This window comes from Triturus cristatus, chromosome 1_1, assembly GCF_964204655.1.
Source record: "Triturus cristatus chromosome 1_1, aTriCri1.1, whole genome shotgun sequence".
NCBI lineage: Eukaryota > Metazoa > Chordata > Amphibia > Caudata > Salamandridae > Triturus > Triturus cristatus.
Genome location: NC_140579.1, coordinates 1,297,680,491 through 1,297,752,579, shown reverse-complemented (window position 1 = coordinate 1,297,752,579; position 72,089 = coordinate 1,297,680,491).

Here is a 72,089-nt window from a genome sequence, read left to right as displayed (position 1 = left end):
CTCTGGTGTCCAAACCCCTGCAGCACCTGCTTCAGGTACATCTGTGCCAACCACCACCCCCATTCCTGCCACATCCCAGGAGACACCCAAGAGCCCTGCCCACACTGAACAACTGAGCCAGTCTGACCTGGAGGGTCAAGATTCGCCGGGCACCCAGGAGGAGGCAGCCAACACCGACACTACCATCCCTCAGGGGTCCCGTAGACCCGATGTGCCTACAACGGCAGGCCATGCTCGTGTGGGCGGGGGTGGTGGGAGTGGAGGCAGGCGGAGGTGATGAACCTGACCAGACAGCTGAAGGGACCGGTATGTCACACGTCCGCAAAATCATGGAGGCATACTGGCGTGACACCAGGGCCATCAGTCAGGTAGTGACGACCCTCACAGACATTAAGAATCAGCAGGCCGAGCAACACGCCAGTCAACAACAACACCAAGGACGGATGGAGGCAAGACTGGCTGAGCTCCTGGCGGTGCAAAGGGACATAAGCCATTCACTCCGTCGGATCGCCGACAACATGGGCAACCCTCCCTGTGACACCAGGCGCAGACCAGCACCAGCCACAGGGAGGGAGGAGGAGGAGGAGGATTCGTCCGACGGAGCATCCCAAACATCGTCAAGGCCTGCATCTGAGGGTCCCCGGAGGAAGGGGGGTCGTCCACGGTCACCTGGCCTGGCATCTGGCCTTCATGCGCAACAGCAGCAAATCATTTACTGACATTCTCTGCCACATGGACTTGCTGGTCACAGTCTGACCAATGATGACCAACACTGTGGTCTGGACTCTGATGACTTCAAATGCCAAGGATAGCATCTCTCCCTGTGAACTTTGGATTCTATGCACCCGGTAGAGCACCTTATTTTATCTACCAAAACACGCACCCCACCGAGAATAAAACTATTTTTTTTCTTGAGATGTTGTAGTCATTTTGCATTAGTCCACAACATACGTGTGTGTTAATGTCAAACTATGCCTGAGTGTTGAACTAACTCCAGCCATCCATACCCTGGGATCTGAGTCCGGTACAGGACACACATGGGTCACAATGTATCATCCGATACAGCCTGGGAGCCCAATACTCACCCGTGATGGCCTCAAGCTGCTGAGGGGGGGCTTGAAATACTGTGCGGACACACCAATCAGGAAGAGGATGATGAAGGCCTAGAGGTCATGGCACATGTGGAGGTTCCCGGGGAGGGAGTCCCAGGTATGTTTGGCCAGGTGGGAGAACCATTGCCTTCATGCTGGAGTGTTGTGGATGTGAAGAATGGTGGCCAGGCCAAGTTCGAATGCATTGAGTTGGGCCAACGAGGTCTTGGATGACAGACGTACAAGGTTGATTTTGGGGTCTGGGGGATCGTACACACGTACGTGTACTACCAGTGCCTACACGTACATGTAGGCACTGGTAGTACACGTACGTGTAGGCACTGGTAGTACACGTACCCATACGTGTACTACCATTGCGTACATGTACGTGTAGGCACTGGTAGTACACGTACCCATACGTGTACTACCATTGTGTACACGTACGTGTAGGCACTGGTAGTACACGTACCCGTACGTGTACTACCAGTGCGTACACGTACGTGTAGGCACTTGTAGTGCACGTACCCGTACGTGTACTACCAGTGCGTACACGTATGTGTAGGCACTGGTAGTACATGTACCCGTACGTGTACTACCAGTGGCTACACGTACATGTAGGCACTGGTAGTGCATGTACATGTAGGCACTGGTAGTACATGTACGTGTAGGCACTGGTAGTACATGTACGTGTAGGCACTGGTAGTACACGTACCCATACGTGTACTACCATTGCGTACACGTACGTGTAGGCACTGGTAGTACATATACGTGTAGGCACTGGTAGTACACGTACCTGTACGTGTACTACCAGTACCTACACGTACGTGTAGGCACTGGTAGTACATGTATGTGTAGGCACTGGTAGTACATGTACCCGTACGTGTACTACCAGTGCCTACACGTACGTGTAGGCACTGGTAGTACATGTACGTGTAGGCACTGGTAGTACATGTACGTGTAGGCACTGGTAGTACACATACGGGTATGTGTACTACCATTGCGTACACGTACGTGTAGACATTGGTAGTACACGTACGGGTACGTGTACTACCAGTGCCTACACATACGTGTAGGCACTGGTAGTACATGTACGTGTAGGCACTGGTAGTACACGTACCCGTATGTGTACTACCATTGTGTACACGTACGTGTAGGCACTGGTAGTACATGTACGTGTAGGCACTGGTAGTACACGTACCCGAACGTGTACTACCATTGCGTACACGTACGTGTAGGCACTGGTAGTACATGTACGTGTAGGCACTGGTAGTACACGTACCCGTACGTGTACTACCATTGCGTACATGTATGTGTAGGCACTGGTAGTACACGTACGGGTACGTGTACTACCATTGCGTACATGTACGTGTAGGCACTGGTAGTACACGTACCCGTACATGTACTACCAGTGCCTACACAAATACGTGTCAAAGGCACTGTGCAACTGGTGCCGTAGGGGTACGTGTGAAACGCTCCGTACCTGTGTGTGGATTTGAAAATTACATAGGGGACACATAAGGGACAAGTATTAGGCACTAAATGCATGCTGGTTGTCATGGATACAGAGTTTTCAGTTCAAATTTTCAATCAGGTGGCCTGGAAAAGTCAGTTGGCCACAAAATACAATGTTGCAAAGTGGTTCTTGACTTGACATGATGCTCAAAATTTGAACGATGCAAATGCTGTCACTGGTGTATGTGGAAAGGGATTGGAGTAAACGTGAGATGCGAATGAATCTGACCAATCACTATGTACTCCTCCAAATGAATGCCCCTCAGCAAGACAGATATAAGTCAGCTAGAACCCATGAGAGGGCACTTGCCTGCATAACTTTCCTGTCGACAACACTGCTGCTATCTGTGCTTCCTCTGGCACCATGTCAAGGTCTGTGGAGAGGGCCCAGCCATTCACCCAGGAGGAGAATGAGGCATTGCTGGATGTCATCCTCCCACAGTACCCCAGCCTGTATGGGAGACCAGGGGAGCAGGTGAGTGCTGACTCCACTATCTTTGACTGTGCACCTTTTTTGTGACTGTCACTTCTGGCATTGTGTCCAGGTGTGACAGACATGCAATGTTGTTTAGAGTGGGTCCCGGGGGGGGGGGGGGGATGGCTTATGTCTCCCATGCAGAGCATGATGTAGTTCATGTGTACACTCCTCACTTGCATTGTGCTTACTGTGACATTCACTGCATATTGCATGACACATTCAGCCTGGCTAATCCTTTGTGGCATTTTTTGTCTATAGTCCTGAGGTGATTCAGTGGTCCCCCCGGTGTGACAGGTGACTGTACCCACAGATGTGTGTGAGTTGAGTGGAGCTGTGGTGAGAGTGTCCAAGTGATGTGTATGCCCCCTGGACATTGATGTGTGTGAATGTTCCTTGTCATGTGGGTGAGTGTCTATGTGAAGTGTTGCACCACAGCTGCATGGAGGAGGCAACAGCTCTACCCATCTGATGTGAGAAGTAAGCTGGGCTGTGTGTCTGACTTGCTGAGCTAGCCCCACACCTGTGACACCCCACAGGCAAGTGGCACATGTGCAGAGTGAGGTTTTTATCCGCTGTTGCCAATGGCATGTGATTGATCTGTGCCTGTGTGTGTCTGTGTACTCTGCTGAGGTTGCGTCAGTGGCCTGGGGCATGTAACTGCTTGGAGGTGCTGTCCATCAGCCTGGTGTTGCTTGTGATGCACAGTGTGTGCCATGTTCATGGAGTGTGTCGCACCCCTCATGCCACCTGTGTACTTTATATGCCATGAAGTGCATTGGGGCTTCCACAGAGGACAATGTCCATATGACTAAGATGCTATTCCTTGGCAGCATCCTATGCCCTGTTCAACATATCAAAGATGTTCAAATGTGGGTCTCTCTGACATGGAGCAGGTGTAGTGATGTTGTCTCACTTTGTCATCCTCACAGGTAACTGCCTACGCGAAGGGGGAGATCTGGAAGCAGGCGTCAGGGCCGTGAGATCAGTGGAGGGTCGCAGTCGGCACCTAGCCCAAGTAAGAAAACGGTGGCATGACATCAGGTGCTGGACCCAGAGGATCGCCTGGGTCCTGCTGAAGGACTCACCTCCACGCCCCCACGGCAGGCGCCGACGCCTGACCCACCAGATGAAGCGTGTCCTGGCGGTGGTCTTCCCTGACATGGATAGGCGGTTACAGGAGATACAGCAGCAGGAAGGGGGTAGGTACTAGGGGTGGGCGGAATTTGCGAAATTAACTTTCGCAAATTATCGCGAAAATGTTTAAAATTATCGCAAACAAGCGGAAATATCGCGAAGATGCGGAAGTTTTTTTCCGGCATGTTCGCGAGATTTTCTGCATGGTTGCGGGTCGCCAACTTACCCATGTGGTTGCTTGCGGGCGCGGCCATCTTGTTTTGAGTTGTCTCGCGGTGCATGATTGCGAGAAGAAAGACGTGATCGCGTGACGCATGACGTCACTGCGGGCACGAACTGTCGCGAGACAGCGCAAATGGCTAAAAACAATACAACATCTCATGGAGAACGCGACCGGATCAAGAAAACTTGTCGGTGAACGCAGGGATTCAGGTAAGGTGATCGCGCGCGCGCGAGAATGTATTATTTTACAGCGCGAGCAAGAAACAAATTATCGGCAAGCTGCGGAAACTGGAATTTTTGACATTTTCGCGCTCTCCGCGGAACGCGAAAATGTCAAATTATCGCAATTTCCGCGAACGGAACAAAATTTTCACCCAGGCCTAGTAGGTACATGTGTGTTTGTTGTGTGTCACCAGCTTTTGGAAGTGCTCAGTTGCCTGGATACACTGCCAGGGTTTATATGTGCAGTGCATATCCTTTTCCCCCTAGTCAACCGGTGCTGTTCTTCCTCTCTTCCCCTCCTTGATATGTGTTCCCTGGTCTGTGTGTAATCACTATTGCACATGGTCATCTAGGCTGCCAGTTAATCCAAGTGCACATTGCTTTCTGCATCATGTGTGGGGGTGGTCTGTGAGATGTGTTGGTACCTTGCCTGTGCCCTGTCCTGTTCAGTCATTTGGGGGTCCATATTTGTTGGCACTGATGCTGGGTCTCAACATAGGAGTGTGCGGTTTCAAATTAACAGACTTGCAGCATGCATGACCGATGTTGTGGCCTCAGACATGGTGTGCATGAGTGGGAGATATGCATAGTGCCGGGACGATTGCTCATGTTACAGTCAGATCATTCCAGGACCATGGAGCAGTGTGCCCACTACAGTCCCCTGAGACACCCTTGCCTCGGAATCATGTGTGTCATCCAACACTGTGCCCATTCTCTGTGTGTTCAGCATAGGTTGGCCTCTGTGGCATTGTTCCCTGGCCTCATTTGTATTTATCTAAAGTGTACTACATGTGTCCACTGGACAGGGTGACCCCATTTGGCTTGTGCATCCTCACACTGGGCAGTGCCTGTGTGTCTATGTACAACTATCTGTTGATGGTTGTTTGTCACAAATATGTGTTGGCAGCCTCACAAGGTGATGTGGAGTACATTTAGGAATTCTTGATGCACATTTTAGTAAACCCAGATTAAGAGGTGTAACTACTTGATCTGTCTCAATCACATTGTCTCAGGTATGGGGGGTTTGTGCGGGCAAAGCCTACATGTCCAAACCTTATGTCTCCTTGCCAGGTCTGACCTGTGTGTGATAATTGTCTGGACAGACACTCAAGATGCAGTGACCCGGTCATGTTGTGCAGGGTTTAATGTTTGTGCTTTGCCGCATGTGTCAAAAGTATAAATACATGATTCCCGCTCATCCATTTTTGGCACCAGTATGTGGTCCAGATGCTACGTAGTTTGGTCTTTGTGTACTGACATCTGTGTGGACATTCTTGGTTGCCATGAGTGTGTCTTCTCAGTGCAGGTGCTCCTTATTCCGACACAATTGCAGGCCCATTAGCTTATGCATTGTCCTGTGTTTGGACATGTGTGCCCCTCCACATGACAGGCAGTGGGTCAGATGTGTTGCCAACTGTGTCATCATGGTACGGATGGCCATGTGACAGGTGGCATGATTCAAGTTGTTAGTCAAGAAGTTTTGTACCTTGGCACTCACTACACTTGTCAACATGTCTTACTTTTTTCAATGCTTCACTTTGATGTTTTGTTGTGAAGGACAATAATGTGCCTGCATGACAGATGTCTCCCAAGGAAGTGCACAAGAAACCACCTTTACACTTTCAGGGGACACGCTGGCACATTTTAAAGAAAGGCACAGTTCGAATAACACTTTTTTTCAGATTATACATATACATGTTCCCACAGTGTGGTGGCATTTGGGTAGGTCTTTGGTTGTTGCTGATACCAACTTACGAGTGTCAAGTCATCCAGACCGCCGTGGTGCCATGTATATGTACTTACTGAAACCCCATTTCTTTCTAACAGTGGCTTCTTTGAATAAGGCTGGCAGCTCATACAATGACTGTGTAAATGTAGTTTTGTGTGCACCTCCTTGTGTCGCGTCTTTGTCGGCTGCACCGCCACCATTCCGTGTACAGCATGACCGGCTTGCTTAATAACTACCCAAGTACCTCAACATCACATTTATGGCCTTGATGTTGACTCCTCTTGATACGCCTTGATTGCGCTTCCGTCACAACGCGATTCCTTGTTGTTTACTTAGGACACAGCAGTAATTGATTGCTTTCCCCATTCTAGATCCTACGTGCTCACATTTACCTTGTCCTGATGATGATCTTGACTGACTAAGATCGAAAAGTCGTCGACCACAGTGTTAAAATTCCCTTAAACACTGTCTAAACCAATTGGGTGTTTTTTGACCTGTTTCTAAATGCGATGAAATGTTTTTATTGTCACTTAGCACTTCACTTCACGCACTTTCACTTTTGTATATGTGAGCACTGTATATACAATACACAAAATTAAAAATGATAGGAATGGAAGCAACTCCATTTTATGATGTTAATAAAATGTGATGTCTTCCTCTACTTTTCTGTGTCCTTGTATATGTTCCGTAATTGGATCTAATTTATTTTCCGTTACCATCAAATACTAGTGAAAAATGTATTTTTTCCTCACAAATAAATTACTGTAGCTCTGCTACTCGAGGATTTTTTGACCTCACCAGACCATTGTTTTTTTGAACTTCTTTTATACAGGCACATGTGTGTTCTGTTCACAAAGTGGCACATTCACACATTCTAAACATGTAGATTGTGTAAAGTGTAGTGATTCCCAAGGGATCACAATGTATTTCGTTTGGGTTTCCAAAGTACTTACAGGTCTCTGATTGTGGGGACACCTTCAGCATTGCGGTCTGTTATTTAGCCTTGGGTGCACCAATACTGTTTCGTTCACAGTAAACAAGAGGTGGCATGCCTTCATAGTATTGCTGTGCTCAACTGTTCCCAGACACTAGCTTCTCAGTATAATTCGTCTGTGAACTTGGCTGGTGCTGCTGCCCTTGAAGGGATTCCTCGGACTCTTATTTTAGCTTTCTTGGAACCAATACCGCACCTCGCGGCCCCCGCTTCGCGGGATCCGCTCGAGGGACCGGGACTTTGCTGCTGCTACTTGGGGCATTGTTGGAGTGCTGACCCTGCAAGAACCGGCGTATTCAGGACTGCGAGGACCAGGGTGCTGTGCACGAAGCAGATCAGCCGCACCTGGTCCTCTTCCTGACTCCTCCCCCAACACTTTAAACAGGCGGTGTAGCCCCAGCATCGTGGGCTCCGTCTGTGAACTTGGCTGGTGCTGCTGCCCTTGAAGGGATTCCTCGGACTCTTATTTTAGCTTTCTTGGAACCAATACCGCGCCTCGCGGCCCCCGCTTCGCGGGAGCCGCTCGAGGGACCGGGACTTTGCTGCTGCTACTTGGGGCATTGTTGGAGTGCTGACCCTGCAAGAACCGGCGTATTCAGGACTGCGAGGACCAGGGTGCTGTGCACGAAGCAGATCAGCCGCACCTGGTCCTCTTCCTGACTCCTCCCCCAACACTTTAAACAGGCGGTGTAGCCCCAGCATCGTGGGCTCCGTCTGTGAACTTGGCTGGTGCTGCTGCCCTTGAAGGGATTCCTCGGACTCTTATTTTAGCTTTCTTGGAACCAATACCGCGCATCGCGGCCCCCGCTTCGCGGGAGCCGCTCGAGGGACCGGGACTTTGCTGCTGCTACTTGGGGCATTGTTGGAGTGCTGACCCTGCAAGAACCGGCGTATTCAGGACTGCGAGGACCAGGGTGCTGTGCACGAAGCAGATCAGCCGCACCTGGTCCTCTTCCTGACTCCTCCCCCAACACTTTAAACAGGCGGTGTAGCCCCAGCATCGTGGGCTCCGTCTGTGAACTTGGCTGGTGCTGCTGCCCTTGAAGGGATTCCTCGGACTCTTATTTTAGCTTTCTTGGAACCAATACCGCGCCTCGCGCCCCCCGCTTCGCGGGAGCCGCTCGAGGGACCGGGACTTTGCTGCTGCTACTTGGGGCATTGTTGGAGTGCTGACCCTGCAAGAACCGGCGTATTCAGGACTGCGAGGACCAGGGTGCTGTGCACGAAGCAGATCAGCCGCACCTGGTCCTCTTCCTGACTCCTCCCCCAACACTGCTGCCCCTTATTATATGTACGTTTCCCTGCCTACACGCGCTAGCGGGACGCGCGCGGGTCTTAGCACGGGGCTAAGACCGGGCAAAGAGCGGGCCGTTTGAGGCCGTTAGAGAACGGAAGAGACTGGACCGGGCCACCCCCCTAACACCCTCAACTTTGTGTGAATAGTGTACGTATTACTTCATGTAATTTTATCAGATTATATTATTAGTGTATATTTATGGTTTTAAAAGTGCAACGATACCTGAATACGTACACTTAATCCCTCACCCATTTTCCATTGGTATCTAGAAAACATGGTATTAACGAGAGGGAAAAAATCTAAAGTGAAGGGGGGTGGAGGGAAGTGCCTAGGCCCCATGGATGACTTTATAGCCAAGGCAAACACATTCATTGACCAGAGTATCAGCCTAATAGAAGACAGGGTCTCTCTGGATTTAGCTTTGGCCAAAAGATCATCCATTGGAAACTTAAGGAATGCAAAAAGCCCGGAAACTCTTAGTACAGATGGGCGCAGGCCACCTTGTGAGGGTAGGCGTAGCCTGCCAAATAACGTTGATTTATCGGCCTCCCAACTATCTGAGTTCCAGACAAGTTTAGATTTAGAGAAGACACCAGACATGATTCCTCAATTAACACCGGAAGAAGTGAGACAATCAAGAGGGAGGAGAGAGGGTGCCATAAGGAAACGAAAAAACACCTTTAAAAACTCTAGTCTTCGCCAAATTGCTGATCACTGTAGTGGGGAAGAGATAGAACCTCACAACGCAGAACATCTATCTGATCTAATAGCGATAAATCAGTCTACGCAAGACACTCTAGAAGTAACAAACGAAGAAATTCCTATGCACTCACCTCACAGTAAAACAAGAAATGAGACTGATAATTCACAATTGATTAACAATCTCACGGCCCTCCTAAAATCTTCCCTTGCTCCACTTGAATCAAGACTAATGTGGATAGAGCAACAGCTAGTGAACCTGATAGATGATATAAAACTTAAGCAAGGCCCAGGGGATTGTAGCAAGGAAAGAACTAAGTTGCCCCCTCAAAAGCCAGCAAACAGACAACATAAAGTTTTAGAAAATGTATCAGCAAAACTAACACCAAAATTACCTCCTTCTAAAGTGCGAAATGGCAATAGAGTAGTGGAACCCACCCTAAACCTCGTGACAACTCCGTCTCAGAATAACACCCCGAAAGAAAAAATATCAGCTCCGATAACCTTGGCCCCAAAAAAACTCATGCCTAACAAAAAAATAACGCCGACAAACAAAGCCCCCAAAAAAACCGTGGTACCCGATAGTAACAGTGGCGACGTAAGGAAGCCTCCTGAACCCAGACTGGCTGTGGATTTGCCCCCAGAAGCAACTCCTTTCGTGGTTGTAATGACAGGCGTCCCCGAAATAGATAACCCAAATACAGAACCTACGTGGTCTTTAAAAAATAAAGTCCAATACTGGCTTAATACTAATCGTCCTGTACCAGTAAATTGGACTTGTAGGATTCTGATGGTACGCAGGACCCCATGGGTGGGAAACAGTAGAAAAACTATACCAGGAGATTGCATTTTGATCACATTTGAGGACCCAAGAGTGGTAAACTATATCTGCTCTTGGGAGTTCTCGAATGCAAATGAGGAAATAGGAACTAGGAGACTTTCCTTTTTCTATCCCTCTGGTCTTGTTAAAGGGATCCCAAATTATGCCGTTCGCCCCTGGGAAGCAATAGTTCTACCTCAGGGAAACAACCTAACCATTGGCAAGTAGCGGGTTCCCGCCACTATGATAACGATGGCCCCTGGCACGCATCGAGACCACAACATTGGAGAGGAGGGCGGGAGGACTGGGGTTCTCGAATGGTATACAGAGAGTCACCCCAAAGTGATTTTTGGTCTAGTATTCCGATGACAAATAGGTATAGTGTTCTTGAATCAGTTGATTGACTACCAGACATGATAGAAACAACAACATGCAAACTAAAGTCCAAGGAAAAAACAATCTGTCCAACAACTGAGCTTGTGACCATCTCGGAAATTACAAACCCTAAGACATGTTACCCAGAACCTAAAGAAAAAATGACCTATATAATAAATAAAGCCCCGGTCAATATAGAACTGCAGCATTTACCCATCCTCTTTTGGAACGTAGCGGGCCTCCGCTCCAAGATTAATGATGGGACGGCCGTTGCTTTCCTGGAGTCAGGGAAAATCATATGTCTCCAGGAGACATGGTCTATGACCGAACTCCATCTTCAGGGCTATAAAACATTTTTCACTCCCGCACAGAGTACCAATGTAGGTAGACCCAAGGGAGGGTTGACCACATACATAGCAAACACAGTCAACTTTCTGAAAGTCTCTGTAGTTGTGTATGAACCAAACTTTCAACTACTCTCCCTTGTGAAAAATAATAAAGAGACGATCCTATTGCTTAATTTTTACAATAACTTGGAAGAGGATACATTTTTGTCTGTTCTATCTGACATCAAGGAAAGGATAACCCATAAACTAAGGATAGGAAAAGGGGTAGTTCATCTTCTATGGGGAGGAGACCTGAATCTACACCCATGCCCACATGTAGGGAAAAATCGTTGCGGGATCGTGGACGAAAATGATATTCCCCTGATGCATTTTTTTCATAGCAGGGGGGGAAACGCAATGAATAATGTTTTGACAGACCTGGAACTTGTAATCATCAATGAATCAAGTCCAGGTACAAATTCCCTGCAACCAACATACGTGGGTCGGGGCCATAAAACCACAGTAGATTATATCCTCGCTTCAACAGGATTGTTGCCCCGAGTTAGGCTGTTTGAGGTGTTGACAAACGATTTAAGTGATCATTCTGCCCTTAGGATGGAATGTCATGTAACCGATTGTCAATCTCCAACCGCTGTTATAGCGAAGACCCTCGCACAAAATAATCTTGAGATGGGAAGGCAAAATGGCTATACATTAAAATGGGGAAAAGTGGATCCGGAAGAATTTACAGGCAAATTGGTCAACGAGGCATATGAAAATATAATTAAGTGTTTGGATTTAGGAGTAACAGATGTAGAAGTCCTAAATAATTTTGCACAAATTATAGAGAAAATTAAGGAACTTCTCACAGTAACTTTACACAACTCAAATCCAACTACTAAAAGATGGTTTAACCATAGCTGTACTATGGCCTTAACCAAATTAAAGGAGGCGTTAAACAAAACCGATAGAGATCAGGTTCAGATCCAATTCTTGAGACATCAATATCGACGGGCTCGCAAGCAAAGAACCAAAGACTTAAAAGAGAAACTTTGGAATGATTTACATTCTAGCGCCGTTTCTAATAATAGCGCTGCCTTCTGGAGAACTGTTAAAACTCCTTATCTACAAGATAAAGATGGCCCAAAGATAGAAGTCGCAATTGAGGAAGATATCTGGGTGTCTCATTTTTCCAATATTTTTAATAATACAGCTACATCGACAGGGGCACAATTGCTACTTCCTACAGTTGTATACCCAATCTCCCTGTACATTGATATTTCCGAAGTTATAGAGGCCTTGGTAGCGAGCAAAAGTGGGAAAGCCCCAGGCCCAGATGGGGTCCCAGTGGATCTTTTTAAATTTAATTTAGATCTCTGGTCCCCCATCCTTACGAGAGTATGCACTGCATCAGTGAAGCTGGGCCTGTTAAAATCTTGGACGAAATCGATTATGGTCCCTATCTTTAAAAAGGGAGACCGTCAAGATGTGAAATGTTACCGTCCGATTTCCCTATTAGACTCCTTGGGAAAGGTTGTTGGCAGAGTCGTGCTTGAGCGACTCCAGAACTGGGCCGAAGAGAAAGATATTGTCTCAGATCTTCAATTCGGTTTTCGGGAGGGCTTTGGAACTGTGGAGCAGGCTCTTAATCTTAGCATGATAGTGGCCAAATATCTTCAAGCAAAAAATGACACAGTCTACATGGTTTATGTGGACTTGTCCGCTGCGTTCGACTGCGTTTCGCACGCAAAACTTTGGACGATCTTAGCCCACATGGGAGTGGATTCCCCCATTCTAGACTTTTTAAGAGAACTGTACTCAAATGCAACAGCAAGGGTTCGCTTTGGCACAAGAGGGGAGCTGACAGCACCTTTTGCAGTAGAGCGTGGAGTCAGGCAGGGATGTGTCCTGGCTCCCTTCCTCTTCTCTCTATACACAAATGGATTAGAGGAGGCGATGTTGAGGGGGGCGCAGGACCTACCACGAGTAAAACAACGCCTGATTCCCGCCCTGCTCTATGCAGACGATGCTGTCATTTTGGCACGCACACCACGAGAACTGCAAAACTCCCTGAACAGATATGTCAATTTTATGGGTGGGCTGGATCTACAAGTAAATGTAAAAAAAACGTTTGTTATGGTAACAGGTAGCGGGAAAAAACGTTTAAAGAACATTTTCCTTAATGACCAAAAATTGGAGATAACCACTCAATACTGCTACCTGGGCATCATGATTGATGAAAAACTCAATTGGAGACCAGCAGTAGCGGCCAGATGTCATCTTTTCAAAAGAGCAATAATTTCCTTGATGAGTTTTTCTCAGAGATTGGGGAAAAGGCCCCCAGTGGAACTATTAAGAATATATATAGCCAAATGCCAGGCCATTGCACTATATGGGGCGGGGCTCTGGGGACATGTAGACGTTAGTGCCCTACAGGTGATTGAAAATACCTTTCTTAGTTTCCTGTTAGCAACACCACGTAGCACTTCGATCTACGCCTCCCATCTAGAACTCGGAATCCCATATTTAGAGGACCTATTAAAGATCCAACCATTATTGCTTTGGCGGCGCATATGGACCTCTGAAAAAAATAGTATAACTCAGGAAGTTGTTGCAGATTCAATGATCCTTGATCAATCATTAAAAATCAAATGGCTTCGATACATTAGAAATTTCTTCAAAGATCTTGGATTGGAGAAATATTATCTCGAACCCAAAAACGTTATCGAGCTATCAAAACGATCATTGAAACAACTGGCCCTGACACATTTAGAATCACTAAGGCTGGCATCTGAGTGGTCAAAACCCTCGGTTTTACATGCCAATACGATCCAGCTGACGTTCCTAATCCAGCCCTATCTTACATTACAGATTAGCACCTATGACAGAATGCTATTAACAAGATTCAGACTAGAGCTTTTTCACAGATTAGTAGCATTCCCTGATAGAAAAAAGTGGGATTTAACTCTCTCTACCTGTCCCTGTGATGAAAAATCAATACAGTCAAATTTACACACAATATTGTTCTGTAAATTCCATCACCCACACAGGAGGGTTTGGCTACTTCCTTTATTAAAGCAGTGGGGATTTAGACAATGTCGTCCAGCCATGTTACGCCTTCAACTGCTAGAATCTGAACTGGTCTGTTATTGCGTTCTCAATTTTCTAAAATGTATTGTAAAACACAGGAAAAATCTGAAGGACAAAATGCCATCGAAAACATAAGAATTGCTTTCTGTAAAACACCTGACTTTGGATTTGTGTAACTATTTCCCATGATTATCATTTTTATTGTATATTTGTATATTTTTGTGTGTGAAATGTACCTTTTATGGTTTTACAATTTGTAAAAATCGAATAAAGAAGTTTATTATTATTATAATTCGATATCAAGTTATTTGCTTTTGTGTCCTATTTTTCCTTGTTTCCAAGTGGCATGGTGGGTCAACCAACTGGGGAGTGCAGGGCTTAAATATGTGCGGAGTAATCTAGATGTTACTCATGATGCATTTCCTGATATGCACTGTGACCTCTTTTGTTTTGACTCATGTGTCAGATGTATACAGGTGACTGATTATTTTCTGTATCTTCACCTTGCCCACAGCATCATCGGAGGACACCGAGGGAGACACCTGCACAGACCTGGAGGAGGGATCCAGCACCGGTGCCACCACTGCTGGCGAGTCTGCGGGAGCAAGTGGCACGGAGGGCGAGGGGAGTCAGGCGGAAGACCTGTCTGGTGGCGACACCGACTACGACGCTGACGGGTCAGAGGCTGAACTCCTCGAGGGGGCGGAGGCTGCTACAACACCTGGCAGCAGCACAACATCTATCACCGCCTCCTCCATTCCCATCACCGCCCTCCCAGTTGCTCCAGTCCCTTCTGTCCGTGCAGGGCACCACCATGGCTCCTTTGTGCCAGGCACCGCACCCCCTGCCCCTGTCACCCCTGCTGCCCTCACTGCAGAGTCTGTGGACATTCAGCGGCAGCTGCAGGTTGGCCATACATCGATGCTGAATGTCCTCCATGGCCACACCAGACTGCTGACACATATGGTGTCGTTCATGGAGGGCATGTCAGCAGCGATGTCTGACCAACGGATGTTGCTGAGGTCCATGGACTCTTCACTGACGGCAGCAGTGAGTCTCCTGCAGCGCTTCATCCCCCCCTACCCCTGCCCCATCCACACTTCCCACTCCCATGCCTGTCCCATGCACACCCAGACATTCCCAAGCACGCACCCCACCAGACACAGGCAGCACACAAACACGTAAAGGAAAGCACACACCTCCTGGCACGCACACTCAGGGGGATAAAGGCACACCCACTGGGTCTGGGGCACACAGGCATACACGCAGCCACAGTCTGAGTCTGCATGCCTCACTACCCAGTCCCTCCAAAGGCACTCCCCTTGGCTCCCCTGCCACACAGTCAGACAAGGAGAGCTACTTGGCTGTGCTGGGCCTCAGCTACACTGGGTCACCAGCCCGCAAACGGGCAAGGTACTCCCCGGGTAGGGGAGTTGAGTACCCCCCGTCCACCCTCTCCCCCAGTAGCGCTGCACCCCATCCGTCTGACCCCCCCCCCCTCCTTTGTGCCTGTGGTTTCTTCCGGTGCAGGGGATACTCTGGACGCCCTGGCAGAAGTGTGAAGGGACGAGCTCACCTCCACCTTTGGCGCTGCCCCACCCCCTGTGGTGGAGGCATCCAGCCCTGCACCCACCACACTTACCCTTACACCTCTTGTCCCTGCGGTGCCTGGTCCTTCCCCATATGATGCCCCCCCCCAGTCAACGAACCTGAGGGTTCTAATGTGCAGGCAAGCTAGGGGAGACACGTGCCCATGTGTCCCCCCAACGACTTCTATTCTGGACTGGCCATTGGCCTTTGTATATAGTGTTGTTGAAAAACATATTATCTTATGCTGATTAAAGCATTTTCTTTTGACTTTGAACACTATTGCATTTCAGGTATTGATGTCGGTGCTGATGCACCAGGAGTTGGGGTTGTGGTAATGTGTTATGTTTCGGGCAAAGGTTCGAGTCTGATGGTCATGAGTTGGCCCATGGGATCTGCGTGCCATCACAAGGTCTCTGCAAAGGATCTTTGGTCGTGTGTGTTATTTGTTTTTTGAGACATTGTACCAAGGAGTGTCCCTTCCTCCGTGGCACCTGACATCTTCCCTGCAGAGAGTTGCACAATTGTTGTGCTGACCTGTGTATACATTCCCTTTGTTGGTGACGGATCCCTTCAACTATGGCCATGCCTGCTCAGCAATGTCTCCGGCTGCGTCGTCTGTGCCATCCTTGCTAGTCACTGTACTTGTGTATTGAGTATGTTGCCATGCCTTCATGGAGAAATTCTCCTTTTTCCGCACTATGCATGTGTGTAATCCCAGCCTAGCACACATATGGTACTTGTTCTGCAGGGTATTTGGGCACCTGACTCACAATTGTGGGCATTGTATCTGTGGGAACTCCACCCTATTCCTTCCATGAGAGACAACATCTTGGTGGCTGTCCCAGCACCTGTACATTCCTATCAGTCCTGGGATGTGCGTGACAGTGTGTGTTCCCTTTGGCTCTCTTAGTTTAGTAGGCATTGACATGACTATACAGTCTTGAGGCATGATCTCTGTGTGTGTATTGTGCTGCATCCGCCAGGGGTGGGTATGCATATGTCATTTGTCCTCACACCCACATGTGGTGTGTCATGCAGTGGAGGAAAGACATCCATCCTCATGGGAGTGGGACACTGCTGTCAGTGATGTGTGGAGCAACAGGGATTTATAAAACAGGATGTACGCCTGCTGTGCCATGGGGGTAGTCGGTTGGGGGGGACTCGGTATCTTACTTGCATGTATCACAACAACACCCATCACAATCCCGTCTAAGGGCCCAATTCCGATCTCGTCTGGAAAGCCCTCCAGACGACTCATCTCCAGAGAGCTTTCAAAACAACTTGCTCTCCGGGAGTCCGTTTGACCGATTCCGATGTATCCGTATAGTGACAGACGGGTTCGGTCGGACTGCCAGCAACTGGCTGCCTCATCCAAGACAAAAGAGTGAAGGTCCATAAATCGGCTTGGAAGCCTAGCATTGAAATAAACACTTATGAAAAATTAGAACCCATGTATAGTTTGATATCAGAAAGCTCATGAAGCACGTTGTCTATAGCCGATGATGGTGCCTGCACCATGTCTCCTGCCTCCGAAGCGTTGGGCAGAGTCACCCTAGAGACAGGCTCACAGAATGGGAGTTGGTGAATGGACTTCGACGTGAGCCTAGAATGGACGACAGTCAAGCCGTCCATTTCGAGGTAGGAAGTAGCTGCCCTGGAGAATCAAAGGTTCCGAACGGGAAACTCCACTTGCCAGCCCCTGGAAGTAGGAAGAGGGGTGCACCACTGGTGTGGAATACCACGACCGGGCTTTAGGGGCGCTGTGGCAGCAGGGCACAGAAAGCACTGGGCCTGCGCATAGTGCAAGGAAGTAGGGAAGTGGGCCAACCTGGTATCAAGAGAAGGGTGATTGACGTTGACTCTGGGCTCCGATTTCATTCCAGCAAAGCTGGGGGCTATAATACATAAGCTGTTCATCCTTGTTCGATGAGCATAAACGGTAGCTGCTTGAAATGCTCCTGGCATTGTGGTGGCGCAGTTCTCGCCGTCCGCAGAAGAGTCCCTTGGGTGACTCTCACTGTGGGGACACACCCAGACCAGGTCTCACTGCCAATCTTAGTTTGCAAAACAGACCTCGAGTGTCAGGGGCTGGACCCGGCCCCTGCCGCTCTCAACAGACCTGGACTCAGCAGGCTGTGGCTTTAGTCTTGGTCCATCAGTCAGGTGACCTAGCGCCTTCCTTTAGGAAGTTGGCTTTTTATATATTATATCATCAAGAGATATACTGTGAAAAGAGTCCAGGTATTCCTTTATGAGTGGACAGGGGCTTGCTCTAGCATTCCCAAGGTGCTCTTTCAGGGGCTAATGTGGTTGAGCACCCTTATGCTTATCAGAGAGGAGTGTTAGACATTTGCAAATACAATTATTGATGGGTTTGTTAAGCACAACTACTCACTCGTAAGGGTCTCAAGGCGCGGGGGGCAGGAGCAAAGTTCCTATCCATCAAGGAGGAGGTCTATTGAAGAACCATGTTTTGAGGTCCCTTGTGAAGTTGGGGAGTGATATTGTCTTTCTGAGCTGGAATGTGAGGAAGTTCCAGGCTCTGGCTGCGAGGAAAGAGAAGGAGCAGCCTCCCAAACTGCACTTCCTGGTGCGAGAGACCACGGTGTAGGAGAGCTGGGCTGATCGTAGGGTCCTTTGGGGTTCGTGGAATGTGAGTCGGCTATTCAGGTATGCTGGTCCGGTGTTGTGGAGGGCTTTGTTTGCATGGGTGAGAATTTTGAAGGGGATCCTTGCCTCGATGCGGAGCCAGTAGAGTGTGCGCAGGTGCTGGGTGATGTACTGGTCCGGTGTTGTGGAGGGCTTTGTGTGCGCAGGTGAGAATCTTGAAGGGGATTCTTGCCTCGATGGGGAGCCAGTAGAGTGTGCGCAGGTGCTGGGTGATGTGCCAGTGTAGTGGAAGATTGAGGATTAGTCTGGCGGCGGCGTTTTGGATGTTTTGAAGTTTGCAAGTGAGGTTTGTATTGATTCCGCTATAGAGTGTGTTGCCGTAGTCAAGTCTGCAGGTGACGAGTTTGTGTGTGATGGTCTTTCTGTGTTTGAGGGGGATCCATTTGAAGGTCTTGCATAGGAGGTGGAGGGTGTGGAAGCAGGAGGATGTGACAGAGTTGATCTGACGGTCCACTGTGAGTTCAGAGTCCAGGATGATTCTGAGGTTGCTTGCATGGTCCGTGGGGGTGTGCGGGTTTCCGAGGGCGGGGGGGGCACCAGGTTTCATTCCAGGCATCAGGGTGTGGGCCCATGATGAGTACTTCTATTTTGTCTGTGTTGAGTTATAGGCAGCTGCTCTTCAGCCATTTGGCGACTGCTTTCATGCCTTCATGAAAGTTGTGTTAGGCTGCGTTGGGTTCGTTGGATAGGGAGAGGATGAGTTGGGTGTCGTCTGCATATGAAACAATGTTGAGTCCGTGGGTTCTGACGATGGGGGCGAGCGGAGCCATGTAGATGTTGAACAACTTGGGGCTGAGGGAGCATCCTTGGGGGACTCCGCAGGTGGTCAGTGTGGAGTCTGAGAGGAATGGAGGGAGTCTGACCCGCTGCGTTTTGCTGGACAGGAATGAGCGGATCCAGTTGAGGACTTTGACCCGGATCCCTGCGTCGTGAAGTCTGCGTGTTAATTTGCGGTGAGAGACTGTGTCGAAGGCCGCTGAAAGGTCGAGAAGGATGAGGGCTACTGTCTCTCCTCTGTCCAGGAAGGAGCGGACGTTGTCTGTTGCAGCGAGGAGAGCGGTTTCCGTGCTGTGGTTCTTTCTAAAGTAGGATTTGGAGGAGTCAAGGATGTTGTGCTCTTCGATTAAGGTGGCTGTTGATGGCTTTCTAGATGACTTTCGCTGGTAACGGAAGCAGGGAGATGGGTCTGTAGTTTTTGAGGTCGATGGGGTCTGCTGAGGGCTTCTTCAGGAGGGGGTTGATCTCAGCGTGCTTCCAGTCGTAAGGGAAGGGAGGTGTTTGTGAGGGAGTGGTTGATGGTGTGGCGAAGCATGGGGGCCATGGTGGTGGTGGCTCTGTTGAAAAAGTGGTGGGGGCAGGGGTCCTTGGGGGCCCCGAATGGATTGACTTCATCGCCTTCAGTGTGTCTTCTGTGGTGAGGGATGTCCAGCTGTCGATCGTTGGCTTCAAGGTGTCGGGGTGGTTGGTGAGGGTTCTGTGTGTTGGCTGTCTTATCCAAGGTTGTGGTAGATGTTCTTGATTTTGTGGTGGAAGAAGGTGTTGAGTTTGTCCCAGAGGTCTTGTGAGGGAGGGATGTCTGTGGCCTCGCAAATGGATTGAGTGAACGCCTTGATGATACCGAAGAGTTCTTTGCTGTTGTGCGAGTGTGTGGAGATTCTGTCTTTGATCGCTTTCTTTCTTGTAATTCTGATGAGTTGGTGGTGGGCGTTGGTGGTGGCTCTGAAGTTGTTGCTGGCTTCTGTAGATTTGGAGTTCCTCCAGGCCTTTTCGTGGTGGTGGCATGTTCGTCTCCTGGCGTGTGTTGTTGTTCTTCTTGAGGGGGGTTATGGTGTTGGCGCAGTCGGAAATCCATCTTTGCAGGGTTTGGGCTGCGGTGTTGGGGTCGTCATTTCCGTGATGGTTGGAGTGGAGTTGCCGAGTGAGGTGGTGAGCTGGTTGTCGGTGATTTTAGTCCAATTTCTGCGTGGAAACAGGTGCTGGGTTCTGTGGATGGTGGGTGTTCTGAAGGTGAAGTGGCTGCAGCGATGGTCTGTCCACGGGAGTTCAGAGTTGTGGCTGAAAGTGATACTTTCCTGCTGAGTGTGTAGGCTCGGTCACAATTTGGTGGAGTCCTATGTTGTGGAGGTTGTCCATGGGGAATGTGGTGTTGGGGTCTTGTTGGTTATCGTTGTGGAATTTGAGGTCTCCCAGCAAGGTGCAGTTGGTGGACACGATGGCCTGCAGGGCGATGCTGTCCATGATGGAGTCGGCTAATGGTCCACAGGGTCCTGTAGATGAGGGTTATCCGGAGGGTGGTGGTAGGGCTGGTCTGTATCTTGAAGTGTAGGTTCCATCAGGTCTGTGGGCTCATCGGAAAGTATGCTCAGTCGGATGGTGGATTTGTGGACGATGTCAATGCCCCCACCAGGGCGGGTGGGGCGGTCCATCTGGGAGATCTTGTATCCTTGGGGAATGGCGATGGCAGGTCCTGAGGTGGTGTTGGTCCAGGTTTCAGTGAATAAAGCGACGTCCGGGGTGGTGCTGTCGAGGAGGTCCCAGATTTCGGTGGCGTGTTTGTGGAGGGATCGGACAGAGGATGCATTGCAGGGTCTTTTGTGCTATTGCATTGTTGCTGGAGGGTTGGGCTGGATCCGTGGTCTTGGCGGTGCTGCAGGAGTAGTGGCAGCGGTGACAGCTGCAGGGTCCATGGGTGTCGGCTGGTGAAGCTAGTTTGCAGTTGTTGTTGCGACCTGGATTGAGTGCGTAGAGAGCAGCTGGGTTGTAGCGTTGGTGGTTCAGAGATCCAGGGTTCCTGGTGCTGGTCGGGCGCAGACGAGCTTGCCTTGGTGCGTGCAGCCGCCATTAAGTAGGGAGCGGGGAGGGCTGGACAGCTGGGAGGCGGCAAAGGGAAAGGGAAACTGGCTTGGGCTTGTTGCGCTGGGGGGGTGGCCGCAGGGGCAGCAGCGGCGGGAAAGAAAGTGGGAGAAAGGCACACAGAATAGAGAAGTGAAAAGAGGATGGAAAGTGATAGAGAGACAGTAAAAGGGTGAAAAAACGAAGGTGAAAGGAAAAGGAAAAGCAAGCAGAAAAATGAAGCAAGAGAGAGAGAGGTCCACTGGACCATCAGGAATCAGGCATAACCTGCGGGTGGAGGAGGGCCTCGAAAACTAACACAGAGAGTGCAGGGGCTCAGGAGGGCCTCACTTGATGGTGGAGATGCAAGGGTTGGAGAGCAATTTCACTGACAATTAGTCAATAAATGATGCACATGTCTCAAATAGATCCACACCAATGTATAGTAAGAATATGTTTCTTTATATATATATATATTTTTGCACCAGAATCAATACGATGAGGTAAATACATCTTGCACGAGAGATATTTTTGTTTAAAAAGTCAACACTGCAGTTTTCAGAGGCTACAATGCTGTCATATGGGAGGAGAAACAAATACAGCATAGAAGTTCTTTACTGTGACTTATGAGACCAACCTCCTGGAATTTAAGGCGAGTATAGGGCAAGATCCAAGGCAGCAGCAGCAGTTCACCTCCAGCTGCACTAGGGCTCCCAGGTTCAAATGGTACAAAACAGTGTTGGGTGCTCAATGCAAGTTAATGGGGATCGGTCATCATCAAAAGAGGCTGTAGGGTTCAACTAACAAGGGGGTTCAGGCTTCACGATGCTCAGGGATTTGAGGGCACCTTTGGTTCTCTTCTCTGCGGGCCACAGGCAACAGATGCAGAGGTGTCCTTAGGCTTCAGGTTTTTGTCACCATGAACGGTCACAGTAGAGGGTGCCTGCAAACAGAGGCTGCAGGTGGCGTTGAGAAGTCCACAGCGGGAAAACCCAAAGTGGGCTTCGAGTTGGTATTCAAACAAACTATTGAAAAAAAATATTGAGTAACAGAAACTTTGTATTTAACATATCATAATGTTAAAATATCAGGATAGGTAATATTGAAGTAAAAAATATCGAAATTAGGTGCTGTGTAAAGTATTGCTGTTAAAAATATCAATGTTAGTATTGTATAACGTCAATTTTTTTAAATTAATATTTGTTGCGTATTCTTATAGTAAAATAATATGAATATATGTACATTTTTATTTAAATTAGTATGTTGTAATAATTTCAATTATAGAATTATTTAGGTGCCGATTCCAATCCTGTAAAACCCGGGTACGAATGGTCGTACGGAGTGTATTCTCCGTACGACTCGTACCCAGGAAATCCACCTTACAAACCAGCAAGTACGATTCGTACAGAAATACCATTTCCGTACGAATCGTAAAAAACTACATGCGGCTAAAAAATACCCACAATTCTGATCCGGGACATCGCATACGTGACGTCCGTACGCAGTCAGGCAGCGTTTTACAGACCAGCAAGTACGATTCGTGCCTACGTCACTCCGCACGGCTCATTTTTTACGGCAGCCAAAAACTCCAGGGAAATTGAGGACGACGCGATTAAGGAGCACCGGTACGCGACGGACAGCCATGGACCCCATCCTACGTGTCATCCCGGCCCTCCTAGCCTACGACCTGGTGCACCGAACCCGACGCACACGCCACAGAAGGTGAGAACAACACCCATGGGTCAAGGGGGGGTGAGGGGCATGAAACATACCCCGTACACTAATTAAAACATACAATATGGAGGACATACATTACCTCCAGGGTCTGGTCACTTGGGGGGCGTGTCCACCAATCCCTGCGTCACGCAACAACGGAAGTGGACGTGTATGTGTACCCGTCACCACTACAATGGTGGGACGCACCGTACCCACGCCCTCAGAGCGTGGGTACGGTCTGTACCACCATTGTAGTGGTGACATAGGGGTACGCATGGTACGGACCGTACCCACGCTCTGAGGCCGTGGGTACGGTCTGTACCACCATTGTAGTGGTGATGTAGGGGTACGCGTGGTACGGACCGTACCCATGCTCTGAGGGCGTGGATACGGTCCGTACCACCATTGTAGTGGTGATGTAGGGGTACGCGTGGTACGGACCGTACCCACGCTCTGAGGCCGTGGGTACGGTCCGTACCACGCGTACCCCTACGTCACCACTACAATGGTGGTACGGACCGTACCCACGCTCAGAGCGTGGGTACGGTCCGTACCACGCGTACCCCTACATCACAACTACAATGGTGGTACGGTCCATACCCACGCCCTCAGAGCGTGGGTACGGTCCGTACCACGCGTACCCCTACATCACCACTACAATGGTGGTACGGACCGTACCCACGCCCTCAGAGCGTGGGTACGGTCCGTACCACCATTGTAGTGGTGACATAAGGGTACGTGTGGTACAGACCGTACCCAACCTATGAATGCGGGGGTACGGACCGCATCACCCGTACCCCTAGGGCACCAGTAAATTTGTGATACAAGGTGTTAGACCTGGCACCATTGGCGTGGGTCACCCTTCCATTTTTGTCTGTGCCTCAATGTGTTTTGTGTTGGTGTTAAATGCTCAGGGCACTGTGCCACTGCCATCCAGTGCCACAGTGCAAGTGCTCCCTATGGTAAAATGTATTATGTGAATTGACTTCCACGTTTGGTTTATTTGGTTTACTATCAGTCCCTAGTAGAGTGCACCAGGGGTGCCAAGGGCTTGTATATCCAAATGCTGCTAGTGGGCTTGCAGCACTGGTTGTGCCACCCACCGAAGCAGCGGGGTAAAATGTGTCTAGGGTCTGCCACTGCAGAACCTGCGCGCGGTCTGGTACCGTCGCGCTGACTGAGCAAGTGTCCCCACTTGCCCGTCCCTAAACCTTCCCTTAACTACATGTTAGTCACCCCTCTGGTAGGCCCAAGCGCAGGGTGCATTGTAGGCATAAGGTAGGACATGCCCTGAGGTGTGTGGCATGTCTTAATAGTGAATTACAGCCATTTTCGTTTTTCACTATTGAAGGCTACCTGCTCTCTGTAGGCCAGAATGGGCTGCTGGGATCGCGACACGCTGTGACCCCAGTGGACTCAGAGAGCATGGTAGAAAGTCATGTTTAGTATGCCTGAACTCGGGATAATAAAATACATCTTTTAGTAAAGGTTATTTTAATATCCTGGGTTTGCAAATGCTGCTTTTAGAAAGTTAGCCTTTGCGTGCCTGACCATCTCAGTCCGCCTCTGCCGTGGGTGTGTGTTCTGCCTAGCAACAGTACAGGAGCAGGACTGGGGGATTCCAGGAGACAGGTTGGCTGCCAGGTGGTGGGTAGAAAGATTACACCAGGATGGGTGGGAGGAGTACACCCTGACTCTTGAATAGACCTGTGCTCTGCCACCACAAAGCCGGCGCCGCCCCCTGTGGAGCGGCTGATGTCTCTGCCCTGCTGCTGAAAGGAACAAGCCGAGTCACCACAACAGAGTGCTCCAAAACTGGACTGAGCCAGGCCCCCTGGCGCTAAAGAACAAAAGAATCCCTGTATAAAGTAGTAGCCTGGCTCCTAAGAAATCAGATCCAGATTGAACCACGAAGGAACTCTGCCCGACTAGAAGGACCTGGAAGAAGCTGAAGGAGGAGTAACTTTCCCTGACCTGAGGGATTGGCCTGCAGTAGGTGCGTTGCTGAGGAAGGAGAGGAAAAAGACTGAAAGAGACTTTTGCACTTTGTTCTTCAACTATCTCCAAGGGCTTGGAAGAAGAGCTTGCCCCCTGAACTGAACCCCAGGACCAGTGGGTTCACCGTGTCTCCGCTCGTCTGAGAACTCGAGCCGTGTGCTTTCTCCCGCCGGAGTGCTCTGCGCACCTTGCCACCCCTCCTAGGGCCGTGACACCCAGAAGCCTGGCCGCCTCCCCTCGCCGAGAGCCCCGCTCTACCTGAGTCGCTCTGGACCCATCGAGGCTGGCCGCCCCGCTTCCCTGTCACCTGCCTGCCACTGGAGCGTGCCTGGTGCCCTCTCGCCCTCCCGCCGGATTTCTACTTGGGAAGTGAAATCAAGCCTCGGACGGCCGCCCGTACGTCGTAACATATCCGGCCGCCCCGCTTCACCTCCCAGCCTGAGTCTGACCGTGCCGTCCTCCGCAGTGACCTCCCGCACAGTCCGTGTCGGAGGCCCTGGGCCGCACCTGTCTACCGAGAGCCGCCCGCTGAATTCTTGATCCGGAAGACCCGCGAGGTGCAGAACCTGCATCTCCCCTGACGACTCGTCCAAGCACATCGCACGTTCCCAGGTACAGTGAACTCTCTATCGGACTCGGGGTCCGCAACGTTCTGATTTCCCCGTATCACTGTACCCCGGGTGCACTGCGCATCATCGTGACTGGACCGACTCAACCGAGCCCTGTGAAGCGCTCGTGATCGAATAAGTTACCAAAGAAAAGAACAGTGCCTAATTATCATCTTGTGGCTTCCATTTCGCAACCGTTATTGATGGTCTTGTACATGCCGCGTAACCAAGAATCTTTTATATAAAGCATCCGTATTTTTGATACAACTTACGCCTGGTGTCCATTTGTGGGGGATCGTTGTGGTTTACTGTGTGTGATCATAAATGCTTAACTGACTGGCGCCCTGAAGTTTAGCCCTGACTGCTCGCGCCACACTACCTATAGGGTGAGCAGGGGTTGTTCTGAAGGGGTAATTCTCTCGCCCTGAATAGAAGAAGGGGCCACTGCTTGTCACAAGTACCTACCTGTGCCAACCAGAGGTTCCCCATTCTAACACAAGGCATACACACGGCACGAATGTTGGCTTAGGGCCTGGTGCAGCATATAACCAGTATATCGGGGTGTGTGTATGCCCAGGACAGGAGTGTACTGCACCAAGGGTGCGGGTGGGTGGGTGAGTGGCTGCCTAGGATTCCCAGCAGTGGACAGAGACATGTGAGGGGTGGGTGCCTATCACTCCCAGCAGTGGACAGAGACATGTGAGGGGTGGGTGCCTATCACTCCTATCAGTGGACAGAGACATGTGAGGGGTGGGTGCAGAGGAATACCAGCAGTGGACAGAGACATGTGAGGTGTGGGTGCCTATCACTCCCAGCAGTGGACAGAGACATGTGAGGGGTGGGTGCCTATCACTCCCAGCAGTGGACAGAGACATGTGAGGTGTGGGTGCCTATCACTCCCAGCAGTGGACAGAGACATGTGAGGGGTGGGTGCCTATCACTCCAGCAGTGGACAGAGACATGTGAGGGGTGGGTGCCTATCACTCCCAGCAGTGGACAGAGACATGGGGGTGTGTGCCTATCACTCCCAGCAGTGGACCGAGACATGGGGGTGGGTGCCTATCACTCCCAGCAGTGGAGAGAGACATGTGAGGGGTGGGTGCAGAGGAATACCAGCAGTGGACAGAGACATGTGAGGTGTGGGTGCCTATCACTCCCAGCAGTGGACAGAGACATGTGAGGGGTGGGTGCCTATCACTCCCATCAGTGGACAGAGACATGTGAGGGGTGGGTGCAGAGGAATACCAGCAGTGGACAGAGACATGTGAGGTGTGGGTGCCTATCACTCCCAGCAGTGGACAGAGACATGTGAGGGGTGGGTGCCTATCACTCCCAGCAGTGGACAGAGACATGTGAGGTGTGGGTGCTTATCACTCGCAGCAGTGGACAGAGACATGTGAGGGGTGGGTGCAGAGGAATACCAGCAGTGGACAGAGGCATGTGAGGTGTGGGTGCCTATCACTCCCAGCAGTGGACAGAGACATGGGGGTGGGTGCCTATCACTCCCAGCAGTGGACAGAGACATGGGGGTGGGTGCCTATCATTCCCAGCAGTGGACAGAGGCATGTGAGGGGTGGGTGCCTATCACTCCCAGCAGTGGACAGAGACATGGGGGTGTGTACATCATTATCAGATGACCACAACTCCATGGGTGTATGTACGCATCCCTAATTTTCGACTATGTTGATAGTGCCATGACAACACATCACTGACAGCAGTGTCCCACTCCCATGAGGATGGATGTCTTTCCCCCACTGCATGACACACCACATGTGGGTGTGAGGACACATGACATATGCATACCCACCCCTGGCGGATGCAGCACAATACACACACAGAGATCATGCCACAAGACTGTATAGTCATGTCAATGCCTACTAAACTAAGAGAGCCAAAGGGAACACACACTGTCACGCACATCCCAGGACTGATAGGAATGTACAGGTGCTGGGAAAGCCACCAAGATGTTGTCTCTCATGGAAGGAATAGTGTGGAATTTCTACAGATACAATGCCCACAATTGTGACTCAGGTGCCCAAATACCCTGCAGAACAAGTACCATATGTGTGCTAGGCTGGGATTACACACATGCATAGTGCGGAAAAGGGAGAATTTCTCCATGAAGGCATGGCAACATACTCAATACACAAGTACAGTGACTAGCAAGGATGGCTCAGACGATGCAGCCAGAGACATTGCTGAGCCGGCATGGCCATAGTTGAAGGGATCCATCACCAACAAAGGGAATGTATACACAGGTCAGCACAACAATTGTGCAATTCTCTGCAGGGAAGATGTCAGGTGCCGCGGAGGAAGGGACACTCCTTGGTACAATGTCTCAAAAAACAAATAACACACACGACCAAAGATCCTTTGCAGAGACCTTGTGATGGCACGCAGATCCCATGGTCCACCTCATGACCATCAGACTCGAACCTTTGCCAGAAATATAACACATTACCACAACCCCAACTCCTGGAGCATCAGCACCAACATCAATACCTGAAATGCAATAGTGTTCAAAGTAAAAAGAAAATGCTTTAATCAGCATAAAATTATTATTTTTTCAAAAACACTATATACAAAGGCCAATGGCCAGTCCAGAATAGAAGTCCTTGGGGGGACACATGGGCACGCGCCTCCCCTAGCTTGCCTGCACATTTGAATCCTCGGGTTCGTTGACTGGGGTGGGGGGGGGCATCATGTGGGGAAGGACCAGGCACCGTAGGGACAGGAGGTGTAAGGGTAGGTGTGGTGGGTGCAGCGCCGGAAGCCTCCACCACAGGGGGTGGGGCAGCGCCAAAGGTGGAGGTGAGCTCAGCGCTGCACACTTCTGCTAGGGCGTCCAGAGTATCCCCTGCACCGGAAGAAACCACAGGCACAAAGGAAGGGGGGGTCGGAGGGATGGGGTGCAGCACTACTGGGGGAGGGGGTGGACATGGGGGGTGACCCAACTCCCCTACCCAGGGAGTGCCTTGCCCGTTTGCGGGCTGGTGACCCAGTGGGGCTGAGGCCCAGCACAGACATGTAGCCCTCCTTGTCTGACTGTGTGGCAGGGGAGCCAAGGGGAGTGCTCTTGAAGGGACTGGATAGTGAGGCATGCGGACTCAGACTGTGGCTGTGTGTATGTCTGTGTGCCCCAGACCCAGTGGGTGTGCCTTTATCCCCCTGAGTGTGCGTGCCAGGAGGTGTGTGCTTGCCCTTACGTGTTGGTGTGCTGCCTGTGTCTGGTGGGGTGCGTGCTTGGGAATGTCTGGGTGTGCATGTGACAGGCATGGGAGTGGGAAGTGTGGATGGGGCTGGGGTAGGGGGGGACAAAGCGCTGCAGGAGACTCACTGCTGCCGTCAGTGAAGAGTCCATGAACCTCAGCAACATCCGTTGGTCAGACATCGCTGCTGACATGCCCTCCATGAATGACACCATCTGTGTCAGCAGTATGGTGTGGCCATGGAGGACATTCAGCATCAATGTCTGGCCAACCTGCAACTGCTGCTGAATGTCCACAGACTCTGCAGTGAGGGCAGCAGGGGTGACAGGGGCAGGGGGTGCGGTGCCTGGCACGAAGGAGACATGGTGGTGCCCTGCACGGACAGAAGGGACCGGAGCAACTGGGAGGGCGGTGATGGGAATGGAGGAGGCAGGGACAGATGTTGTGCTGCTGCCAGGTGTTGTAGCAGCCTCCGCCCCCTCGATGAGTCCAGCCTCGGACCCGTCAGCGTCGTAGTCGGTGTCGCCACCAGTCAGGTCCTCCGCTTGACTCCCCTCGCCCTCCGTGCCACTTGCTCCTGCAGACTCGCCAGCAGTGGTGGCACCGGTGCTGGATCCCTCCTTCAGGTCTGTGCAGGTGTCTCCCTCTGTGTCCTCCGATGATGCTGTGGGCAAGGTGAAGATACAGAAAATAATCAGTCACCTGTATACATCTGACACATGAGTCCAAACAAAATAGGTCACAGTGCAGATCAGGCAATGCATCATGAGTAACATCTAGATTACTCCGCACATATGTAAGCCCTGTACTCCCCAGTTGGTTGACCCACCATGCCACTTGGAAAGAATGAAAAATAGGACACAACAGCCAAAAACTTGATTTAGAAATATACTGAGAAGCTAGTCTCTGGGAACAGTTGAGCACAGCAATACTATGAAGGCATGCCACCTCTTGTTTACTATGAAAGAAACAGTATTGGTGCATCCAAGGCTAAATAACAGACCTCAATGCTGAAGGTGTCCCCACACTCAGAGACCTGTAAGTACTTTGGAAACCCAAACAAAATAAATTGTGATCCCTTGGGAATCACACCACTTTACACAATCTACATGTTTGGAATGTGTGAATGTGCCACTTTGTGAACAGAACACACATGTGCCTGTATAAAAGAAGTCACACAAGGAGGTGCACACAAAACTACATTTACACAGTATTTGTATGAGCTGCCAGCCTTATTCAAATAAGCCACTGTTAGAAAGAAATGGGTTTTCTGTAAGTACATATATATGGCACCACGGCGGTCTGGATGACTTGACACTCGTAAGTTGGGATCAGCAACAACCAAGGACTTACCCAAATGCCACCACACTGTGTGAACATGGATATGTATAATCTGAAAAACAGTCTTATTCGAACTGTGCCTTTCTTTAAAATGTGTCAGCTTGTCCCATGAAAGTGTAAAGGGGATTTCTTGTGCACTTCCTTGGGAGACATCTGTCATGCAGGCACATCATTGTCCTTCACAACAAAACATCAAAGTCAAGCATTGAAAACATGAAGACATGTTGACAAGTGTAGTGAGTTCCAAGGTACAAGACTTCTTGACTAACAACTTGAATCAAGCCACCTGTCACATGGCCATCCGTACCATGATGACACAGTTGGCAACACATCTGACCCACTGCCTGTCATGTGGAGTGGCACACATGTCCAAACACAGGACAATGCATAAGCTAATGGGCCTGCAATTGTGTCGGAACAAGGCACACCTGCACTGAGGAGACACCCTCATGGCAAGCAAGAATGTCCACACAGATGTCAGTATACAAAGACCAAACTACGTAGCATCTGGACCACACACTGGTGCCAAAAATGGCTGAGCAGGAATCATGTATTTACACTTTTGACACATGCTGCAAAGCACAAACATGAAAGCCTGCACAACATCACTGGGTCTCTGCATGTTGAGTGTCTGTCCAGACAATTAACATACACAGGTCAGACCTGGCAAGGAGACATAAGGTTTGGACATGTAGGCCTCGCCCGCACAAACCCCCATACCTGAGACAATGTGATTGAGACAGATCAAGAAGTGACACCTCTTAATCAGGGTTTACAAAAATGTGCATCAAGAATTCCAAAATGTACTCCACATCACCTCGTGAGGCTGCCAACACATATTTGTGACAAACAACCATCAACAGAGAGTTGTAAATAGACACACAGGCACTGCCCAGTGTGAGGATGCACAAGCCAAATGGGGTCACCCTGTCCAGTGGACACATGTAGCACACTTTAGATAAATACAAATGAGGCCAGGGAACAATGCCACAGAGGCCAACCTATGCTGAACACACAGAGAATGGGCACAGTGTTGGATGACACACATGATTCCGAGGCAAGGGTGTCTCAGGGGACTGTAGTAGGCACACTGCTCCATGGTCCTGGAATGATCTGACTGTAACATGAGCAACCGTCCCGGCACTATGCATATCTCCCACTCATGCACATCATGTCTGAGGCCACAACATCGGTCATGCATGCTGCAAGTCTGTTAATTTGAAACCTCACACTCCTATGTTGAGACTCAGCATCAGTGCCAACAAATATGGACCCCAAAATGACTGAACAGGACAGGGCACAGGCAATGTACCAACACATGTCACAGACCACCCCCACACATGATGCAGAAAGCAATGTGCACTTGGATTAAATGGCAGCCTATATGATTATGTGCACTAGTGAATACACACAGACCAGGGAACACATGTCAAGGAGGGGAATGGAGGAAGAACAGCACCGGTTGACTTGGGGGAACAGGATTTGCACTGCACATATAAACCCTGGCAGTATACCCAGGCGACTGAGTACTTCCAAAAGCTGGTGACACACAACAAACACACATGTACCTACCCCTTCCTTGCTGCTGTCTCTCCTGTAACCGCCTATCCATGTCAGGGAAGACCACCGCCAGGACACGCCTCATCTGGTGGGTCAGGCGTCGGTGCCCGCCGTGAGTGCGTGGAGGTGAGTCCCCCAGCAGGACCCAGGCGATCCTCCGGGTCCAGCACCGGATGTCCTGCCACCGTTTTCTGACTTGGGCTAGGCGCCGACTGCGACCCTCCACCGATCTCACGGCCCTGACGGCCCGCTTCCAGATCTCCCGCTTCACGTAGGCAGTTACCTGTGAGGATGACAAAGTGAGACAACATCACTACACCTGCTCCATGTCACAGAGACACACATTTGAACATCTTTGATATGTTGAACAGGGCATAGGATGCTGCCAAGGAATAGCATCTTTGTCATATGGACATTGGCCTCTGTGGAAGCACCAATGCACTACATGGCATTTAAAGTACACAGGTGGCATGAGGGGTGCGACACACTCCATGATCATGGCACACACTGTGCATCACAAGCAACACCAGGCTGATGGACAGCACCTCCAAGCAGTTACATGCCCCAGGCCACTGACGCAGTACACAGACACACACAGGCACAGATCAATCACCTGCCATTGGCAACAGCGGATACAAAGCTCACTCTGCACATGTGCCACTTGCCTGTGGGGTGTCACAGGTGTGGGGCTAGCTCAGCAAGTCAGACACATCAGATGGGTAGAGCTGTTGCCTCCTCCATGCAGCTGTGGTGCAACACTTCACATAGACACTCACCCACATGACAAGGAACATTCACACACATCAATGTCCAGGGGGCGTACACATCACTTGGACACTCTCACCACAGCTCCACTCAACTCACACACATCTGTGGGTACAGTCACCTGTCACACCGGGGTGACCACTGAATCACCTCAGGACTATAGACAAAAAATGCCACAAAGGATTAGCCAGGCTGAATGTGTCATGCACTATGCAGTGAATGTCACAGTAAGCACAATGCAAGTGAGGAGTGCACACATGAACTACATCATGCTCTGCATGGGAGACATGAGCCATCCCCCCCTGGGACCCACTCTAAACAACATTGCATGTCTGTCACACCTGGACACAATTCCAGAAGTGACAGTCACAAAAAAGGTGCACAGTCAATGGTAGTGGAGTCAGCATTCACCTGCTCCCCTGGTCTCCCATACAGGCTGGTGTACTGTGGGAGGATGGCATCCAGTAATGCCTCATTCTCCTCCTGGGTGAATGGCTGGGCCCTCTCCACAGACCTTGACATGCTGCCAGAGGAAGCACAGACAGCAGCAGTGTTGTCAACAGGAAAGTTGCGCAGGCAAGTGCCCTCTCATGGGTTCTGGCTGACTTATATCTGTCTTGCTGAGGGGCATTCATTTGGAGGAGTACATAGTGATTGGTCAGATCCATTCGCATCTTACGTTTACTCCAATCCCTTTCCACATACACCAGTGACAGCATTTGCATTATTCAAATTTTGAGCATCATGTCAAGTCAAGAACCACTTTGCAACATTGCATTTTGTGGCCAACTGACTTTTCCAGGACACCTGATGGAAAAATTTGAACTGAAAACTCTGTATCCATGACAACCAGCATGCATTTAGTGCCTAATACTTGTCCCTTATGTGTCCCCTATGTAATTTTCAAATCCACACAGAGGTACGGTGCGTTTCACATGTACCCCTAAGGCACCAGTTGCACAGTGTGTTTGACACGTACGTGTACGCACTGGTAGTACACATACCCGTACATGTACTACCAATGCCTACCCGTACGTGTACTACCAATGCCTACACGTACGTGTACTACCAGTGCCTACACGTACGTGTAGGCACTGGTAGTACACGTACGGGTACGTGTACTACCAGTGCCTACCCGTATGTGTACTACCAGTGACTATACGTATGTGTACTACCAGTGCCTACACGTACGTGTACACACTGGTAGTACACGTACCCGTACATGTACTACCAGTGCCAACACGTACGTGTACTACCAGTGCCTACACGTACGTGTACGCACTGGTAGTGCACGTACAGGTACGTGTACTACCAGTGCCTACATGTAAGTGTACTACCAGTGCCTACACGTACGTGTACTACCAGTGCCTACATGTACGTGTACTACCAGTGCGTACGTGTATGTGTAGGCACTGGTAGCACACATACAGGTACGTATACTACCAGTGCGTACACGTACATGTAGGCACTGGTAGTACATGTACGGGCACGTGTACTACCAGTGCGTACACGTACGTGTAGGCACTGGTAGTACACGTATGTGTAGGCACTGGTAGCACACGTACGGGTACGTATACTACCAGTGCATACCCGTACGTGTAGTACCAGTGCCTACGCGTACGTGTACTACCAGTGCCTACACGTATGTGTACGCACTTGTAGTACACGTACCCATACATGTACTACCAGTGCCTACACATACGTGTACTACCAGTGCCTACACGTACGTGTACTACCAGTGCGTACACGTACATGTAGGCACTGGTAGTACACGTACGGGAGTACACGTACGTGTAGGCACTGGTAGTACACGTATGGGTACGTGTACTACCTGTGCGTACACGTACGTATAGGCACTGGTAGTACACATACGTGTAGGCACTGGTAGTACATGTACGTGTAGGCTCTGGTAGTACACATACGTGTGTACGGTCTGTACCACACGTGCTCCTACGGCACCACTACTATAGTGATACCAACCGTACACACGCCCTCAGAGCGTGTGTACGGTGCGTTTCACATGCTTACACTGTTGATTGGATGCGCACACGAAAGGAATGGAGGTCTCAGACTCGCACAAGGATGTACATCAAGTTATTGTCATTGCTGTCCTACATGTGCAGGGCCTAGGTGTGTCAGGCAGTGATATTGCACATGTCGCCTCATGTATTTGCACAATTGATGTGTGATGACCTGTGTACACATGTCATGTGTGATGGGGCACTACGTGGCACACTTCCCCTTCACACTTTGCACATGTGTACATGTAGTACAAACGTGTCAAGCACAGCATCGCTGGTATGGCACAGTCACCACCACCCGCAACTGTCCCCTGATGCCAGGGACAGGGACACTGACAACTGACATTTAACGACCAGCGCGCACCGATGTGACTATGTCATGTGTGTGTCGTGTGTTCCCATGAGCTTGCTGTTGGTGTTCCGTCAACTGCATCTGCTGTTGCTGCATCCAACATGTGTCTGTGTGTAGATGGGCATGGCACACATCTACGCACACCATGTCACATGTGGATTTCCACGTAACGTGTGTCTGTATGCATCGAACATGATATTTTGACATGAGGACATATCTGCGTCATCTCAATGTCTGTGTTTTCTGTTTTCACGTGTACCCCTTCATCGCAATGTGTGTGATCTGTACATTTGACATTCCATGTGATCTGTGCGTCTAGCTTGCCGTCAGCTGTCTGTATGAGATGACATCCTTCAAATGCTGATATGTGGATGTATGTCACTCTTGTGATGTCTCTGGTTGTTCACTGACACTGGCCCACAGCTCGTTTCAGGGCATGTCATGTAGACTTGACAATCAACAGGTGTAGCTGGCTTTTCGTAGGAGTATCACCTGGCTGGCATACGTGTCCTGGATGTATTGCACAGACCAGACGCTGTATTTGTAGATGTGTATTAGCAGTTGAGCATGTGCTCAGTTCATTGACATTGATGTTGTTATGTTCTCACTCTTCGTTATTCATTCCAATTTTCTGCAGGGCACCGCCTGTCCCCAGACCAATGCCAGACTTGGGTGCCATGAGGGAACGTGACTGCATACGCCGTTACAGATTCACCCAACAGTTGATTGAGGACTTGACCGCCAAGCTGGCGCCACACCTCCAACCACGACACAGGTATCCTACTGCGCTGACCCCCAAGATGAAGGTGATGGCAGCCCTACATATTTTTGCCACAGGTACGTTTCAATTCACCATAGCTGATGTTGGTGGCATGTCACAGACGATGTTCAGCCGTGTACTGCATGATGTTTTGGCAGCCATGTTGGAGCACCTGGATGAATTAATCCATTTTCCGACTCCTGAGGAGTTGACAGGTGTCAAGGGTGATTTCTATGCCCTGGGAGGGATGCCCCATGTCATTGGGTCCATTGATTGGACACATGTGGCTTTGGTACCACCACAGGCACAGGAGGTCGCCTATCGCAACCGTAAACATTACCACTCTATAAATGCCCTTGTGGTGTGTCTTGCTAACATGCTGATTTCCCATGTCTGTGCACGTTTTCCGGGGTCAGCACACGATGCCTACATCATGAGGCGTAGCAGGGTGCCACAAATGATGCTGCGGCTGCACAACGAACGAGCATGTCTTGTTGGTGGGTATACTCTGTTTGTCCTGTGTTTTGCGGTATCTTTGTATCTTACGCCATATCTGACCCACTTCTTTACATGATGTTTCCATGTAGGGGACTCTGGCTATCCCAATATGCCATGGCTGATGACGCCTCTTCGCAACCCAAGATCAGCTGCAGATCACCGTTACAACAATGCACACGGGCAGACCAGGCGAGTGATTGAGAGGACGTTTGGCCTCCTGAAGAGCAGATTCCAGTGCCTTCACAAGACAGGCGGGTCCCTCCCATATGCACCGGCAAAGGTCTGCAAAATCTTCCTCGTGTGCTGCATGCTGCACAACATGGCAGTGGAGAAGGCAGTGCCACTCATCCTGGAGCAGCATGAGCAGGAACATCCACCCGTGGCGGATGAAGGGCTTGTTCACGAGGCAAGTGAGGAGGAGGAGGACATCCGGAGTCAGCTCATACGCAACTTTTTCTCATAATATCGAGTCACTGGGTGTGAGTGTGCACGCTTGGAGCCTTGTGTGGCATGTGTTGCAATGTGTGTGTCCAGCTGACTGTATGCTAAGTGACTTAGATGTGTGTTCTGATGTGTCACTCGAGTGATGATGTCATTCCACTCATTTTAGCTGAGACACTAAATTTTCTAATCGCATGGTGACAACATGATTCCTGTAGAGTAAATGACCATGTATGCGGATAACAATCTTTTAGCTGACTTCTTGTGTGTCTGTCATCCACAGGTTCTTGCGCATGTTGTCTGGTCGTGTCATCGTTGGCCTCCTGCTATTCCTCATGAGTATTGCAACGTGTGCTGAATAAGCGTTCCATGCACAGACATGGGGAAAAGTCATTTTGGGTGAGGATTGCAGCAAGGCATTTTGGGGGTGTTACGTGTTTGGAATGTGTGGGGACTGCTCCTGTGCATGTTGGGTTACCATGCAGACATGTCGACTCACCATGGGGCACATGAAATGTAGCATGACTCCCATGAATTGATAGTCAACCTTCGTGACAGTCATCTGTAATGGTTTGTGGATTCTGATGAAGGCATCAATGTGTGTAAAACTTCCCTCAGAAACATACGGGATGCTACGGGTGGGCATGGTGTGGGACATCCCCATAAGAGGTTCAATGGAGAATTGCAGCCTCTCCGTGTGCAGCAGGGGGTGTTTCGCTCATCCCCTTAACTTGTGTGCCAGGCCATTTGGATTTACTACATCTGTGTTGTGAAGGGGGTGTCCAGTGTAGGTCCCACATGTTCAGCCAAATGACCTGTGTGTCTGTTCATATTGATGCATTTCCCTTAGTGTGAGCCTGAGTAATAAAGGGGTTCCAGTCACTCCAAGGTACCTCATCTCTGTCAATGCAGGTCTCTTGCCACTTTGCATGCGGCATCTCTGGCATATGAGTCTATGTGTAGTTTGGCTACATGCATGCAGTTCTTCATGGGTTAGAATCTCTATTGTTCATGAAGTCCATGGTTGTGTATGTATTTGGGCATGTTGGTCCCCACGACGGGCCGTCAACGCCTGCTGAGGGTGTGTCTCCTGTGCGCGGCTCGGCCTTCTGTTTCCTAATCCTGTGTCAGTCATCTTTGGTGATTGTGCATCCATTTTCTCTGGGTGTGCCATGGGTAACCGGACACTCCTTCCTTTACATACGCCTGTTGCAGTTGTCGTTTCTGACATCCTTGTCTTTGTGTGCTACTTTTGGCATAGTTTCCAAGACATGCCGCCTACTGCTGCGGCCCCTGCAGCAAGGGCCCACAAAGTAGCGGGATTCTGCAACACACACGCCTCAAAGATGCTCCTCTCTGCCTCCCTCCACCCATTCATTTGGCTGTCATCATCTTGTCTGTGCCACTGTTGCGGCCACGTGGTGCCAAAGGCAGGACCGTCAGCACATGCAACGTGCACATTGCACGACCCTCATGTCCTTGCATGACCCACATCACACTACAGTCTGATGTTGTAGCCACCCTCCAAGCAATGGCTATCCGAAATTCAACCGCCTGCTCTCAGGCATACCCTAAGCGCACACACGACACCTTTGCATGCTGAGTGTGCAACTCCAACTGCCTACACAGTGCTGCCCCGCCTTACAGGCCCTGTCACACCAACCAGATCATGTCCCTCCTGCTCCACACCGGCTTCGTCCACCAGCAAGGCCATGGGAGTGGGACTCAAGCCTTCAGCATGTAGTATAGTGGCGTCATCTGGCACATGGCCCAGGGCTCATCTCTCAGCGTGTCAATCTTCAATGTGTCCAGGACCTCCCTCTCCACCATCACATGCGCACACAACCTCATCATCATGTCGTATGTCATTGACACCCAGGTGCTCCTCACCCTCACCAAAGTCGCAGCCATTGCCAGTTCCAACATTCAAGAAGGCATGAGGTCCGTGGATGAATGGCTGAACATCAGCCACCTGAGGCAGGACTTGTACAGGACTGAGGTAAGCATCTGAGGATTGTCCCCTTACAGCTGGCTCAACTCCTTATGTCCCACCCGCAGGGGCCCTACACAAGCACACAGTGGCCACGCGCACAAGATGGTGTGCATCATAGATTTGTCACTCACATTTGCCATGCAAATCTCCAGCATCTGTACCTCATGCTGCAACACCCTCTGCATGATGCACATGATCCTCAGATAGATCCACTCCAAGGAAAGACAGACCATCCCCCAGGTCCACGACACCAGCCGTGTCAACTACTGCCCCACCCTCTACGGAGCAAGTACATCCAAACTCACGGGAAACTTGTCCACATCCAGGGTGCATCTGCACAACTCAGCTTCAACATCCCGCACCCCATCAACATCACCATGCACCTGAGATAGCTGCAAGGGATCACTGTGTGCTGCAGGATGACCTTCACACTCCTCACACACACTCAGGAGGCAGTCAACAACCCCAGACCCCAAAATCAACCTTGTACGTCTGTCATCCAAGACCCCGTTGGCCCAACTCTATGCATCCGAACTTGGCCTGGCCAACATTCTTCACATCCACAACACTCCAGCATGAAGGAGATGGTTCTCACACCTGGACAAACATACCTGGGACTCCCTCCCCGGGAACCTCCACATGAGCCATGACCTCTAGGCCTTCATCATCCTCTTACTGATTGGTGTGTCCGCACAGTATTTCAAGCCCCCCTCAGCAGCTTGAGGCCATCACGGGTGAGTATTGGGCTCCCAGGCTGTATCGGATGATACATTGTGACCCATGTGTGTCCTGTACCGGACTCAGATCCCAGGGTGTGGATGGCTGGAGTTGGTTCAACACTCAGGCATAGTTTGACATTTACCCAGACGTATGTTGAGGACTAATGCAAAATCACTGCAACTTCTCATGACAAATAAATAGTTTTATTCTCGGTGGGGTGCGTGTTTTGCTAGAAAAAATAAGGTGCTCTACCGGGTGCATAGAATCCAAAGTTCACAGGGGGAGATGTGATCCTTGGCATTTGAAGTCCTCAGAGTCCAGACCACAGTGTTGGTCATCATTGGTCAGACTGTGACCAGCAAGTCCATGTGGCAGAGAATGTCAGTGAATGATGTGCTGCTGTTGCGCATGAAGGCCAGGTGCCAGGCCAGGTGACCTGGGAGATGTGGATGGTCCGCTGCCTCTCACGGTCTTTTCCATGGACGACCCACCTTCCTCCGGGGACCCTCAGATGCAGGCCTTGACGATGCTTGGGACGCTCCGTCGGACGAATCCTTCTCCTCCTCCCTCCCTGTGGTTGGTCTGCGCCTGGTGTCACAGGGAGGGTTGCCCATGTTGTCGGCGATCCGGCGGAGTGAATGGCTTATGTCCCTTTGCACCGCCAGGAGCTGAGCCAGTCTTGCCTCTATCCGTCCTTGGTGTTGTTGTTGACTGGCGTGTTGCTCGGCCTGCTGATTCTTAATGTCTGTGAGGGTCGCCACTACCTGAATGATGGCCCTGGTGTCACGCCGGTATGCCTCCATGATGTTGCGTACGTATGACATACCGGTCCTTTCAGCTGTCTGGTCAGGTTCTCGCCTCCGCCTGCCTCCACTCCCACCAGCCCTGCCCACACGAGCTTGGCCTGCTGTTGTGGGCACATCGGGTCTATGGACCCTTGAGGGATGGCAGCCTCCTCCTGGGTGCCCGGCGAACCTTGTCCCTCCAGGTCAGACTGGCTCAGTTGTTCAGTGTGGGCAGGGCTCCTGGGTGTCTCCTGGGATGTGGCAGTAATAGGGGTGGTGGTTGGCACAGAAGTACCTGAAGCAGGTGCTGCAGGGGCTTGGACACCAGAGGGGCCAGGTGGGTTGGGGTCATCCGCGGAGTGTTGTGAGGTGTCGCTGCCGGTGGGATCAGGTTCCTCCCGAGCTTGGGACTGTGGTACTTTCTCCCCATTGTTGGGGGGAGATTCATGACGTTGCCCTGTGTGTTAGAGAGAGACAATGTTAATGCTGTTTAATGCGACATCCATGTTTCATACATATTCTAGTTGCCACAGTTCCTCCAGGTAGTTGTATGTGCCTAGCATTCACATCAATGTTCACTTGTGGATGGGTATGTTGCAGGGGACTGATTGAAATGTTCTCCAGGGTGTTTGACATGTCAAATTTGGGCTTGGATGCTTCTTTGGCTGTGGCTTGATCTTGTTGTGTCAAATGTCCATTGTGAGAGTGGGTAACTCCATTGGCTGCCCCGGGGGTGTGTGCTTGTGTAAGCGGTGAGTGATCATCCCTCAGCCCGACGCAGTTCAACATCCACATGGCCCCCTCACACAAGTGGCCCGCCACCACAACCTCAAAAACATCTCCTACGCCGACGACACCCAGCTCATCCTCTCCCTCACCAAGGACCCTCATACCACCAAAACAAACATCCACGAGGGTCTGACGAGGTCCTCATCCTGGGACCCACACCCTCAGCCTGGGACGACTCCTGGTGGCCGATCGCTCTGGGGACAGCACCGACACCCACCCACCTCGCACGCAACCTAGGATTGATCCTCGCATCCTCCCTCACCATGTCCAAGCAGGTCAACGCCGTCTCCTCCTCCTGCTACGACACCCTACGCACGCTGCGCCGGATCTACAGTTGGATCCCGACCGAAACAAGTAGAACAGTGACACAGGCCCTCGTCAGCAGCAGACTACGGCAACGCACTCTACGCAGGACTCCCATCCAAACACCAACGGCAGCTACAACGCTTCCGAAACGCCTCCGCACGACTGATCGTCAATGCCCCCCACCACAGCCACATCACCCCCCTCCTGTGTGACCTGCACTGGCTCCACATCGACAAGAGGATCACCTTCAAGCTCCTCACCCACGCACACAAGGCACTCCACAACGCCGGACAAGCCTACCTGAACATCAGACTCAGCTTCTACACCCCCACCCACCAGCTCCGCTCCGGCAGCCTCGCCCTTGCAGCTGTCCCCCGCATCCAACGTATGACCGCCTGCGGCAGATCCTTCTCCTACCTCGCCGCAAAGACCTGGAACACCCTCCCAACCCACCTACGACTGACCCAAGACCTACTTGCCTTCAGAAGACTCCTCAAGACCTGGCTCTTCGAGTAGTAGTGGAACCCCCCCCCCCTCAGCGCCTTGAGACCCTCACAGGTAAGTAGCACGCCTTACAAGTACCCTGATCGATTGTTGATTGATTGACGGTGCCTGCTGGTGGGTGTAGTGTGATTTGGCAGTGGGTATCCCAGGTGATGTATCTGTCCCCCCATGGAGCATGCTGCCATGTCAGTGAGTGTGAGTTCCTGTCCTAGATATCTGAGCTTGTTGTGTTTGTGTTAGAGTTTTCAGTGGTCACAGGAGGGCCTTGTGCTGCCTACAGCAGGGCCAAGTGTCAGCTACCTTGTCAGTTCTTTGCCAGTCCCTGTGCATTGAGCATGGTGCATGGGTATGTACCTGGGCCATATGGGCTGAGGGCAATGGTGTCTGTTTCTGAGTTGTACAATATGTTTCGTGATCCCCACCCTCCCAGCATCCCGGACATCCAGTCTTGGGTTTGTGGTTTCTGTAGGCTGGGACATGGCATGGCCTTGCTTTGTGAATGGGGCATACACATGTTAGTGGCATGAGCGTTGTTTTTGAGTGTGGTTGTGTCCGGTGAGGGCTTGGGGGTAGGTGAGTGCATTTGTTGTAGTTGGGGTGTGGATGCCATTACCCCCATGTTATGTAAGTTGTTTGTGTACTCACCAGGCTCGGCAACTCCTTCGACTCCGTGTACTCCCACTGGCGGAAGCAGGGCCATCACCTTCTCCTCCCAGGGATGGTAATGTACTGGTCTGCGGGGCAGCCCACCTCCAATGATGTTACTCTGGGCGTAGTCCTCATTCATTTTGCGCTTGACTGCCCTCCGCAGATCGTACCACCTGGCTTGGCATTCATTCCTGGTCCTTCTGATGGGCGCAACAGCATTCACCCAATCGACGATCCTCTGCCACAGGCGTGATTTTTCGGCTATGCTGGTCTGTCTGACCAATGTTCCAAAGAGCTGTGGCTCGACTCTGATGACTTCGTTGACAAGGATGTCCAGCTCCTCCCTTGTGAACTTTGGATTCTTGTCTGTGGGCATGGTGTGGGATGTGGGTGTGGATGGTTGTGGGTGTGTGGGTGTGAATGTGTAGGTGTGTGTGTGAATGTGTAGAGGGGGTATGTGTGAAGGAGGTTGTGTGAAGGTGTGTAAGTTAAGGTGTATGGGTGCAGTTGTTTGTGTGTGGTGTCTGTCAGCAGTGGGTCTGTTGCAAAGGCTCATGGTTTGTGAGTGTGGGCCCTTTTTATTGGTCCATTTGTGGGTGTGGCTGGGTTTGACATTTTGGTGGGTATGTTATAAGAGGTGGTTGTGAGTTTGGGCCTCTGTTAGCCTGTTTGGATGTGCCAGGTCAGTCTTTTAGATTTTTTTTGTACTGTAGACGTGTTTTGTGGTGTTGTGCGAGTCGAATTGACCCTCCTTGTGCTGTTTTACAGTGTCCTGGTTCTGCACGAGTCGTTTTAGTGTATGTAAGGTGTGTACATACGCAATGTTGTTGTACAGTTCATACATACGCGATGCTGGGGTACGGTGGTGGGGTACGGTGCGTCCAAGTACGGGGCTGGGGTACGGTGTTGGGGTACGGTGCGTACAAGTATGGTGCTGGGCTAGGGTGTTGGGGTATGGTGCGTACATGTACAGGGCTGGGGTACGGCGCTGGGGTACTGTGCGTCCAAGTAGGGGCATGGGGTACGGCGCTGGGGTACGGTGCGTCCAAGTACGGGGCTGGGGTATGGTGGTGGGGTACAGTGCATATGAGTACGGGGCTGGGGTACGGTGGTGGGGTACGGTGTGTACATGTACGTCGCTGGGGTACAGCGCTGGGGTACGGGGCTGGGGTAGGGCGCTGGGGTACGGTGCATCCAAGTCCGAGCATGGGGTACGGCGCTGGGGTACGGTGCGTCCAAGTACGGGGCAGGGGTACGGTGGTGGGGTATGGTGCGTACAAGTAAGGGGCTGCGGTACGGTGGTGGGGTACGGTGTGTACATGTATGGGGCTGGGGTGCGGTGCTGGGGTACGGGGCTGGGGTAGGGCGCTGGGGTACAGTGCGTCCAAGTCCGGGCCTGGGGTACGGTGCATCCAAGTACGGGGCTGGGGTATGGTGGTGGGGTACGGTGCATACAAGTAAGGGGCTGGGGTATGGTGGTGGGGTATGGTGCGTACATGTACGGGGCTGGGGTACGGTGGTGGGGTACGGTGCGTACACGTACGGGGCTGGGGTAGAGTGCGGACATGGGGGGGTACGGTGCTGAGATATGGGGGGGCTGTACGACTCGTATCCCGGGCACAAGTTTACCCAGATAGAGTGGTACGGCGTTCGCTCCATATGGGGCCTTTTCCATGCGCTTGTGTTTTCGGAAGGGCGGTACGGATCGTACTTGCGCGCTCGGACTTCAGTTTTACGATTTGTATGTAAAACTGTCCGGGGACGTCTCGTAGACTTTTCCTGAAGCGATTCGTATGTATTTTTCACGTACGAATCGTACTTCACCGGTGGGACGGCACTTGTACGATTCGTACGTAAAAAAATACGGATTCGAGTCGTACGGTAATTTTTTTTACCCGATCGGAATCGCCACCTTAATGTTTGTGTTTATAAATATTTTTAGGAGCGGGATGTTGGGGTTATAGGTGAAAAGGATGGGGTATAATTTAAAACAATGTTGATGATTTCCAATTTTTCAATTACATTTATTACATCTATATAGAATTTGTAGAAATATAGGAGTGAGTTATGTTTTTAATTAATTGAATGTATATTTTTGCATTTTAATATTTTTTAACTTTTTAAAAATGTGAATTATTTTAGCAGTGGAATGTTGGTATTATAGGATAAAATGAGGGGTAATCATTTAAAAATATGAAACTAGTTTGTGGTATAATTGAATTTTTTACAATATTTTTAAATTTGATATTTTGAAATTTAGGAACTGATGTTGGGTAATAGTGGAAGTGGATGTGAAGTATTTAAATATATTTCAATTGTTTATTTTTTTTAGGGTAGTTACAAATGTAAATATTGTTTTGATTGGCAGCAATATTAGATATAATTTTTTTTTTAAACATATTAAAAAGTGTATGAAAATCAAGGGCCTCATTACGATGGCAGTCGGACTTATGTGCGACCGCCATCATATCGGAAACGGGACCGCCCAACTTGCTGTCAGCAGTCCAGCCAATGAAATCGCAATGTTTATGTTTTGTATTGCGGCAGATGCTGAGTGCAGCAGCGCACGCCACAGTACAAAACAAAAACATGACATATCCCTGCACCACGTGGCAGGTACCATGCGGTGCCTGCTATGGTGTCCCCCTAAACCCAAAACTGAGTGCCAGGGGAAAGGGGGCCCGCTACAGGCCCACAATGTCCCTTTCTGCCAGCCTTTTCATGGCATGTAAACCACCATGAAACGGCCGACGGGGTGGGGGGGGGACATCATAATCCCTACGGCAGTGCCTGGCAGGCACTGCCACCATTGTATTGATCAATAATCCCTCCGACCGTCCGACGTGCTCCTTGAGCATGTTGGATCCGTGGCGGTCAGTCTCTCCGACCACCACCCATCCGCCCGCCATCCTAATGTTGCGGGTGGGCGGTCCCACCGTCATCATAATCAGGCCCTACGATTGTTTTTACGGAGATTTTATATTTGTTAAAAATAATTAATTATTAATATGTTATTTTTTAATGAAAATTAAATTATAATTTTTACAACAATATATTTTTCAAAAACTTTCCAAATTTTCTTTGTAGACTTGTTAGTTAATTTATGTTTTTAGTTGTAAATTATGATTACATTATTTTTTTTTAAAAATCACAATTTTATTTTGTAACAAAATGCAATTTGTGAAAAAATTGAAAAGTAATTTTTGTATGTGGGTGTTATGTTTATAGGTTAATTGTTGGTATTATTAATAATAGGGAGATAATTTAAAGTACATTTTGGGGCTCATTAGGATGTCAGTAGGAGGCTTTCCTAACGACATCCATGGTTTAAAGTATGACCGCCTAACCAGCCCGTAGGACCGACTGGCTTCCGACAGCTGCACATAATCCCCTACGGAAGTAGTTTCCACCGTTGGGATTATTATGTCGTTTTCTGACAGGCTTTTCATGTTGGGCTTTACGACATAAAAAGCATCACGGAAAGTGACTTTGGGGGCCCCTATCAGGTCCCCATGCCTCTGAAGCCTCCAGTTGGGGGCCGGGGAGGCAGGTGTCCTCTTGTAAATTCCTGCAAGGTGTTGAATGCACTGTGAGGTGCCTCACACGTGGTGCAGGGATTTACACAAACTCACATTTATGTATGGGAGCTAGTACTGCGAGTGGGAACCGCTAGCAGCACAAGCTCCCATAGAGAAATAGTCGTTTTTGACTGCACCATGTGCGGTTGCATCATAATACAGTGCGTGGAACCACCGACATATGGTCAGTCATTTTCCACACTGAAACAGTGTTGGGTGTACTTTATGCTCCCAGCATCATAATAAGGCCCTTTATTCTTTTTTGTTGAAATTTTATAATTGTTCATATTTTTAAGTATGTTTTCAAATTATTTTATATAAATTCCCTATTTTGGGGGTTAATTTTGTTTTTTTGTTTTGTAGAAAATATTTTCTTGGGTTTTATAATTAAATAATTCTGTTTGATATCTTTAATTATGTGTTTTATGAACTCTTTCATAAAATGTTGTTTGATTAGTTATATGTAATTTATGTATATAGACGAGGTGATTATTATGCATTGTTTTAATATTTAATTGTTAAAATGTATCAATTTAATTGTTTTATTTATAATGTTTTAGATTTTGTTCATGAGGTGTGTAATAAATGTATATAAGTGAGGGCCCATGCTGCGGTCTGAAACCACCCGCAGCACAAGCTCCGATTGTACAATGGAAGTTTTTGCATATCCTTGCACTGTGTGATGCCTGCCACACGGTGCAGGGATGTGAAGAGTGCCCCCAGCCGGAGGCTGCAGAGGCATTGGCATCCTGCTAGGGTTTTCCCGGTTGGTTTACACTCCGACCGCCAGCATTGTAATTCCACAGGCGGAATGTAAACATTCCATGTTGCAGATATATTTTTAATTGGTTGTAAACAATATACATTTTAAAATATAGTAAAATAAAATCTATATATTAACATTTTATTTACTATATATTGTACACTTTTTGTAATACATTTTACATTTTTTAATTTATTAGTCACATTTTTCTTTTACTTTATTTTTATATTGAGTTCAATGGGGAAATAGTTTTTGTCCAATTTAATTAAACAGCCACTTTCTTTTGGCACTAACTGTATTTTGTATTCTATCGCTGTTTTTTTTTGGTCGCTACTGAAGTAGCAAGGTCACGGTTGGGAGCTGAATTTGATCGATGAATGCATTTGATTCAAGTTATTTCCAAGTTAATTTAAGAGTAGGGGGAGGTAGTTAGGTATTATATAGGGTTTGTAGTGTGTTATTTTTTAAAGTTGTTGTGTAGTGTAGCGTGTTTGTATTAGTATATGGTTTAGAGTGTTGTTTTCTTATTATTATGATATATTGTGTTGTAGTTTACAGTTACGTGTAGTAGCAGGTGTTGTGTGAAATGTAAAGTATAGCAATGTATGTGTTCCTGCAGGAGGGATGTTTACAAGCTCCCATTGAGAAATGTGAGTTTGCGACTGGAACTGCCGATCTGAGGTTGGTTTGTTCCCAATTCGTAATGATGTCGGTCGGACGCAACTCCGACCGACATCGTGATCAGGCCCTTAATGTAGACAATATTTTTGTAAACGATATTTGCTTGTTCGATGGTGATATCGATGTTTTTAGGATGATTTTTTTTGTTGATATTTGTGTATTTTTTTTTTCAATTCAATACAGGTTGATGATATTTGTGTTGCTGATATTACTGACAATTTTGTTGGTCGATATTAGTGGGGAGGATATTATGTCAGTAAACACTTTGACTCTGAATGTCCTGGGAACCACGTTGGCACCATCAGCCCACTGCAGCTCGGACTAGGTGGCTAGGCGGGTGTTTACCGACACCTGTTTTTTGCAGTCTTGGATCCACACAGCTCAATCTTTGGTACATGCAAGATGCAGAGGAACAGCTTCACTGCTCCACAGGAGTTCCTGAAGAAGTGCTGGCAGTCCTTCCAGGCTTTAGAGATTCCAAGTCAGTGGCTTATTCAGCAGTTCTTTCTCTTACATCTCTTCGGTCCTTCTTTTAGTCTGCAGGATCTGATTTTCTGCTGCCATGTGCTTGCCTAAATACTGAATTTAGGGGCGTTAGGTAATAACCAATAGGCTACCTAACCCTGGGGTCACTACAGCCCATATATGACCACTACCTATGGGAAGTGGACATAAGCCCAAACCAGAATTCATAAGTTTGCCATCACCAAGATGGGTAACTTCAAAAAGTCACTTTCACTTCAGGTAACCCACCTTATGGGTGGCACTAGCCCGATGGTGGACCCGCTTATCTAACTAGCTACATTTTCCATCTCTCCATGTCTTGTACAAAGTGTGTTAAGTTCCTCTCCTACGAGAGAAGCCGGAATTTCCATACCAGAGGAGGTGGGCTCTTCAAAACCCTCTCCCACCCCTGTTTTGGAATATTATTCTGCAGGTCATCCTGTGGCATGAGGGTGAAAACACCCTCTGCCCGAGCAGGCTTGGTTTCTGGCATCCTGAGAGCAAAGGCCCTCATCCTTGGGGGTCAGAAACTAGCCTATGGTGGCAGGTTGCTGAAAAATAGCCAGTCAGCACACCAGTGGCTGGTAGCAAATAGCTATTCTGCTCGATGAACTGAGAGGACATAGAACTATTGGGAGCTGAATGCTCCCACCTTAGCAGTAAAGCAGACGAGGGGTGAACAAGGGGTTTCATTTGTGATCACCCCTTTTCTAAGCCCTAGCAGCTCAACTATTGGCCATCTCCATCTGCTGCAATCCTGCTATTGTGTGCATCTCTTTTGGTGGCTTAGGTCATAAGATTAGCTTGTTTGCGGACCATCTCTTGCTTACTTCCTATCAACCACTAATCCCAACTGGCTATAGTTGACAAACGTGCCACATTTGTGGAGGTATCCATCTTCAAAATCACCATTACTAAATCTTGCATGCTTAATCTAACTATAGCCAGGTAAGACCTCCCTACTCTGCAAGCCCTAGTGCGGTTACAATGGGCGCCCAACACGATTAGGTATTTGGGTGATGATCTAGCCCTACGCTGTCCTCTTGGACACTGGCCAAATGGATCTAACTTCGAAGGTCCATCCTAGTAGATCTAAGACGCTGGAAACCCTTCATAGGGGGAGATTCCGATCCTGTAAAAAGGCTGTACGAATCGTTGCACGGAGCGTTTACCCCGTACGACTCATACCCGGTAAACCTTCCGTACAACCTAGGAAGTACGATTCGTACAGAAAGCCTATTTCCGTACGTTTCGTAAAAAAGTCTGTGCGGGTCAAAAAAAACTACGATTCTGATCCGGAACAGCTTGTACGCGACGTCCGGACGTATTCAGGCAGAGGTTTCCGGCCCAGCAAGTACGATTCGTCCCTACGTCACTCCGTACGGCTCTTTTTTTACGGGAGTCAAACACAGCCGGAAAAGCAGAGTCCGACGCGAACCGCTACGCAACGGAGCCTCGGTACGCGACGTACGCGCCATGAACCCCGTCGTACGTGTCATCTCGGTCCTCTTGGCCTACGACCTGGTGCACCGCACCCGACGCACACGCCGCAGAAGGTGAGAACAACACCCAGGGGCCAGGGTGGGGGTGAGGGGCAGGAAACAAACCCCATACTCAAAGCCAAACCTATAATATGGAGGCCATACATTACCACCAGGGTCTGGTCACTTGGGGGGGCGTGGCCAGCAACCCCTGCGTACCGCAACAACGGAAGTGGACGTGTACAGTGCGTGTCACACGTACCCCTAGGCACCATTAGAACAGTGATACGGACCGTAAACACGCAATGAATGCGTGGGTAAGGTGCGTACCACACATACCCCTACGGCACCATTAGAACAGTGATACGGACCGTACACACGCAATGAATGCGTGGGTACGGTGCGTACCACACGTACCCCTACGGCACCATTAGAACAGTGATACGGACCGTACACACGCAATGAATGCGTGGGTACGGTGCGTACCACACGTACCCCTATGGCACCATTAGAACAGTGATACGGACCGTACACACGCAATGAATGCGTGGGTACGGTGCGTACCACACGTACCCCTACGGCACAGTAGAACTGTGATACGGACCGTACACACGCAATGAATGCGTGGGTACAGTGCGTTTCACACGTACCCCTACAGCACCAGTAGAACAGTGATATGGACCGTACACACGCAATGAATGCGTTGGTACGGTGCATACCACACGTACCCCTACAGCACAGTAGAACAGTGATACGGACTGTACACACGCAATAAATGCGTGGGTACGGTGCATGTCATACGTACCCCTTCGGCACCATTAGAACAGTGATACGGACCGTACACACGCAATGAATGCGTGGGTACGGTGCATACCACACGTACCCCTACAGCACAGTAGAACTGTGATACGGACCTACACACGCAATGAATGCGTGGGTACGGTGCGTTTCACACGTACCCCTACGGCACCAGCAGAACAGTAATACAGACCGTACACACGCAATAAATGCGTGGGTACGGTGTGTACCACACGTACCCCTTCGGCACAGTAGAACAGTGATACGGACCGTACACACGCAATGAATGCGTGGGTGCGGTGCATGTCATACGTACCCCTACGGCACTATTCGAACAGAGATATGGACAGTACACACGCAATGCATGCGTGGGTACGGTGCGTACCACACGTACCCCTACGGCACAGTAGAACTGTGATACGGACCGTACACACGCAATGAATGCGTGGGTACGGTGCGTGTCACACATACCCCGTTACGGCACCAGTACATTTGGGATACGAGGCATACACACCCCAGGAATGTGGGCTTAGAGGACTGACCCAGCATGTTACCTTCATATTGGTGTGTGTGTAGGTCCAGGCCAGCAGTGTACTGCTCCAAGGGGGTGCGTGGGTGGGTGCAGAGGACTCCCATTAGTGTCCAGACATATGAGGGGTGGGTGCATATGACTCTCAGCAGTGTCCAGACATATGAGGGGTGGGTGCATATGACTACCAGCAGTGGCCTGCAATATGAGGGGTGGGTGTATATGACTCCCAGCAGTGACCTGCAATATGAGGGGTGGGTGCATATGACTCCCAGCAGTGGCCTGCAATATGAGGGGTGCGTGCATATGACACTACCAGCAGTGGCCTGCAATATGAGGGGTGGGTGCATATGACTCCCAGCAGTGGTCAGAGATATGAGGGGTGGGTGCATATGACTCCCAGCAGTGTCCAGACATATGAGGGGTGGGTGCATATGACTACCAGCAGTGGACAGAGATATGGAGGTGGGTGCAGAGGACTCCCAGCAGTGGACAGAGATATGGGGGGGTGACCACACCTACATGGTGGTATGGACGCATCCCTAACTTTGGACTATGATTTTAGTGCTATTACAACACATCACTCACAGCAGTGTCCCACTCCCAGGACGATGGATGTCTTTCACACACTGCATGACACACCACATGTGGGTGTGAGGACATATAACACATGCATACCCACCCATGGTGGATGCAACACAATACACACCCTGATTTCATGTCAACAGACTGTATAGTCATGTAACTGCATACAAAATTAAGATAGCCAAAGGGAACACACACTGTCACACACATCCCAGGACTGTTAGGAATGTTCAGGTGCTGGTCCAGCCACCAAGATGTTGTCTCTCATGGAAGGAATAGGGTTCAATTCCACCAGATACAATGCCCACAATTGTGAGTCAGGTGCCCAAATACCCTGCATAACAAGTACCATTTGTGTGGTAGGCCGTGATTACACACATGCATAGTGCTGAAAAGGGCCAATTTGTCCCTGAAGGCATTCCTACATACCCAAAACACAAGTACAGTGACTAGCAAGGATGGCACAGACGATTCAGCAGGAGACATAGTTGAGCAGGCATGGCCATTGTTGAAGGGATCCGTCACCAACAAAGGAAATGTGGACACAGGTCAGCACAACAATTGTGCAGCTGTTTGCAGGGAAGATGTCAGGTGCCACAGAGGAAGGAACACTCCTTGGGACAATGTCTCCAAACTAAATGAACACACACTACCATTGATTCTTTGCAGAGACATTGTGATGGCACACAGATACCATGGTCCACCTCATGACCATCATACAAAAACATTTCTCAGAACCTTAACACATTACCAGAACACCAACTCCAGGAGCCTCATCACCAACATCAAGTACCTGAAATGCAATAGTGTTGAAAGTAAAAGAAAAGGCTTTATTCAGCACCAAAAATAAATACATTTAAAAGATACTATGTACAAAGGACAATGGCCAGTCCATTTCTCAAGTCCAAGGGTGGACGTAGGGGACTGCGTCCACCCCTACCTTGCCTGCACAAAGGAACCTCAAGGTTTGTCGACCGGGGGGGGGCATCATCTGTGGCAGGACCAGGCACCGCAGGGACATGAGGGGGATGGGTAGGTGTGGTGGGTGCAGGGGTGGACGTCTCCACCACAGGGTGTGGGGCAGCGCCAAAGGTGGAGGTGAGCTCGGCACTGCACACTGCTGCTAGGGCCTCCATCCTAACCCCTGCACCTGAAGATACCCCAGGGCCTACGGAGGGTGTGGTGGGCGAGGGATGGGGTGTGGAGGGGGTGGACATGGTGGGGGACTCAACTCCCGTGCCCGGGGACTTCCTCACCCGCTTGTGGGGTGGTGGTTCAGTGGGGGCAAGGCCCAGCTCAACATTAATGGTCTCCTTGGGGGAGAGTTTGGCAGGGGAGCTAAGGGGAGTGGTTTTGGAGGAACAGGGTTGTGAGGACTGCGGACTGTGGCTGCGTGTATGTCGTCTGCCCCCAGACCCTGTGGGTGTGCCTACATCCCCCTGAGTGTGCATGCCAGGAGGTGTGCGCTTTGCCTTACTTGGGGGTATGCTGGATGTGTCTGGTGGTGTGCGTGCCCATGACTGTCTGGGTGTGCGTTGGGCAGGCATGGGAGAGTGCAGTGTGGATGGGTCCGGGGTAGGGGGGGGACGGAGCACTGCAGGAGAGAAACTGCTGCCGTCAGGGAAGAGTCCATGGACCGCAGAAACCTGCGTTGGTCAGACATCGTTGCTGACATGCCCTCCATGAACGACACCATCTGTGTGAGCAGTTTAGTGTGTCCATGGAGGACATTCAGCACCGATGCCTGCCCAACCTGCAACTGCCGCAGTATGTCCACAGACTCTTCACTGAGGGCAGCAGGGGTGACAGGGGCAGGGGGTGCGGTGCCTGGGCCGAAGGAGACATGGTGGGACTCTGCACGGACAGAAGGGACGGGAGCAACTGGGAGGGTGGAGATGGGAATGGAAGAGGCGGGGACAGATGTGGGGATACTGCCAGTTGGTGTTGCAGCCTCCGCCTCCTCAGGGAGGTCAGCTTCGGACCCGTCAGCGTCGTAGCTGCTCTCGCCTCCAGACAGGTCCCACGACTGACTCCCCTCGCCCTCCGTGCCACTGGCTCCTTCTGACTCCCCAGCACTGGTGGCACTGTCGCTGGGTCCCTCCTCCAGGTCCATGCAGGTGTCTCCCTCGGTTGCGGATGATGATGCTGTGGGCAAGGAGAAGAAACCGAAATGCATCAGTCACCTGTATACATCTGACACATGAGCACAAGAACAATTGGTCACAGTGCATATCAGGCAATGCATCATGAGTAACAGCTAGATAACTCCGCACATATGTAAGCCCTGTACCGCCCAGTTGGGAGACCCACTATGCCACTTGGACACCAGGAAAAAAGAGGACACAAAAGGCCACAACTTGAATGAGAAATACACTGAGAAGCTAGTGTCTGTGAACCGGTGAGCACAGCAATACAATGAAGTCATGCCACCTCTTGTTTACCCTGAAAGAAACAGTAGTGGTGCACCCAACGTAAACTGACACACCTCAATACTCAAGGTGTCACCACACTCAGAGACCTGTAAGTACTTTGGAACACAAAACGAAAAAATGTTGCTACCTTGGGACTCACAATACTTTTCACAATCTACATGTTTGGAATGTGCCAATTCGCCATTTCGTGAAAAGAACACTCATGTGCCTGCATGAAATATGTCGCACAAGGCAGTGCACACAAAAGTACATTTACACTGTCATTGAAGAAGCTGGCACCTTTTCTAAGAAGCCACTGTTAGAAATTAATGGTGTTGCAGAAAGTACATATACATGGGCCCACGGAGGTCTTGATGTCTTGAGACTCGTCAGTTTGTGTCACCAACAACAAAGGAGTCTCACAAAACCAAGAGCACTGTGGGAACATGTATATGGAGAATCTGCAACACCATTTAATTCTAACAGTGGCTTCTTAGAAAATGTGCCAGTGTGTTCCATGAAAGTGGAATGTCATTTGGTGTGCACTTCCTTGGGAGACTTTTTTCATGCAGGCACATCAGTGTTCTTCACACAAATCATCAAATTTCCACATTTAAAACATGAAGAACTGTTGACAAGTGCTGTTAGTGCCAAGGTACAATATATTTTTACTAACAACTTGAATTATGTCAGTTGTCACATGGCCATCCGTCACCTGATTACACAGTTGGCTACACATATGACCTACTGCCTGTCATCTTGAGTGGCACACATGTCCACACCCAGGACAATGCATAAGCCAATGGGCCTGCAATTGGGTTGAAAAAAAGCCTAGCTGTACTGTGGGGACACCCTCATGGCAAACCAGAATGTACACACAGATGTCAGCACACACAGTCCAAACAGTGTTGCATCTGAACCACACACAGGTGCCAAAAATGTATGAGCAGGAATCATGTTTTTGAAAAAATGACACAGGCTGCAAAGCACGAACATTAAGCACTGGCCAGCATCACAGTGGCACTGCACAGTGATTCTGTGTACAGCCGATTCTCACACACAGGTCAGACCTGGCAAAGAAAAATCAGGGGTGCCCATGTAGGCCTCTCCCGCACAACCACCCATACCTGAGTCAATGTGATTGATACAGATCAAGAAGTGACACCTCTTATTCAGGGTAACAAAAACTGTGCAGCAAAAATTGCTAGATTTACACAACATCACCTCCTGGGGCTGGCAACACATATTTGTGACAAACAACCAGCAACAGATTTTTGTGAATAGCCACACAGGCACTGCCCAGTGTGAGTATGCACAAGCAAAATGGTGTATCCCTGTCCAGTGGACACATGTAGCACACATTAAAAAAAATACAAACTAGGCCAGGGACCAATGCCACAGAGGCAGACCTATGCTGAACCCACAGAGAATGTGCACAGTGTTGGATGACACACATGATTAGGAGGCCAGGGTGTCTCAGGGGACTGTAGTGGTCACACTGCTCCGAGTTCCTGGAATGAGCTAACTGTACCATGAGCAACCGTCATGGCACTATGCATATCTCACACTCATGCACATCATGTCTGAGGCCACAACATTGGTCATGCATGCTGCAAGGGTGTTCATTTGAAACCTCACACTCCTATGTTGAGAATCATCATGAGTGCCAACAAATATGGACCTCCAACATAGTGCACAGGTCATGGCACAGGCAAGGTACCAACACAAGTCACAGACCACCCTCCCACATGATGCTGAAAGCAATGTGCACTTAGATTTACTGGAACCTTAGATGACCGTGTGCAAATGTGATTACACACAGACCAGGGGACACATGTCAAGGAGGGGAAGGGATGAAAAAGAGCACCAGGTGACATTGGGGAACAGAAAATGCACTGCACATATAAACTCTGGGAGTGTATCCAGGCTACAGAGCACTTCAAAAAGCTGGCGACACATAACACGACAAACAGCCATGTACATACCCCCTCCTTGCTGCAATCTCTCCTGTAATTGCCTATCGAGCTCAGGGAATACCACCGCCAGGACCTGTTTCATGTGGGGGGTCAGGCGTCGGCGGCCGCCGTGGAGGCGAGGACTGTCGAGCCCCAGCTGAACCAGGGCGATCTGCCGGGTCCAGCACCGGATGTCCTGCCACCTCTTGCGGACCTGTGGCAGCTGCCGACTACGCTCCCCCTCAGATCTCACAGCCCTGACAATGTCTTTCCAGATCACCCCCTTCTCGTAGGCAGTTACCTGTCAGGATGACAAAGTGACACAACATCAATACACCTGCTCCATGTCCCAGAGACACACATTTGAATATCATTGAAATGTTGAACAGGGCATAGGATTCAGACAGGAATTACATCATACACAATAAGAAATTGGCCTGTGTGCAAGCCCCAATGCACTACATGGCATTGAAAGTCAACAGGTTGGCATGAGGGGTGCAACACACTCACTGATCATGCCACACACTGTGCAGCACATGCAACAGCAGGCTGAAGGCCAGCACGTGCCAAGCAGTCACATGTCCCACTCCACTGACGCACCATCAGCATACTAGACAGACACACCCAAGCACAGATCACTCGCCTGTCATTGACAACAGCGGATACAACCCTCACTCTGCACATGTGCCACTTGCCAGTGGGGTGTCACAGGTGTCATGCTAGCTCTGCAAGTCAGACACATAGCACGGCTTACTTGTCACATGAGATGGGTTGATCTGTTGCCTCCTCCATGCAGCTGTGGTGCAACACTTCACATAGACACTCATCCACATGACAAGGAACATTCACACACATCAATGTCCATGAGGTCGTACACATCATTTGGACACTCTCACCACAGGGCCAGTCAACTCATACACATCTGTGCGTACAGTCACCTGTCACACCGGGTGGACCACTGAATCACCTCAGGACAATAGGGAAAAAAACACCAAGGATTTGCCAGGCTGAAAGTGTCATGCACTATGCAGTGAAATTCACAGTAAGCACAATGCAAGTGGGGAGTGCACACAGGAACTACATCATGCTCTGCATGAGAGACATCAGCATGTCCCCCCCCCCGGGACCCACTCTAAACAACATTGCATGTCTGTCCCACCTGGACACAATATTGACAGTCACACAACAGGTGCATAGGCAAAGTTAGTGGACTCAGCACTCACCTGCTCCCATGGTCCCCATACAGCTTGGTGTACTATGGGAGGAGGACGTCCAGCAAGGCTTCATTCTCCTCCTGGGTGAATGGCTGGGCGCTCTCCACAGTACATGACATGGTCCAGGGAAGCAGAGACAGCAGCAGTGTGGTCGACTGGAAAGTTGTGCAGGCAAGTGCCTTCTCATGGGTTCTGGCTGCCTTATATCTGTCTTGCTGAGGGGCATTCATTTAGAGGAGTACATAGTGATTGGTCAGACTCATTCGTATCCTACGTTTACTCCAATCCCTTTAAACATACACCAATGACTTTAAACATACACCAATGACAGCATTCGCATCGTTCAAATTTTGAGCATCATGTCAAGTCAACAACCACTTTGCAACATTGTATTTTGTGGCCAACTGACTGTTCCAGGACACATGATCAACACTTTTCTGAAAACTCTGTCTCCATGACAACCAGCATGCATTTAGGGCCTAATACATGTCCCTTATGTGTCCCCTATGTAATTTTGAAATCCACACACAGGTACGGTGCGTTTCACACGTACCCCTACGGCACAAGTACAATGGTGAAACGAAGCGTACACACGCGATGATAGCGGGTGTACGGTGCATTTCACACGTACCCCTACAGCACACGTACAATGGTGAAACGAAGCGTACACACGCGATGATAGCGGGTGTACGGTGTGTTTCACACATACCCCTACGGCACAAGTACAATGGTGAAACGAAGCATACACACGCAATGATAGCGGGTGTACAGTGCGTTTCACACGTACCCCTACAGCACAAGTACAATGGTGAAACGAAGCGTATAAACGCAATGATAGCGGGTGTACGGTGCGTTTCACACGTACGGGTACGCACTAGTAGTACAGTGCGTTTGACACCTACGGGTACGCACTGGTTCACACGTACGGGTGCGCATTAGTAGTACAGTGCGTTTGACACCTACGGGTACGCACTGGTTCACACGTACGGGTACACACTAGTAGTACAGTGCGTTTGACACCTACGGGTACGCACTGGTTCACACGTACGGGTACGCACTAGTAGTACAGTGCGTTTGACACCTACGGGTATGCACTGGTTCACACGTACGGGTACGCATTTCACACGCTTACAATGGTAATACAGGCGCACACATGCCAGGAATGGAGGGCTACGAGTCGCACAAGGATGTCCATCAAGTACTTGTCATTGCATACTGTTATGTGCAGGCCCTAGGTGTGGCAGCCAGTGATATTGCACAGGTCATCTCATCTAGTTGCACAATTGATGTGTGATGACCTGTGGACACATGTCATTTGTGATGGGGCACTATGTGGCACACATCACCTTGCCACTTGCCACGTGTGTCTGTAGTCCAACTGTGTCATGCACAGCAGCAGTGGGATGGCACAGTCATCACCACCCGCACCTGTATCCTGATGCCAGGGACAAGGACACTCTATCAACTGACATGTCACGATCTGCGTGCCCCTTTGTGACTATGTCAGGAGTGTGTCATGTGTTCCCATGAGCTTGATGTCAGTGTTCCGTCAACTGCATCTGCTGTTGGTGCATCCAACATGGGTCTGTGTGGAGATGGGCATGGGACACATCTACGCACACCATGCCACATGTGGATTCCCACCGCTGTAGGGTCTGTGTGCATCGGACATCATATTTTCCCAGTCATACATGTCTGCGTTGTCTCAATGGCTGTGTCTTTCTCTTGTCACGTGTACCCCTTCATCACAATGTGTTTGATATGTACAATTGACATTCCTTGTGACCTGTGCGTGTGCCTTGCAGCCAGCTGTGTGCATGAGATGACATCCTTCCAATGCAGCTATGTGGTTGTGTGTCACTCCGGTGATATCTGTGGCTCTTCACTCAGACTGGCCAACAACTCATTTCAGGGCATGTCATGTAGACTTGACAATCAACAGGTGTATCTGGCTTTTTGTAGGCGTGCCAGCAAGCTGGCATATGTGTCCTGCATGTATTGCACACACCCGACTCCATAGTTACCTGATGTGTATTAGCAGTGTAGCATGTGCTATGTTCATTGACATTGATATTGGCAGACTCTCAATCTTCATTCTTACAAACAATGTCTTGCAGGGCACCGCCTGTCCCAAGACCAATGCCAGACTTGGATGCCATGAGGGAACGTGCCTGCATCCGATGTTACAGATTCACTCAACAGTTGATTGAGGACTTGACCGACAGGCTGGCACCACACCTCCAACCGCGACACAGGTATCCTACTGCGCTGACCCCAAAGATGAAGGTGATGGCAGCCCTACATTTTTTTGCCACAGGTACGTTTCAATTCACCATAGCTGATGTTGGTGGCATGTCACAATGTTCAGCCGTGTCCTGCGTGATGTTGTATTATTATTATTATTTAGTATTTTGTAGAGCGCACAGCTACCTCCGACGGAGGTGTCCCGGCGCTGAAGACATTATCTCAGAGGGTCAGGGGGAAGTGTAAGGAGTTTTTAGTATTTGATCTGGGCAAAAAACCAGGTCTTTAGTTTTTTCCGGAATAGAGGTTCTGACGTCAGAAATCTTAACTCTGTGGGCAGCTGATTCCATAGTTTGGATGTGGCTACTGCAAGGGCCCTTCCTCCCGTGCGTGAAAGACGGAAACGGGGGCAGATCATGAGGCGGAGATGGTTAGATCTGAGGTTTCGTGGGGCTTGTGAAAACCTCATTCTGCGTCATAGGTAGGTGGGGCCTCGATCATTGAGAGCTCTAAAGGCCAGAGTTAAGGCTTTAAATTTAATGCACAGTCTAATTGGGAGCCAGTGAAGTTTGATCAAGTGGGGTGAAATGGAATGACGGTAGGGAATATTGCAAATCAGCCTAGCCGCTGCGTTCTGGACTCTCTGTAGTTGGTTAATGAGGTAAGTAGGAGCACCTACATACAGGCTGTTGGCGTAGTCCAGATGAGCGGTGATGAGGGCATGGACAACTGTTTTACGAGAGTCAAGCGGTAGGTAGGGGATGATTTTTTTTATCATTCGTAGCTTCCCGAAACAAGCTGAGGTGACTTTGTTGATTTGGGTCTTACAGGAGAGGGTGTTATCAAATTGAAAGCCAAGATTTCTGGCGGCTTGGACTGGTTCCGGGGAAGGGTTGAGTTCAGGCGGCCACCAGAGATTGGAAGGTAAGGGTGATTTCTGATTGAAAAATACGACTTCTGTCTTCTCTGTATTGAGCTTTAGGTTATTGGCAGACATCCAGGAGGCGATATTCAGCATACAATGGCGAAAGTTGTTGAATGATTTTTCCGAGTGGTCTTTGAAGGAGAACACCAGTTGGGTGTCGTCGGCGTAAAAGGTTACTTTGACGCCACAGGATTCAACCACTTTTGCCAGTGGTTTGAGATACACATTGAAAAGGAGCGGGCTAAGGGCGGAGCCTTGCGGAACGCCCCAAATCAGTGGTTTTTTAGAGGAAAGAAAGTATCCCAGCATCACTTGTTGGACTCTATTCGTGAGAAAAGATTTTACCCACGAAAGGGGAGGTCCGCAGACACCTACTTCTTGCAGGCGAGCCAGTAGTTTGTCATGAGAGATGGTGTCAAATGCCGCGGATAGGTCGAGGAGGACCAACATGGCCTCCTCTCCCCTGTCCGTGCATTCTCGGATCGACTCCGATACCTCAAGTAGCGCCGACTGAGTACTATAGTCTGGTCTGAAACCTGATTGGGTATCGTGGAACAAAGAGTTTGATTCCAGGTAGTAGGATAGTTGTTTTTGAACAGCTTTCTCAAGCACTTTAGCAGGTTTTGGTAAGAGTGAGATTGGTCGGTAGTTGTTTAAACAGGAAGGATCAATGCCAGCTTTTTTTTGGATTGGAATTAGCATTGCGTGTTTCCAGGCGGAGGGAACAACACCAGTGAGTAAAGAGGAGTTCCAAATTTCGAGTAGGGGTTAATAATGAGGGGAGCAATTTCATTCATGATTAAGGCCGGGGCTGGGTCCAGTGGAGAGCCAGATTTACATTCCAAAAATAATTTCAGAGCATGTTCCTTGGTAAGTGGTTGGAATGCAGTAAATGCATGCTTGCAGTTGGTGGCTAGGTCCTCGGTAATGTCGGTTCCGTTCTGAAGAATGGTTGCCGCTATGTTGGCTATTTTTTCTTCAAAGAAGTTTGAAAGGTTTTCACTCAGTGCTTGGGACATAGGTACTAGAGAGGACAGTGCACTGGGATGAGTGAAATCTTTCACTATATTGAAAAGGGCCTTAGTCGAGTTTTTTGCTTTGGCAATAGTATCTGAAAAATAGGTGCTCATAGAGTCGGGTTTGAGTTTGCGAAACTCTTTAAGGCGTTGGCGGTAAAGGACCTTGGCACCTGGATCATAGTTCTGCCTCCAAAGTCGTTCCATCTTTTTGCACATGCTTCTGTGTGCCCTTAGCTCTTGAGTGAACCATAGGGCAGAGGGTTTTTGTCTGCGGGAAGTAAGGGTTTGTAATGGGGCAATTTTCTCTATAGCGGTCGTTAGATCATTGTTTAGTATACGCACCGCTTCATTTAGATCTTTCGGAGAAGGGTTTAGACTGTTATGGTATTTTTGTTCTAGGGCAGTATGTGAGAGCTTGTGCCATTTTCTTCCTTGTGTTCTTATGGCAGATACCTGTTTGACAATTTGGTTCAAGGGTACCTCAAAAGGTTTTAAAAAATGGTCAGACCATGTCAGAGGTAAGGACAGCCATTTTGGAGCACCTTGATGAATTCCTCACATTTCCTACTCCTGAGGAGTTGACAGATGTCAAGGGTGATTTCTATGCCCTGGGAGGGATGCCCCATGTCATTGGGTCTATTGATGGTACACATGTGGCTTTGGTACCACCACAGGCACAGGAACAAGCCTATCGCAATAGAAAACATTACCACTCGATAAATGCCCTTGTGGTGTGTCTTGCTAACATGCTGATTTCCCATGTCTGTGCACGTTTTCCAGGATCAGCACACGATGCCTACATCATGAGGCGTAGCAGGGTGCCACAAATGATGCTGCGGCTGCACAACGAACGAGCATGTCTTGTTGGTGGGTATACTCTGTTTGTCCTGTGTTGCGGTATCTTTGGCTCTTACGGCATCTCCTGACCCACTTTTTTACATGATGTTTCCATGTAGGGGACTCTGGATATCCCAACATGCCATGGCTAATGACACCTCTCCGCAACCCAAGAACAGCTGCAGATCACAGGTACAACAATGCACACGGGCAGACCAGGCGAGTGATTGAGAGGACGTTTGGCCTCCTGAAGAGCCGATTCCGGTGACTGAACAAGACAGGCGGGTCCCTCTCTTAGGCCCCGGAGAAGGTCTGCCGAATCTTCCTCGTGTGCTGCATGCTGCACAACATGGCAGTTGAGGAGGCAGTGCCACTCATCCTGGATCCGGATGAGCAGGAACATCCACCCGTGGAGGATCAAGGCGTTGCTCACGAGGCTAGTGATGAGGAGGAGGAGGAGGATGATATCCGGAGTCAGCTCATACGCAACTTCTTCTCATAATGGTGAGTCACTGGGTATGAGTGTGCAAGCTTGTAGCATTGAGTGGCATGTGTTACAATGTGTGTGTCCAGCTGACTGAATGCAAAGTGACTTTGATGTGTGTTCTGATGTGTCACTCGAGTGATGATGTCATGCCACACAGTTTTGCGGAGAGACTTTCTTTGAAATTTACATGTGTCCAATATTGTTCATGTTATGTAAATGTCCATGTGTGCGGCGAGAATTGTTTTAGGTGACTTCTTGTGTGTCTGTCATTCCCAGGTTTTTGCGCCTGTTGTCTGCTCGTGTCATCTTTGTCCTCCTGCTATTCCTCATGAGGATTGCAACGTGTGCTGAACCAGCGTTCCATGCACGGACATGTGGAAATGTCAGTTTGGGTAAGGATAGCAGCGAGGCTTTTTGGTGGTGGTACGGGTTGGGAATGTGTGGGCCTGCTTCTGTGCATGTTGTGGTACCATGCATACATGTCTTTTCACCATGGAGCATATAACATGTAGCACCACTCCCATGACATGATAGTCACCCTTCTTGACTGTCATCTGTAGTGGAGTGTGGCGTCTGATGAAGGTATCAATGTGTGTAAACCTTGCCTCTTAAACATTGCGGATGCTACCGGTGGACATAGTGTGGGACATCACAACAACAGGCTCTATGGGAAATTGCAGCCTCTCCGTGTGCAGCAGGATGTGGTTGGCTCATCCCCTTGACTTGTGCGCCAGTTCATTGGGATTGACATCATCCGTGTCGTGAAGGGGGGGTCCAGCGTATGTCCCACATGTTCTGTCAACTGACCTGTGAGTCTGTTCACATGGATGCATTTCCCTTTGTGTGTATATGTGGAATAAAGGTGTTCAGCACAATTCAAAGTGCCTCATCTCTGTCACTGCAGCTCTCTTGCCAGTTTGCATGCGTCATCTATGGCATACTTGTCAAATATTGAGCATATGTTTATGTGTACTTCGGCAACATGCATGCAGTTCTTCATGGCTAATAATATCTATTGTGCATGAAGTCCCTGGTTGTGTATGTATTTGTGCAGGTTGCTCCACACAACGGGACGTGAACACATGCTGATGGTGTGTCTCCTGTGCGCAGCTCCGCATTTTGTTGCCTGACCCTGTGACCGTCATTTTTGGTGATTGGTCATACATTTTCTCGTAGTGACCCATGAGTTACCTGACACTCCTTCCTTTACATACACCTGTTGCACTGTGCCTTTCTGACCTCCTTGTCTTTGTGTGCTACTTTTTGCCTAGTTTCTCACCCCTTCCGCCTGCTGCTGCGTCACCTGCGGCACCGCCCCGCCGAGTGCCATGATTCTGCAACTCACACGCCTCCAAAATGCTCCTCCCTTCCCCCCTCCACCCATTTTAATGCAGCCAGCAGCTTGTCTGTGCCACTGTTGCGCCAACGCCGTGCCAAAGGCAGGACCGTCTGCGCCTGCAAAGTGATCAGTGCCCAAGCCTCTGGTCTTTGCATGACCCACATCACACAACAGGCTCATGCTGCAGCCAACCTCCAAGCAATGTCCTCCACACAATCATCCGCCTGCTATCAGGCAATCCCTAAGCACACACACAACACCTTTGCATGCTGAGTGTGCAACTCAAACTGCCTAAACAGCGCTGCCCAGCCTACCAGACCCTGTCAGAAAAACCAGGTCATGTGCCTCCTACTCCACACCCGCTCCGTCCACCAGCATGCCATTGGACTCTGTTACCTCCTCAACACAACAGGCCCACACATCATCTTCATGACAGTAACCTGGACATAAGCATCCTCAGCACACAACTTCTTCATTGCCATCTCAAACGGATCCAAGATCACCCGCAGGGACGGCACCTAGAATCCCGGAGGATGAATTGCAATTTATTCACAAGTACACCCTCAGTCACAAATCCAGGTTTGCAGCAACTCCCTGACAACCCTCAGAGTAACACTCATCTACAGATATCCAGGCCTACATCCACAATTGCGCTAAGCCATCAACACGTACATCTGCACGCACACCCTCACCTCCACAGGCTACATGTGGCTGGGGGCCAGTAACTTCTGGCTGGAGGAGAACCACACCAACATCCATCATTGGTCCATCAACATTTTAATCGACGTCTACGACAAGCAACACACTGCCCCACACCCTGCTAACGATCCCCCAAAGATGCTTGATGTAAGACACCACAGACAAGCTGTGTGGGACACTCAAAACAACACCAACGCAACACCCTGAAACCTCACGCACTGGATCAGCAACTGATCCAACAATCTTGCCACATTGACGGACTTTCCTGTGAAGCACAACAATAGTTAAGGCACCTGGGACAAGGCAGACCTACTGGACTCCTACAGACATAGCCGGACTCTTGTGCACACCTTGCAACACAAAGAGCCATCATTTACCTTACAGGCCTGGAAAAGACCACACACAGCCATCACCATATCATCAGAAAGGACAAGTGGAGATCCTTCAGATAGTGCTAAGACACCAAAACACACGATATCAAGGAGCTCATCAGCATTGTGAGTGAACTGACAGCAGATCTACATCCAAGACACCCCACCCTTGCAAGGCAGATCACATCCCTTGCAACTTTGTACCACTGCTAGCTCATGGCCATAAACAACAGCCTTGGCACACAGAGGCAGACAGCACTATTATCCGCAGGACAGACCCCCCTCAGGTTCTGGACTCCCGTCAGCAGCAAGTACACCACCTGGCTCATGTGCACCATCCACTCTGGCTCTCCATCAGGCCCCTTCCCACACATCTCAACCACATCATTCCCCATCCTTGAAGCCCACGTCCAGCGCGCACTGAATGTCTCCTTTGAGTTAGCCACATTCCATGGGTGCTGGAGGCATGCAGAGACCCAGGCCCTTCTTAAACAACGGACGGCAATACCGCAGGATCTCCTGGTACATCACCCTGCTTCCCTACCCAGAAATTGTCATCCGGAAGACACTCAACAAGCAACTGACAAATTTCCTCCACGCAACCAGCTCCAGGCAACCGGCACCAGACCATATTCCACAGTAATCACACCACTGCAACCGTCATCATTGCCACCACCAACGACAACTTTGCCCTGCTCAACAATGGTGAGCCCACCCCCCTTGACCTCTCAACGGCATTGTACACCATGTGCTACCACACTGTCAGCTCACACATCTCCAACACTGGTATCCAAAGGAGGGCCCAGGATTCAATCAGAAAGTAGCTCATCAGCAAGGCCCAGGGAGTCTGCCTCCACCCTGCAGCATGTAGTACACTGGGGTCATGTGGCACATGCCCCAGTGCTCTTCTCTCAGCATGACGATCTTCAATGTCTCCATGACCCCCCTCTCCACCATCACATGCGCACACGACCTCATCATCATCTCGTATGCCATTCACACCCAGCGGCTCCTCAAACTCACCAAAGAGCCAGACATTGCCAGATCCAAACTTCAAGAAGGCATGAGATCCGTTAACGAATGGCTGAACATCAGCCACCTGAGGCTGGACTTGGACAGGCCTGAGGTCATCATCTGAGGATTCTCCCCTTATGGCTGTGTCAACTCCTTGTGTCCCACTGGTCTGGGCACCGCACCAGCACCCAGTGGCCACGCACGCAAGCTGGTGTTCATCATGGACCCATCGCTGACAATTACCATGCAACTCACCACCATCTGTACCTCATGCTGCAACGCCCTCCGCATGCTGCAAATGATCCACAGATAGATCCACTACAAGGCAAGGCAGACCGTCCCCCAGGTCCACGACACCAGCCAGCTCAACTACAGCACCTGCCTCTACGTAGAAACAACAGCAAAACTGCAGGAGAACTTGTCCACATCCAGGGTGCATCCGCACACCTCATCTTCAACATCCCCAGCCACAGCCACATCACCGTCCACCTAAGATAGCTAGAATGGCTCACTGTCTGCTGCAGGATCACCTTCAGACTCCTCAACCACACTCAGGAGGCAGTCCACAACCCCAGACCCAAAACAAACCTTGGACGTCTGTCATCCAACACCCTGTTGACCCAACTCCATGCAGCCCACCTTGCCCTGGCCACCATTCATCACATCCACATAAACACTGCATGCAGGAGATAGTTCTCACATCTCGCCAAACAGACCTGGGACTCCCTCCCCGGGCACATCAACATGACCTCTACACCTTCATGATACTCTTCCAAATTGGTCTGTCTGAGCAGTATTGCAAGCCCCCCCTCAGCAGCTTGAGGCCATCACGGGTGAGTATTGGGCTCCATGTCTGTATTTGGTGATACATTGAGACACGTGTGTCCTCGACCGGACTCAGATCCAAGTATATGGATGGCTGGAGTTAGTTCCACACTCAGGCATACTTTGACATATCCCCACACGTAAGTTGTGGACTCATGCTAAATGACTGCAACATAAAATTTCACGTATTAATTATTTAATTAGAGCTCTGTGGCGTGATTTGTGCACTGAAAAAGGTGCAATGCAGGGACCATAGAATCCAAAGTTCACAAGGGGAGATGGGATCCTTGCCATTTGAAGTCATCAGAGTCCAGACCACAGTGTTTGGCATCATTAGTCAGACTGTTACCAGCAGGTCCATGTGGCAGATGATGTCAGTCAATGAGGTGATGCTGTCGCACATGAAGGCCAGGTGCCAGGCCAGGTGACCTGGGAGATGTGGATGGTCCGCTGCCTCTCACGGTCTTTTCCGTGGACGACCCACCTTCCTCGGGGACCCTCAGATGCAGGCCTTGACGATGCTTGGGACGTTCCGTTGGACGAATCCTCCTCCTCCTCCTCCTTCCTCCCTGTGGCTGGTGGTGGTTTTCGCCTGGTGGCACAGGGAGGGTTGCCCATGTTGTCGGCGATCCGACGGAGTGAATGGCTTATGTTCCATTGCACCGCCAGGAGCTCAGCCAGTCTTGCCTCCATCCGTCCTTGGTGTTCTTGTTGCCTGGCGTGTTGCTCGGCCTGCTGGTTCTTGATCTCTGTGAGGGTCACCACTACCTGGCTGATCTCCCTGGTGTCACGCAGGTATGCCTCCATGATGTTATGTATGTGTGACATACCGGTCCCTTCAGCTGGTTGGTCAGGTTCTCGCCTCCGCCTGCCTCCACTCCCACCACCCCTGCCCACACGAGCCTGGCCTGCCGTTGTGGGCACATTGGGTCTACGGGACCCCCGAGGGATGGCAGTGGCAGTGTTGTCTGCCTCCTCCTGGGTGCCCGGCGCTCCTTGTCCCTCCTGGTCAGACTGGCTCAGTTGTTCACTGCGGGCAGGGCTCCTCGGTGTCTCCTGGGATGTGGCAGGAATGGGGGTGGTGGTTGGCACAGATGGTCCTGAACCAGGTTCTGCAGGGGCTTGGACACCAGAGGGTCCAGGTCGGTCGGGGTCATCCACGGAATGTTGAGAGGCATCGCTGCCGGTGGGATCAGGTTCCTCCCGGGCTGGGTACTGTGAATCTTCACCCCCATTGTTGGGGATAGATTCATCACGTTGCCCTGTGTGTGAGAGACAGACAATGTTAATGCTGTTTCATGCAACATGCATGTATCATACACATTCAAGTTGGCACTGTTCCTCCAGGTAGTTGTATGTGTCTAGCATTCTCCTCAATGTTCACTTGTGGATGGGTATGTTGCGGGGGACAGATTGATATGTTCTCCTGAGTCTTTGACATGTAGATTTTTGGCTTGGATGCTTCTTTGGCTATGTATTGGTTTTGTTGTGTTACATGTCCATTGTGACAGTGGGTAAATCCATTGCCTGTCCCGGGGGTGTCTGCTTGTGTAAGGGGTGTGTGTGACAGGGCCTGCTGGTGGGTGTAGTGTGATTTGGCACTGGGGCTCCCAGGTGATGTAGCTGTCCCCCCATGGAGCATGCTGCCATGACAGTGAGTGTGAGTTCCTCTCCTAGATATCTGACCTTGTTGTCTAGGTGTTTGTGTTTGCACTGGTCACAGGAGGGCCTTGAGCTGCCTACACCCGGGCCAAGTGTGAGCTATCTTGTCAGTACTTTCCCAATCCCTGTGCATTGCGCATGGTGCATGGGTATGTACCTGGGCCATATGGGATGAGGGCAATTGTGTCTGATTTGGAGTTCAACAATGTGTTTTGTGCCACCCACCCTCCCAGCATACTGGACATCCATTCTTGGGTTGCTGCTTCATGTAGCATGGGACATAGCATGGCCTTGCTTTCTCAATGGAGCATACACATGTTAGTGGCATTAGCGTTATTTTTTACTGTGGTTCTGGCCGGTGAGGGCTTGGGGGTAGTTGTGTGCATTTTGTGTAGTTGGGGTGTGGATGCCATTACCCCCATGTTACCTAAGTTGTTTGTGTACTCACCAGGCTCTGGAAGTCCTTGCAGTCCATGTACTCCCACCGGCGGAAGCAGGGCCATCACCTTCTCCTCCCAGGGATAGAAATGTACTGGTCTGCGGGGCGCACCACCTCCAGTGATTTTGCTCTGGGCGTAGTCATCATTCATTTTGCGCTTGACCGCCCTCCGCAGATCGTACCACCTGGCTTGGCATTCATTCCTGGTCCTTCTGATGGGTGCAACAGCATTCACCCTATCTACAATCCTCTGCCACAGGCGTGATTTTTCAGCTATGCTGGTCTGTCTGACCAATGTTCCAAACAGCTGTGGCTCGACTCTGATGACTTCATTGACAAGGATCTCCAGCTCCTCCCTTGTGAACTTTGGATTCTTGTCTGTGGGCATGGTGTGGGGTGAGGGTGTGGATGGTTGTGGGTGTGTGGGTCTGAATGTGACGGTGTGGGTGTGAATGTGAAGAGGGGGTATGTGTGAAGGCGGTTGTGTGACGGTGTATATGTTAAGGTGGATGGGTGCAGTTGTTGATGTGTGCTCTCTAGCTGCAGTGAGTCTGTTGCAAAGGCTCATGGTTTGTGTGTGTGGGCCCTTTTTATTGGTCCATTTGTGGGGGGCCTCAGTTTGAATTTTTGGTGGGTGTGTTATAAGGGGTGGTTGTGAGTTTGCCCCTCTGTTTGCCTGTTTGGATGTGTCCAGGTCAGTCATTTCCATTTTTAGTGCACTGTAGATGTGTTTTGTGGTGTTGTGCGAGTCGAATAGACCCTCCTTTTGCTGTTTTACAGTGTCCGTGGTTCAGTACGGTACAGGGGTACGAGTCGTACAGGCACACACCCCCATGCGTTGTGTATGTATGGTGCGTACATGGCCATTGCATATGTACGGTGCGTACACCGCCATTGCTATGTATGATGCGTACACTGCCATTGCATATGTATGGTGTGTACACCGCCATTGCATATGTACGGTGCGTACAACGCCATTGCTATGTACGGTGCGTACACCGCCATTGCATATGTACGGTGCGTACACTGCCATTGCTATGTACGGTGCGTACACCGCCATTGCTATGTACGGTGCGTACTACAACATTGGTGCGTACAACAACATTGCATATGTACACCGCGTACACCACCATTGCTATGTACGGTGCGTACACCGCCATTGCTATGTACGGTGCATACTACAACATTGGTGCGTTCAACAACATTGCATATGTACGGTGCATACACCGCCATTGCGTATGTACGGTGCGTAATACAACATTGGTGCATACAACAACATTGCGTATGTACGGTGCGTACACGACATTGCATATGTACAAGTCATTCCCCGTGTACGGGACGTTTTCCGTACGATTCGTAAATCGGAAAGCCGGTCCGGATCGTACTTGTACGCCCGGACTGTCTTTTTACGATTCGTACGGAAAAGTGTCCGGTTCCGTCTCGTACAACTTTTCCCGGTACAATTCGTACGGATCGGGCCAATCCGTATGTACTTTTTCCCGTACGAATCGTACTTCACGGGTCGGATGTGACTTGTACGATTCGTACGGAAAAAAATACGGATACGAGTCGTGCGGGAAAAATCCAGGATCGGAATCGGCCTCATAGTCTCTTGTCTGGGTCGCAGTAATGTCATAAAAATGAATGTCATCCCATGGGCCATATATCTTTTTCCAGTCCCTGCCTACTCAGATCCCCCAAGATTATACCACTCGCTTACAGCAGGACCTTCGCTCCTTTATCCAGAATGGGAAGCAGCTAAGGATCTGTAACTCTTCCCTGATGCGGCCTAGAGAAAGTGGTGACTGGTCTGCCCAAATATTCTCTAGAACTATTAGGCCGCCCACTTACATCTCTTGAGTGGTCCGCTTGTTTGAGAAAAATGGGTTCCACATGGATCTAGCAATGGCCTGCCGGCCCCTCAGGGTTCTACCATGGCTATGCTAGCAAGCTCTACAGCAGCTCTAGGTACGCATGTGTGTATATATATATATATATATATTATCTACTGGCGGTCGCCAGTAGATAGTTATAGTTAGGACCGAGTTCCCATAGGAAATCAGAAAAATCTATTTTGAATAACTTTGGCGTCGGTTGACTTATCTTCGTGAAATTTTCAAAACTAATGGGGCGCTCCTCTCAGCTCCTACCCTGAAAGTCTCGGGGTGATTCATCAAGCGGGGGCTGAGAAAAAAGGGGGGTCCCAAAACACGTTTTCCCCATGCATTTTCCCATAGGACCTTTAGTCGAAGGTACAGCCCGAACGGCTGAACAGAATTACTTGAAATTTGGCAAAGAGGTAGTCCTCAGGTCAGGCATGTGCCTTTTGCATATATGGTGTCAATCTGTTCAGTAGTTCCTGAGAAAATTGCAGTTAAAAGTACATAAATATTATCTATATGCGCGCACCGTGCGCGCACCAAATGTGCACGAGCGTAATTCTGATTGGTGGTTAGATGTCAGTCAACATTCGAATCGGTCGAAATCAGGAAGTGTCGGATGCCATTTTGTGTGTGGCAGTGAAAAAGAAAGGTGGAGAACGTGAAAAGAGGGCAGGGTAGAGAGTTCCTGACCCCCGAGCCTTTGTCAGGGGGTCCCTGAAGGACCCCGAAGGGTGAAAAAAAACATTTTATTATTTTTTCAAAAAATCGCGGGGTGCGCGCACGGTGCACGCACCCCCCACCCGACATTTTGAGTTTTAGAGGCAGAAGAGAGCTAAAAACACAAGTGGAGGACGTCAAAAGGGGGCAGGGTAGAGAGTCCCTGACCCCCTAGGCCTTCTCAGGGGGGACCATGAAAGACCCCTAAGGTCCCCCCTAAAAATTTTTATAAATATTGCTATGTGCGCACACGGTGCGCGCACGGTGCGCGCACGGTGCGCGCACGGCGGCAAAAAATTCATTAAAAAAATAGAATAAAAAATCAAGTTTAAGTGTTTAGATGTTGGTTGGCTCTAAAAAGAGCCGTTGTGTTCATTGAGTGTTTTTTTGTACCTACAAGTAAGTAGCGATGCAGAGTCTAAAGTTCAAGAGGAAGACTCTGTTCCCTTCATCTGTGAAATGAACACCGTCTCCTCTATAAATGCCTTGCATGTTGTAACGCAAGTTGTTGTGGTATATAGAACCCATACCATAGTCTCTGAAGAAAGCAGAAACAGACTTATTGACGTGCTTTTTTGCTTTCTCAAACTGCGGACAATATTGGTTGGACCAGTTCCACTTTTGCCTTTGGCATATATTAGAATATACAAAGGTAGTTTGTAGAAAAAGTGACATCAATTGCACAAAGGTGTCCTTAACAAGCATTTCCAGACCTACCCCAGTTAAAGTGCCTAGGTCATTTCCACCATAGTGCACAATTATAAGGTCAGGATGTGGGAGATGTAGAAAGGATTTCAACAAAGGCATTAATTGGTGCCACTTTAACCCTCTCTGACCAATCCATTTAATGTCTACATTTGGCAAAGCAAGGTCTTTCACAATACCTCTTTTTTCTGCATACTTTTCACTCCAGTAGACATAGCTATGACCTACAATCCACACTGTGAACATCTTTCAAGGAGATCTGGATGCACTCAGAAGGTGTCTTTCAGTAGAATGGCAATATGAAAAGAAAGATAGTTGTAAAATGGAGG